Source organism: Gadus macrocephalus, chromosome 8 (assembly GCF_031168955.1).
Source record: "Gadus macrocephalus chromosome 8, ASM3116895v1".
Taxonomy (NCBI): domain Eukaryota; kingdom Metazoa; phylum Chordata; class Actinopteri; order Gadiformes; family Gadidae; genus Gadus; species Gadus macrocephalus.
In genome coordinates, this window is record NC_082389.1 from 1,178,139 (window position 1) to 1,247,724 (window position 69,586).

The following is a 69,586-nucleotide window of genomic DNA, read 5'->3' on the forward strand; positions in this document are numbered from 1 at the left end:
CTGCAGTCTGACTGAGTGACTGGGTCTCGTGTGGGATCAGATACCATTGTATTACCCCAAGGAACTCTTTTATTGTGCGTACGTGTGTGTGTGTGTGTGTGTGTGTGTGTGTGTGTGTGTGTGTGTGTGTGTGTGTGTGTGTGTGTGGAAGGGGAGGTGGCTGCAGAAGGGGAAGGGGGGAATCATCCTAGGAGAGACATTATATAGAGGCCATCCAAAACATTCCAAAATACACGTCATAAGCTCTGACAGACAGACGGACGGACAGACGGACAGACAGACAGACAGACAGACAGACGGACAGACGGCCTGATGTTAGCTTGCGTCTAACGAGGAAGTCTTTCAGAAGATCTAACATTTTAGGACCTTATAAATCTCGGCCCTGACAAATAGTTGATCTTACTAAAATTAAGACACATTAATAAAAGCTAAAGTAAAACTGAGCATTTTAAAAATAAAAAATAAACTAAAGAAGCCATCCCGCCAAATCTGAAGCTGAGAACACCTTAAGCCAATCAGAATGCTTCAAACTGTAACGTGTGCTGTCGGTAAGTAGAATTAACTGATCTCAATGTTGAAATCAGCAAAAACAAAAAAATAAGAAAAAATAGTTGATTGTCTTTCTGGTTACTGGGCCTCTTTCCATACGACAGACCCGGCCTGTTCTCTCAGCTCGAACCACAGAACACAACTTTTACTCTGGCTCAGTCATGACTCAGCAACTCTTGTACTTCTCTCTGGCTTTCAGTCTCAGGCCTGTTTAAAGGCCTATTTACATGGTAACAGCATCTGGAGGGATTGCTAATGACTGCCAGCTGCCATAACGTACTGTGGTTGTTGTTTGGGCCTCTTTCGGGACACTCAAGGTCACTAAAGTTCAGTGTACCAAACATTGGTTAAATTGATACATGAAGAATACTAAGGAGTGCATATTGGTGTGTGTGTGTGTGTGTGTGTGTGTGTGTGTGTGTGTGTGTGTGTGTGTGTGTGTGTGTGTAGGTGGTGCGCATGTATGTGTGTGTGTGTGTGTGTGTGTGTTGGAAGAGGGGGCGGGGGGGGGGGATTCCAGATAGGTTTTTTGAGGATTTTTCTCAGATTAACATCATTAGATGACGGACAGACGTTGACTCTGTACCATTTGTTGGTCAGATGGTCTGGCAGGTAGTGAATCATTGATGACACCAGTTACTCTGACACCACTTACAGAAAAAGATGGGGTAACCATTTTAACGAGGACATTACGGCGTCCTTGCAAGACCTTGCACAAACAAGAACAGTCTGCTCTTGGATCATGAGTCACTGAATCGTGTGTTTACAGGCTAATTCCGAGACACACAATTACAAAACCCATCTACTGAAATGCTAGGCTATCTTTAATCGCGGATCCAGAGGTCCAGAGGTTTCGACAAGGCTATAGCCAAACTACTTGGGGAGGCGTCCTCCCATAGACCAAGCCTTCCCCGCACGGCACAGGGAGGGAGTTAAGCAGGTTTTCCTGTTTTCTTACGGAGATATCAGGAGATATTAGGCCTATCGTGGAATGCCCTTCTGCTGCAGTTTGAATTTGTAAGGCTTGAATCTTCTGGTCCATATTTTGACAACTTGAATATGAGTAACACCTGCACCTTGAATTGTTGTGCCTGACTTAGTGAACATGGGCCTTATTTTATTTTAAATTGTCTTTGGTTCAACTAATTGAAATGTTATATTTGTGTTTACATTTCCTTGTACAAAATGCAATGGCTTTAAAAAGTCAAAACGTTATGGTTTTGACTGTTTGATGATCTGCTTCTGTAACAGACCACCATATCTTCAAGCCATGAAGGAAGAACCATCAACCTGGGCGTGATGCAACTGGTAAGAGATAACGATCTCAGACTAAAACCAAGTTCAGTGGCTGCTATGAAAAAATAGTGCATAAGTCATGTTTTCTGAATGCAACATTGCCTTTATGGCATTAGGGCAAGAAAAAGGCAATTTCTTGTTCTAAAAAAACCGAGGATCCATCTTGGAGTGGCAGCAATATACGGAGCCCCCCAAGGGACATGGAGGAAAAAAAAATAATTGGTTGAAAATAAATAAATAAATAATGGTTTGCGAGATTTCGCAAAGACTTTGCGAGATCTCGCAAAAGACTGCGCGATATCGCAAAACTCTTTGCGTGATATCGCAAACCAACTTCCGCAACCCTCATTCACCAACGGTCCATGCAACAGTCATATCTATTCATCTATGATAAACCGTACACCAGAAAATAATCATGGAGGAGGATTTAGAGCATTTCCTTCAGTCCAGAGGGGTCCCAAGAGAGGACATCATGCGAATGCAAAGAGACAAGGTGGGCAGGAATTTAATTGAACAGAAGTTGGACTAGGTTCCCTGCCCTGAGTTATGCTAGTCCAACGCTGTAGATGTTGTAAATTAGCTTCAGATATCTTTTAGTTTTCTTCATGAGGGGCTATGTGTGCTTTATTTCTGTCATGTTGCTTCAATAAATTGCATTCATTTTTGTAGTAGCCATGACATGTAATAAGCGGGATAATGTATAGCGAACGGGTCACTTGCTAGAAATAAAGACTGACAAGCTGAAGAGGGAGTTCAGCTTGAAGGTCTTTATTTCTAGCATTATCCCTTACCTTATTACCATTGTAAACACTACTGCTAGTAAATGGATCTTTATACAAAATCAATAACTAAGCAGTCAAGCTCAAGTTAACCTAGCTTTAGTGTGTGTACGTGTGTGTGTGTGTGTGTGTGTGTGTGTGTGTGTGTGTGTGTGTGTGTGTGTGTGTGTGTGTGTGTGTGTGTGTGTGTGTGTGTGTCAATGTGCCATATGAAGTTCGGCCCTTTAGAGAAGTAGTTTCGTCGTCTGAGACGTCTCGCTAGCCTTCTTGACACTCCTATTGGATCGAGCTCTTTTAACAACAACCGCACATCCTCTTTCCCCACACGCAGTCCATGCTCCCTGCATTTAGCGTACATCCATCGGTACCCGTGAAGCTGTCCGGAGTACTGAGGTTGGTGACTAATAAAATCAACCAGGACCGACAGGTCAGAGTACGCCTTGCGGCGAGAGTGTCCCCTATCTCGCATTATCCTCTTGAGATGTCTCTCACTTATCTGGAAAGCGTGCCTACTGGCAAGTATGGATTTGATGTCCGAATATTTGAGGCCAAGCTCAAAATAAACATAGATGAATCTCCCGAACTCCATCGTTGTGGTTGTTAGGTTTTCCTCTGACCCGGAAGTTAAATTCTGACCCGGAAGATGGTTTGCGATATCTCGCAAAGTCTTTTGCGAGATCTCGCAAACCAATTTTATTTTATTTTTTTATTATTTTATTATTATTCAAATAATTTTTTTTCCTCCATGTCCCTTGGGGGGCTCCGTAGCAATCCAGTTCAGGCCATGCTTAGAATGTTATGAAGAGATTTTTATCGTCAATTAAACTTACTTCTTCTGCTTGTTTTAACTACATTGGAAAATAATATTAATAATGATGAATAATTATAATTGTATCTTTTTTGCCGATATGAAATGTAGGTTTTGCTTGACCACTCTTAGCGAAAATGTATTCTGGTTGCTTTCCAAGTTTTTGCGTGGTACTAATTTGTTAATTTTCTTTGTTGAACGATCAAAGCCATGACAGCATAATCGATAAGCATACAACCTTTGTGTTTTAGTCCCTTCCTATCGGTGGTCAGCCATTTCACGTTTACTGTGGTTCAACTGCTCAGGTTGATTACAGTCGAGACAATCGCAATCCCTACAAAGCCCTACCCCAAGGAGCATGATTGGTTCGAAACAGATTGGAAGCAAAAGAAAGGGAAATGCCCCTTTTCACGCAGATTTGAGCTTTTCAAATCAGACTTTAGATGTTGATCTAAAGTCTGATTCGTGAGCCAGGTTTATTAAGCTTCTTTCCCACTAGACCAAAAAGACGTTCACACCCACGAACATCTGGCTTTTGTCTTAAGTGGAAAAGGTCACGATCGTTCCTGGGAAAAATAACTGCAGTAGTCGAGGGTATTCATCATATGATCAGACCTCTTTTCGGGTGCTTTGGAAGTTCTGGAAGTTGGTCAAACAGAAACAGAAAGCGTCTACTGGCGATCGAAAAGGAGTAAATCTACAATTTTTTGTCAGTTTTCCATCATTTAAAACACCTTCATGTCTACGCAAATTTGGGTGGAAACATTTAATTGTTGACCATGGAGGGAGAAGGGCCCAAATCTAAACCTGGAACTAAACCTGCCGGTTCCTGTACAAGCTGAAGAGAGACAGGGGCTGAGATCCAACCATAGTCGCCAGATGGATTCATCGACGCTGAACGTTTCTGTGAACCCAAGCCTGCACACCGTGCTGATCACGTGACCTCACATTCTGTCACGCTACAGCGCCTACCTCTACCTCTACCTCTAGACGCCCACATTGATTTCAGTGGGCGGGAGGACTTTCCTCGACAGACAAATTCCTTCAGCCAATCAGTGAAACAAAACATGTGGCGCCATCCCGGTGCTGTTCAGTGGATACATACGGGATCAAGAAGAACGGTGAAAAACTCAACTAGTGTAAGATCTTGTTCTTGATGAATAGTTGCTATTGAGTCTATTGCTGCTATTTCTGCTATTAACGTGTTCTTGTTTACCGCTCTTTGCTTTGGGAGACGCCATTGTTGTTTTGCCAGCGCCGGCCTGCTAACACCTTTGCGCCATCAACTATGACACAGTCCCTGATTGGCCAAGATTACATCTCGATATCAGGAAATCGATGGGGGCGGTTGGAGGTTCAGACCGATCCTTGTATGGAAACAGAATGTGAGGTTGTGTGATCAGGATGGTCTCCAGGCTCTGCGAGCCCTGGATTACGTTACATCGTACTAACATTACGTACTAACTTTACGTTATGTTTCAATGTAAGCCAGTTCCTCCTCCAGTAGCCATATTTGCCGCTGTGGAGGCTGCAGAAGAAAGCATAACGGACACAGGGACAATTGTAGGCCTGTAATGTTGGTTCAAATACAAAATCTCAATGTGGTCACAATAATAGATTTGAAGAGAATTAAGAAACGGTATCACTTTATTGTCACTGCATTGGATCAAGCCTTTTTCAGGGATATCTGAGTAGGAACTCAGACCGGGGCTGGACAGTTGAGGGGACCCAGGCTGTATAGGGTCCTCCAAACATTACTGGGGTCTGAATGGAGGGAGAGAGAGGGAGATCAGATTTGATTATATGAATGGTTCATTTGTGTCAAATTGAATTGCGAGGCTATAGAGAATCACACAGATGGTTTGCTTCTACACTATTTCCCTTTCAACAGCCTCCTCATTCTGCACCATTCATATCTTTATCCGTGAATTCTCTTAATTCCCCTGAGATCTAAGCAGATTCTGTCAACTTGTGTCTCACCTCTTAATGTTTATTTAACCTACCGCCCCTCCCCCCAACACTGCTGACAGGAGTTGCATTCCTTAGCCCTTATAAACCGGAGCAAAGCATGCAAGGCATACAACTCCTAAAGAATACCCAGACCCTAAAATGAAGCCACAAGATTAACACTATAACAACAACCCCATTCGGAGGGGGGTTTCAAAAACAACAGATGTTCACAAACATTTGTATTCATTAGTTCAAATTATCCAATGTTGATGTGTTTTGAACCCCTAATATAGAGGCAATACTTAAATTTTTACAATAACTGTGTGCCCCTCTTGCCTTGTTTTTGGGTCAAACAAAGATTTGATCTGTGAATGTTTCCTAGGTTTCACCGGGGGGATGAGCAACCACATCCTACTGCGTTGGGTTATTCATTCTGCTCCATGGTAAACAGACTGTGGGTAACTTTATATGGACAGCATGGATCAAAGCAACAACAGAGGTTTTGCCAGAAGTTTCCGGCATCCGCCATCCATGGCTGTTGTTTATACACGGATACCTTATGCATGTTGTATCTGGAATATGATTCGGAATATGAAGACACTGCAACAACTGTTGTAATTCAACCGCGCCGGAGTGCAACATTACTGGAATGTTGCACTCCGGAACATCTGAGAAGGTTCATATTGTAACTTGTTATCTTATTTGAAAACATGAAAAAAACGCTACAGGTTAGACTATCAAGGCAAGTGGTAAGAGTGTTTACATTTTTTTTAATTTGTAGACTTTGAATAAATTGTGGATACAAAGTCTAACTAATATACGCTGCAGAAGGTTTCAAGCTGAAGGTTTATTTGGGCATCGAGAGGATAATCTATCCACATGAATCTATCTACTGGGAATCTTATATTCTGATGAAGGAACAGCAAAATACATCTCGTAGTTTGACCTGGTGCCCTCTTGAGAATAACTTTGTCCCCGGGCAGCAGGGCTGTTATGACAGCTTAATGGGACTACAAATATGCTCCTCTTCCAACTCAAACATCAGACATCTGTTACAAAACTACAAAAACAACGTTCTGTAGAACTTTTCCCCCTGGGTTCAGTTTCAAACAGAACTGAGAAAATTCTGTCAGATTCATCGCTTACTTTTGATTTATACGTTTATCAGAGGCTGAGATTTAAACATTGCATGAAAGACATCTTTCATGTCTGCATTGCTAGTGTTGGACAGTGTTCTACTGAAGTGTTTCTAGACAGCACATGTTATGCCAGGGGTCTGTTTTCACATCCGGTTCATGCATGGGGATGGTGAATCAATTAGAACATTTTGGAAAAACAACAAAAATACAGTAGTTTGTAAATTGTCTTATTTATTATTTATTTAATATTAATTATTTTCTGAAGGGCATTGTAGTTGATGTCTTTAAGTGTGGAAAGCATCGTCTTTGTATTGGGGAAAATGATAACCTTTGAATTTATAGAAATCCATAATGCGACACAATTTTTTTTTTTTTTAAAGTGGCTGTTGCAGCAGCTGTTACGAAACAAAACAATAATGTTTTATTTGGCCGACAGCTTTTGTGGCCTGAAAGCAGTCGATGAATTCATTATTAACATATACTGTGGCAGTTAACCATGAGATGAATGACTGAAAGGCAGGATTACGGTGCACAAGCCAATGTGGTTTAATTTGATTGAGGGTTCTTGACACAGGAACTAACAGGGGGGAAGAACCACCTAGGGCCCGCACACACAGGCAAGGGAACGCGCCACAGTAGGGGATGGGAGGGGGCAATCCGTGCATCCTTCCACTGTTTCACTTTGTCGGTTTTGCAAATTTTTTCTCCAATCTCTACGTTTCTTCCCACACTAAAAGCGCACAGTTTGAGACCTCAGTTCGGTTGCTCTCTACCGGCCATGTGTTTCGTGAGGGGATATAAACCTCCAGGCGTAATGAACCAGATTGTCCCCAGTTGTGTTACATCCAGGTTTGCCGTAGTTGGGCTGGGATGAATCTGTCCTCGCACACGCTTCCTCTCTCAAGGTCTGGGGGCGTGTGGAATGTACGAATGTTGGTTACATCTGAATAAGTAACACAGCGTTCCAGCCGTGAAGTGGGAAAAATGCATAATACATGGTATTTTTGACGGTTGGCATACTCAATAAGCCCAATGGTAGTAGAGAAATATTTGCAATATTAAAAAACCCAGCTTTATAAAAATCCCCAAATTTCATATGAAAATCTGAAGGAGAATAACACAATTTGGTTAGATATATAAAGGCTTTAACAAACAAAGCACATCTGTTATAAACGCATGCATCCGAAATATACAACCGGTTGGTCAGTGCAATAAAAGACAGTTGTGCACCATAGCAGTGGTGCAAAACAGAGGTGTTGTGATGTGCAAATACTTTGGCCTGTCTGAGGCCAAAGCATATACTAAGGTCACTCCTCTGCTACTTTAGTTTTCTGTATACCACACCTTCTGTCATGCTGGACTAAGAACCACAACTCATTTCCAAAAGTAATGTTTATTTTCAAAAAGTTTACTTTACCAACACTGGTTTAATGGCATATATCACTATGTTTAAGTTTACCAAAGACAAACGTTTAATTACCACGTTTAGGTCAATCACAATCATTTCTCTTTATTTATACAGGCACGGCAGAAGGTTCCCACACTTCATAGAGGAGGCCAAACAAATGGCGGCTGGACTCCTTCCATCAGTCTTCAGACTGAAGCGAAAAAAGAGAAGTGAATCACGTTTCCAGTGACAGAAAACAAATAATATATTGTATAGGCTTAATATTGATTTGACTGTTTGATTCTTTTGACAGTGAGTTGGAGCTGATGGCAGTCAGCATGAAGAAGCTATATCCTTAAGATTCTGTAGATTATTTGTTAAATAAATTGTGAGGAAACTTTGGTGTGGTTATTCTTCAATGTATATTTATATCAAATTATGATGACTAAATTATGACTTAACAAAAAATTAAATTTGATTCTATTAGACATATTAAAACAATTACTTAATTCTAATTACTTAATGCTAATGATCAATTACTTAATGAGTAAAGTGTATAATACCCTCAATTCCATTAAATAATTGTCTGCACACTAAATTAGTTTATTTGTCTAAATAACGTTAAAAAAAATTAAGCTAATAAAAATGCTTACTGACATGTCATACTATTGTTTTATTATGTTAGTTTTTTGGTCTCAAGTTTAATAATGCAAAGAAAAAATCCTGAGGTATTTGTCTAAATAACGTTAAAAAAAACTTTTTTAAGCTATACAAATGGTTACTACGTGTCGAAATATTTTTTTTATTTCTTTATGTTAATTCAAGCGATAAATACGTTTATTTGTCTATAAAAATAATATAATAATAATAAATAATCGGAGGTAACTTCCGTCCTGCCGTGTTCTGTCACGCCAGGTGTTGTCCTCCTGGGCTGCAGCTGGATACTATTGGGAAAAGGGGAAAAGGGGCCTAAAAATAGAACACTACAGTAATTACGGTACTTCAAACCCGCGTTGCATTGTGGGTACGGCCGGCGTTTTGCTTACCAATTTGACATTGGGCTGTTGGAGGCTGAGCAGAACCATCGGTGCTGTTGCATACAGTAAACACTGCATGAGATAGGTGAGATGACAGAGTTTATTATTGGATTGCTTTGCATTGAGTCACTTCCCAATATTTGCGGGGAACAGCCCGCGAACTAGTTGTCTGTCGGCTTTGTTATGCATTGTCGTGATAATTTGGTATAGACTCCTTCCAAAGCTACTTATATTTTCTAAATTATAAAACCATGCATACGTCATAACTTCATATATGCACCAATTATTCTCAAATGTTTTGTATCTGGCTACAGAAGAGGATAGCCTTGCTAGCCACCACTAACGTTAGTGGTGTGTAGCTTTTAGTTGTGTAAGTGACTTCCACTCTTGACGGGATCTGAATGTCAATAGGGAATATACGTTTGATGTTCCTGCGTCATTTGTCCCCATTTATAAATCTTTGAGGATGCAAAGAGACCATGTGTTCTCATTATATCTGTCGACTTTCTCAGAATGCTAACTTTATCTTGGAATGCAGTCCAATGGGATGAATCAGTCCAACTCTTATTCAAACCCCTGACGTCTGACTGTCACTGTACCCTGGAGGGCCTAATATGTGCCAATAAAACATCTGAATAAATCGAGAGTGCCATGTTTTTTTTATGGCATGAGACTCGCATTCAGAGTATAAAGTTGACATACCTCATGGGGTCTTGCTACACAACAGTTGTTTCACATTTTTAACGTTTCTTTTAATTGAATAAGATGTCATGGCAGCTCCGTTCCCCACCGTGGCTGCGGAGGGACTCCTGGCCCCACCCCAAGGATGTCCTCACAAGAACCGGGAAGCCCCAACTATGAGTAAAGCTCTTCTCTTTGATTCATATTATTATAATTTCTTTGATTATTTTTGAGTGTTTGTACTGTCTGTATGTGTTCCTTTTTGATAAAACGTCTTTGAGCACCGCGAAAAGCGCTTTAAAAAACCGATTTATTATTATTACTATTATTGTTATGATTATTTTATTGTTTTGGCAATGTCTAATTAAAGTTCCTTAGACCTATGTTTTGTTCTAGGCCTTGTGGTGGTAAGTCTTGCCTCGGTGCGAACTGCTAGTCGCTGCGATAGTTGCTAGCTGACATGTCTCACCGGTCTCTGTTTGAACTGCCAGGTCCCCCTCCGTCGGAATGCCCCATGCACCAACCAACGGCATCAGAGGGCCCCATGCACCAACCAACGGCATCAGAGGGCCCCATGCACCAACCAACGGCATCAGAGGGCCCCATGCACCAACCAACGGTTGCGCCCCCCCCCAGTGTAAGTGCTATGAAGACTTTTCGATCACCAGTAACCTGCTTGATTATACATTATCTTTCTCTAACACTTCCTTGAAAGAGATCGGGGGGCCTATACAGGTCTTGTAATCCCATTGAAAGGTTCTTCTCTGGGATTCTTCTACTTCTCGGGGAAATAAAGATTTATTTGACTTTTACTAGACATATTACAAAACCTATTGTCGGTTGTATTTCTTGGTCAACCAAAAATAAACCATGTTAACGTTGACTCATTTTAGGACTGCAAAGGGTCACACCCAACGCGATCGTCGCTGCCAATTGACTGAGCACTGTGTCTTCGGTCTCACACGATGCTGGCGAATCGAACCCTTTGTAATTTCCCTCTAATTGGTTTCAGACCTCATCACTTCCTGCACACCAAGAGAGGGCCTATGAGTTCGTAGAATGTCCCATGAAGGCTGCAAACAGAGACAAGTTCCCTGCCCCTGACATCAACCCTGCCAACATGGTAACACACACACACACACACACACACACACACACACACACACACACACACACACACACACACACACACACACACACACACTTAGTTTGAGCAATGAAGCATATCTGTTTGCGATTTACAATGAAATCGATAAAACAATAGAAACCTCAAAGGGGATGATCTGTTTCTCCTGCTACCTCTTGTGATCGTCTGCTGTCAAAAGACAACAAGCACCCGGTTGAGTGACTCAGACATTACCCAGTGATGTTTGAGCTGATTCCTCAGTGTCCCGCCCCTTCAGATGCCACCGCCCAATCAGCAGCCGTCGGCCGGACAGCCCTTCTCCTTGTCTGTGAACAGAGAGGAGTCTGGGATACCGAGGGCGGGCTCCGACCAGAAGTGGGTGTACCCCTCTGAGCAGATGTTTTGGAACGCTATGCTGAGGAAAGGGTGCGTAGAGGACTCGACTGCATGCCAAACAACATGGTAGCCCCAAAATATACATCAACAAACAACATGGTAGCCCCAAAAGATACATCACCAAACAACATGGTAGCCCCAAAAGATACATCAACAAACAACATGGTAGCCCCAAAATATACATCACCAAACAACATGGTAGCCCCAAAATATACATCACCAAACAACATGGTAGGCTCCAAAATATACATCACCAAACAACATGGTAGCCCCAAAAGATACATCAACAAACAACATGGTAGCCCCAAAAGATACATCAACAAACAACATGGTAGCCCCAAAAGATACATCAACAAACAACATGGTAGCCCCAAAAGATACATCAACAAACAACATGGTAGGACCCAAAAGATACATCAACAAACAACATGGTAGGCTCCAAAATAAACATCACCAAACAACATGGTAGGCTCCAAAATATACATCACCAAACAACATGGTAGCCCCAAAATATACATCACCAAACAACATGATAGGCTCAATAATATAGATCACCAAACATTATGGTAGGCTCCAAAATATATATCACCAAATAAACAATCAGTTGGATTATTTAACCTGGGATCTGGAAATCAAATAGGTCCACCTACGAAGGTGATCTCTGCATTGGTGTATGATATGTTCTCTTACCTTATGTCATGAATAAGATAAGAGAACTCTTGATTGATCACCATCAACCATTGGGTAAATATCACGACGGGATGGGGTGAAAGCGTCTGATTCTATGATGTGTGTGACTGTCCGCTGGCTGCAGGTGGCGGTGGAAGGAGGAGGACATTAAGCAGAGGGACATGGACAACATCATCAAAATACACAACCACAACAATGAGGCGGCCTGGCACGAGATCCTGAGATGGGAAGCTCTCCACAAGAAGTGTGTTCACTCTGCGCCGCCCGACACACAACCAATATCATCACCGTCACGTAGGCCTCGTGTTCTGCTAGGAACAGAATGTCGTCTGGAATGTAAACCAAATTCTCGATGATTCACGTCAACCTGTGGTTAGAGTGTGGAAACCCAGTTTCCCGTTCCCGGGCATGACCACAAAGACCAGTAATTTGGAGTCAACGACTTCCACAGAATCTGATGTGTGTCCGTCTCTGCGTCACGGTGGACTCTGACCCCTTGTAACGTTTGCGTCTGCAGGGAGTGCCCGTGTGGGCCTTCTTTGGTGCGCTTTGGAGGGAAGGCCAAGGAGCTGACGCCCCGGGCCAGACTCAGGAACTGGATGGGGTGAGTGTGGGGGGCGGGCAGGAATACAAATATAAAATATATGATGTTGATTCATGTAAGAATGACATCATGAATCCCAGAGGGTCTTTACGAAAGGTTAGTTCAATATTCTAAAGGTCGAAAGTAAGCAATCAAATATCGGCCAAGTAATGAAGTAATTACTAAAAGCAATACAAAGATAAGTATTATCTGGTAGTTAATTAGCATGTACCCGCTGCTCAGTAAGTTATAAGAAATATCAGGATGACCGGCTGAATATTTAATGACATAAAACTACTAAACATAGTTTTATGTCTAAACGTGTGTGTGTGTGTGTGTGTGTGTGTGTCTGTGTGTGCGTGTCTGTCTCTGTGTGAGTCTGTGTCTCTGTGTGAGTCTGTGTCTCTGTGTGCGTGTCTGTGTCTTTATCCGTGTGTCCTATCCTGTCCCCTATCCTGTCCCCTATCCGGTCCCCTATCCTGTCCCCTATCCTGTCCCCTATCCGGTCCCCTATCCTGTCCCCTATCCTGTCCCCTATCCTGTCCCCCAGCTACGAGCTCCCCTTCGACAGACACGACTGGGTGGTTGACCGCTGCGGCAGCGAGGTGCGCTACGTCATCGACTACTATGACGCCAGCGCAGTGGCCCAGGGGAAACAGGGCGACACCATCCTGGACGTCAGGCCCGCCCTGGACTCACTGGGCGCCGTCTGGGACCGCATGAGGGTCACTTGGTGGCGCTGGACCCATTGAGCCGGCTCCGGTCCTTCCCGTCTCATCCGTCTCATTCGTTTTAACCCATTCATCGATCCATTACCACTTCACAAAATAAAGGTGTACTTGAATGTTGTATGTTCCTGGCTGCTGGTATAGTGCCAGATTGACCGATGTCTAATTACTGTAATTGATTCCTGGTGCAGCTATACATTATAATGACATCGCCTAACTCCCAGTTTGGTGATGCCAAACTGTAAAAAGTTAACAAAGGATTGTTTTATTATGTATGTATTTGTATTACTACTATCATGTTGTAATACAATGAGTGCAAATATTATAACAAGTTAGTTAGTTGACTGTTTGATGTTGGATTTGTTTGTCACAAGCACAGAAATCTGTCAGGCTTTATTTTCACTGTGTACTGTATATACTTCGATAGACAAGCGGAACCATTGTAAGTTCAAATGTATCTAGTCGGAATCGGATACGTGCGGCAATGTAACAGCAAAATAAAAGGCTTCTGGACGAAATAATATGTTTGAAGTTCGAACAAATATGAATGAATCTCATATTGATCCATGTCTGAATCTACTTTAGAGGAGGCCGCAGTCTTATCTGCAATTTACTGCGGAGATGGAGAGTATCAGTTAATTCAAGTGTCCGGTAGGAAGTTACAGCTGCTTGATAAAATATAATTATATTCAGTTGTGGACAGATAGAAATGAACGACATACACCGTTAAAATAATAGGTGTTATGGTCATCATCGCTAGAAAGATCGTTTCGTTTAAAATATTAAGCGTTTGTTAGTTGTTTGATTGTTTTTGGGTGTCGTATGACTCGTATCCCTCTAGTGGTGTTTAAGGAAGATTACAGCTCCCCTCATGTCCAACCATAAATGCATACAAGTAAAATTAACAAATTATAAAACAAGAAACACAATAAGCCTAATCAATGTTTCAATGTACTCTGCGCCCTCAAACAAGCAAAAACTATAATTTACTTATTTGTGTGTGTTTATTGTGAACATATCAAGTGATGTCATAATTTGTATCGTCCATATTAGATCTACACAATACAAATGTAATTCCCATATTATACCCTTCATGTTACACATTCACCTAAAGGTTTTTAACAGGGCACCACTCTTTCTTCTCTAGCGGATGGTGGAGTGGTGGTCGAAATCAAGACGTGTGTGGGGGATGTGAGACGGGTGGAGTTGAGTCTCTCGTTCAGTCTGCCCCCACAGTACCCGCTCTGTCCACCAGACATCTCCGTCACCTCCCCGGTCCTGTCCCGGGAACAGTGTCAGGACGTCCGGCGGAAGCTCCTGGAGCAAGCAGCAGCCCTGCCCGCGGAGCCAATGGTCCACCAGCTTGTATGCTGGCTGCAGGTAGGGCCTAAAAAAAAAAAAAAAGTTTGGTTCCTGACTGTTGGTTGTCAGTTGAGGTCATGGGTAGGACTGTGGACAGTCCTACCCATTGTTGTGTGCGTTTGTGTGCTCACGTGATGTATGTGTGTGTTTGTGCGTGGCTCCGCGTGTTTAGCAGTCAGGGGCGGTGACCTCGGAGGGGGGTGAAGAGGCGGCTCGGGTCGAGGACGCTGGAGGAGAGGAGTGGACGACCGTGCTGCTGTTGGACCACATGCGCTCCAGGGGGCGCTATGTCAAGATGCTGGAGCGCTGGACAGTGCAGCTGCACCTCACCACGAGGTTACTATCAGGCCGTTGGATTCTGGTCCTCCTACGGGGAGCCAGGACGGACATTAAGGTGCCCGACCAATCCGCGTTTAGTCTGGATGATAAACACACAAGTGAAATCAAAGGAGAATGTTTATTGACTAATATATATTTTTTTTTTTAGGAATTCTGCCATCTTTTGAAGACCGTGAAGGTGGACGTCGATTCATCGGGCAAGAAGTGCAAAGAGAGGATGATGAAGGTGCTCTGTGAACGACCCTTTACTTTCTCCTCTTCCTCAAAACATGGGCTTGCATCCCAGGGATCTGGTACAAAGTAAGTACAATAGAGGATGAGTCTTCAATGTAAATTAATGAATGGCTGCGTTTGTCTCCTTCGTATGTTAAAACATGTATGCATTGATAACTTGTGACGTTTGATAATAGACTGACAAAATAATGATGATAACATCACAGAGCATAGGGATAAGCTCATCATGATCAATTAAGGTACGGCCACACCAAACGCGTTACCTGCGTACCACGCGTATAAAATCGGCAATTTTTCCATAGGGAAGCATTGGTTTACGCGCGTATGAGGTGCGTACACGCGTATCATGCGTACCAAGCAACATTTTACTCGCTGTAGGGGCGTATGAGGCGCGTACATATACGCGCGTATATATACGCGCGTACATATACGCGCGTACATGTACGCGCGTACATGTACGCGAGGAGTTCAAAAAATTTAACTTTTTACGCTCATACGCGCCGCAATAGCCAATCAGCGTTGAGCTTGACCCGACGTCACTGGCAGAGAGTAGTGAGCTTGGACAGAAGCATACGGCCGACATCTTTCTTTATTCTGTGTGGAAATAGTAACATAGTTACGCCATTAAATGCTTTTATGGAAACATTTTTAGCGAGAAATGTGCATTTTACTTTCATAATGTTCGCTCGGTGAATGTGAAGGATGTTTGGTTTGATAGTTATGACGAAGAGGGAACGCTCCGTTCACTTGCATGGACAGAGTCTCTGGTTACTAAAGCAACCTCAACGTCTTGGCGGACTATTTCTCTGCTGATCAACACTACGAATGCTGGAAACACACCAGACACACCATGTGAAGTTATTTAACCCGATTATTGTTATTTATATCCGAGATTATTTAATCTAACCCGATCTAAACTCTATCACCCAAACACGGCGGCGTTTGGGTTTCCTACCTCGGACTCCAGAGCAGCCATGTCCATGGCAGCCACGGCCGGCAACTTTCTTTATTCTGAGTGGAAATAGTAACATAGTTACGCCATTAAATGCGTTTATGGAAACATTTCTAGCGAGAAATGTGCATTTTACTCTCATAATGTTCGCTCGGTGAATGTGAAGGATGTTTGGTTTGATAGTTATGACGAAGAGTGAACGCTCCGTTCACTTGCATGGACAGAGTCTCTGATTGCTAAGCAACCTCAACGTCTTGGCGGACTATTTCTCTGCTGATCAACACTACGAATGCTGGAAACACACCAGACACACCATGTGAAGTTATTTAACCCGATTATTGTTATTTATATCCGAGATTATTTAATCTAACCCGATCCAAGCTCTATCATCCACCCAAACACGGCGGCGTTTGGGTTTCCTTCCTCGGACTCCTAAATCCAGCGCAGCCACAGGCTGGGGGGGGGAAGTTTTGGGCGGTCTCATCTACGCGCGTTTGCGTACGCGCGTATCTGACAATTTTTTACACAAAATGGTCAAGCAACATTTTCGCTGCGTTAAGGTGCGAACACACCAAGCGCGTACCTCGCGTACCATGTACGTGCGTAACGCAGCGAAAATGTTGCTTGACCATTTTGTGTAAAAAATGGTCAGATACGCGCGTACGCATGCGCGCGTAGATGAGACCGTCCAAAACTCCCCCCCCCCCCAGCCTGTGGCTGCGCTGGATTTAGGAGTCCGAGGAAACCCAAACGCCGCCGTGTTTGGATGGATGATAGAGCTTGGATCGGGTTAGATTAAATAATCTCGGATATAAATAACAATAATCGGGTTAAATAACTTCACATGGTGTGTCTGGTGTATTTCCAGCATTCGTAGTGTTGATCAGCAGAGAAATAGTCCGCCAAGACGTTGAGGTTGCTTAGCAATCAGAGACTCTGTCCATGCAAGTGAACGGAGCGTTCACTCTTCGTCATAACTATCAAACCAAACATCCTTCACATTCACCGAGCGAACATTATGAGAGTAAAATGCACATTTCTCGCTAGAAATGTTTCCATAAACGCATTTAATGGCGTAACTATGTTACTATTTCCACTCAGAATAAAGAAAGTTGCCGGCCGTGGCTGCCATGGACATGGCTGCTCTGGAGTCCGAGGTAGGAAACCCAAACGCCGCCGTGTTTGGGTGATAGAGTTTAGATCGGGTTAGATTAAATAATCTCGGATATAAATAACAATAATCGGGTTAAATAACTTCACATGGTGTGTCTGGTGTGTTTCCAGCATTCGTAGTGTTGATCAGCAGATATATAGTCCGCCAAGACGTTGAGGTTGCTTAGTAACCAGAGACTCTGTCCATGCAAGTGAACGGAGCGTTCCCTCTTCGTCATAACTATCAAACCAAACATCCTTCACATTCACCGAGCGAACATTATGAAAGTAAAATGCACATTTCTCGCTAAAAATGTTTCCATAAAAGCATTTAATGGCGTAACTATGTTACTATTTCCACACAGAATAAAGAAAGATGTCGGCCGTATGCTTCTGTCCAAGCTCACTACTCTCTGCCAGTGACGTCGGGTCAAGCTCAACGCTGATTGGCTATTGCGGCGCGTATGAGCGTAAAAAGTTCAATTTTTTGAACTCCTCGCGTACATGTACGCGCGTACATGTACGCGCGTATATGTGTGTGCGTATATATACGCGCGTATATGTACGCGCCTCATACGCCCCTACAGCGAGTAAAATGTTGCTTGGTACGCATGATACGCGTGTACGCACCTCATACGCGCGTAAACCAATGCTTCCCTATGGAAAAATTGCCGATTTTATACGCGTGGTACGCAGGTAACGCGTTTGGTGTGGCCGTACCTTTACGCACGTACATGGTACGCGAGGTACGCGCTTGGTGTGTTCGCTAGTGTTTATGACCTATGGATTGTTTGATTGGTAAGAACAATCTATAGGTCACATGTGCTCTGCTAAAATAAATCAAGGAAGAAATATCTTTCAATCTCAACTGTCATATGATGTGTCATGAGCCACAGTCGAATACAGATATACTGGAGTGGGAAACAGTTTTCCCACTCTTCCTAAATGTCTCCCTCTTTCTCTCTGGATTTTCTCAGACGTTCCGGTGAATCATGTTTTCTGGAGAAGGAGTACCAGTCGACGTTGGAGCTGACGGAGGCCTTCCAGGAGGCCGGCATGGCGGAAATGTACCAGCAGATACTGCCGTTACCAACCCTCTGACCATGTAACGGACAAACTGACAAACTATAGACCAGGAGTCACATGTGGCGGTCTCGAGCTCACCGATTGGTCAAGAGACCAATCAATCAGATATGGAAGCGTGAGATGCTGTTGTTTCTATCAGTTCCCTCAGTTAACTTGAAATGTATTAATATGGATGATATTAAGTCATATAGCAATAATGTTGTTCTCAACTGTAGGGCAGATGCGTTGTCGACTGATGAATGGGAAAATAAAACTTGTCTATCAAGGGAATAATAACTAGATAATAATAACTTAATAATAATACTATGAGTGTTACTGTCGACCGGATGCAGACGAATGGGCTTGAACAAAGAAAGAGGAAACTGTTGAATATCTTTTATTGTAATTTAAGCATAACATATCTTCAACACAGGTAACACTTCGAACATTTGATGACATGTCTAAGGCAAAATGGTCCATGGGAGATTTCATCAGTTTACATCTGATCTCAGACCTGTTCTCAGGTATACAGAAGGGGCTTTTGTATCGTGGTTGGAGGCAAGAGCAGTTCTGTTTTCATTCATCAGTTATTCAATAATTCAATGGTTGTCTTCCCCTTTGGAAGCCTCGCCAAAGTCCTGTACAAGATCTGTAATAAGTGAAACAAGGAGATGGATGTTAAACATGACATTGCAAAGAATTTTTATTACAAAAATTCCTTTGAGCGTGATAATGTTAATTTTGTTAAAGTGATGCTTAGAATCTATATTATAGGTAATATTAAAGTACAGTTCGATGTGTTCAATTTCGAGGTCAAGTAATGTGTTGGCCTACCTGGAACATTTTCATATTCGTCATACACCTGCTGGCGTGCTTGTGTATCAAGTGCTGCTGTAAAAAAACAGAATTGACACAATCAGTGCAATAAAATTGGCAAAATCTAATTGACTTCAGCTTCTTTATCTAATCACAGTATTTTCTTGCTGATTGCTTATTAACTGCCTCACCGTATGCATGTTATTAAACAATTGCAATACCATGAATTGAGAAGAGAGGGGGGGGGGGGTTATCAATAGTTAAATAGTTAATGTAGTAGTAATGATATCGAATTTATTATTATTAATATAAGTAATAATACTCAAATAAGTGCTCTTGCCGATTGGCTCTTGCACTTAACCACCATACGTAACCACCATTAGGAAGGGCATTGGTCCGGTCCACCCGGTACGCTGTGAGACCTACGGCTCAGCGTGGTGAGCTGCGGCCGCCCCCCCCCCCCCCCCCGGCCCCCGCTGTACGTACCTGGCCGGGGGCCGGGGAAGCGCTGCGCTAGCTGGCGCAGGTTGCTGAGGCTGTCGGAGCCCAGCTGCGTCAGGATGCCGGGCAGCAGCTCCGTCAGCGGCACGGTCTCGGCGTGGCCCGTCACGGCGAAGGTGTTGGCCGCCAGCGAGGCCTGCACCCTGGGGTTGTTGAAGTGGATCACCATGCCGTCGTCCTTGATCATGTTCACCTGGGAGGGGAGTGGGAAGGACATGGATCATCTGGACGGCTGGGGGCCCTCTCAGCAGGCTACGATACCGCCTGTTGACAGAGGCGGCATCCTATTGGCACACCGAGGGGACTCTTATCATGGGTCTTTAGTAAACTAAGCTAGTGGAGACAAGACACCTGTGGGAAAATGGCCATTTCATTCAAATTAGGGGGAATTCTTTGATGAATAACATGGAGGACGATCAATGAGGTTACGGTCAACCGCATCCTGTGTGCAAAATCAAAGGGGCTCTTTTGGCTACAACATAGATTTCGATTTATATGAACCATAATGCCAATGCAACAGGAAACGCACAATTTGAGGCTACCCATGTTGCCTACAGATATAGCCTACAGTTGATATGCTGTTCAATTGACTGAATATATTGTTCACACATGAACATTTACATGACCCACGCCTATCTTGAAGTAGTAAAAGCTGACTTTATGAATAGAATAGGACACTAGAAAGCCACACCTCTTCTATCCCTGCAATGTTGTTCACCACCAACTTCTTCAGAGAACTCTGGAGCTTCTTGTCTTCCGCTGTGGCGGTTCTGTGGACAATCTTCTTCTTCCTGCGAGGGGTTCCCTGATGACAGACGATGTTAGCCATGATTAGGGAAGGTGTAAAAGAAAAGGAAGCTTCCTACGACATTTTATACAAATGTTAAATATTTTAATCATGGCTTCATCACTACCGTGGAAGCTAAAGAGCTTGATCAAGTTCATATTAACTTAACACATCATCTAAAAAAAACATGCTAAACTCTCCTACCCAATAAGCCCAGCCCTGTTCCTGAACAATTAGGTTCCCCGTAAAAGGGGGAATCTAGTGCGCAGCCGCAGATAGAGGAAAGGCCTGACGGCAGAACTATGAAAACATGTCACTGGAGCCAGATCAGTGCTGCTGCTCCCATCCCATCACATAAAGGGAATGCTGAGGTCAGGAAAAACCAACTGGAAAGTCTTTTGTGACATTAGCCGCTTTTGACAAAAGCAAAGCAAATCAGGAAGCGACTGAAACAGAAAAATAAATCCCACATATTTTGGTGAAATTAAAATGCATTATGTGTACATTACCTTCCCTCCTATCCGGACTTGTGATTGAAGTTTGGCAAGCTTTTCTTGATTCATGACAACTGTTAAAAAAAAGAACATGCAAAAAAAACGTAAGAACAAAAGCAAAATCTAGGGCTGATAGACTCGAATAACCTTCTGGGGAAAAACACAATTAAAATGTTTATTTGACCTTACAATGTATAACAATTAATTTAAGTTTCAACCCAAATACTCAATACATTTTCTTTCAAACATTTCACATCACACACTACTGGAATTTTTTAGTTGCCTCACAAATACACACCAGTAACGACGTTCAGACTAAGTTACACCAGTTATGTGTTCATAAATCAACCACCAAGCTAATCTACAACATCACAATAAATAAGAAAATGGCATCTTAAGTTGACTTGTGACATTTAAGATTGCTTAAATAAAAAAAAAACATATTTATACCTCAGGATGTTTCAGCAGTCCAATAAATGCTGGTCGTCGGTGGACTCACTGCCGGGCAGAAGCTGTTGGGAAGTGATAATAACACGCGGTTGTATGAATTCCCAGGCTCCATGTCATGTGTGTTACAGCAGGATTGTATCCTCATAATTGGTCACCAGGTGGCGCTCGCGTTCACATTGGCGCATACAAAAACAGAAACGCAAAACGGGAGAAACCGCATCTCTTTTCAAAGTAAAAGTCTACAGTCTCGCATAAACCATCAGAGATCACTCAAGTGAGAAGTACCGACTTTTACTTTGAAACTATTTGTGTCGTCCCTCCTAGCTCCCTACAGTCCTCTAGTTGTCCAATAACTTCCAGTTCATTCATTGGTTGCGGCACTAACCCTTCGTCGGATATCAAGTAGCCATAGTTGCAAGAAAGACCAGTCAAATATGCAGCCTTCTGTCATGAATGTTGTGTTATGGTCCTCCTTTCAGGTTTTATTTTCTTTGACCTATTTTAACGAGGTCGATGCTTCAGCTTCGAGCCGAGGTAAGTCTTTTTTTTACTGTGTGCCTTGTAGCCAAATTTCAGCTGTCGGTAGCCCGCTGCAAAGCTACACCGCTGCTACACCGACTTTGCAATGCAAGTTTACCTAATGTTAAGATCCTGGATCACGTATCCTGGAGAGTTGACCCAGATGACGTGTGTAGTCCGCCTTAAACCACATCTTTTTTTGTTATCAGAGCGATATAACGGCGACCACTGGTTAAGTACCCAATATGTATTGCAAATTCACATTCAAAAGTCATTCAAACCCGTCCTGCAAGTTAACAAGTTGCAGCATTGAGAACTTCTTCCATGAAGTTGATATTCATAACGCTAGACAAACCCATTGTTCACAGAATAAAGACACACCCTTACTCCGAAAGGTAAAACCAACAACTGTTGTTAAACAAGTGTACTTCCCCACAGGTTTTGGAGATAACATCAGCTGGAGAACCCTTGACGATGGGAAGAAGGAGGCCGAGGCCAGGTGAATTGGAGAGCAGAATAATAGCGGAGCTCTTGGTGTCCCCTCTCCTATGTCCGCTCGAGGAGCAATCCATTGTTTGCAACAAGTGTCATAGTCTTTTCTTTCTCTTCTTCTCTTAATTAATAACCGTTTAACAAATGGCCATCTCATGTAAGTTTTTTTTTTTTAAAGTTTGGGGCCCCTTATTACACATGTCCGTATTCATTGATGTTATGCCCTTCATTTAAGCACACAGGATTTCTGTACTTCCTTCAAATGCCGGCTATCACATTACATATAATGTATTGTTAAAGTTTGGGGCCTCTTACACATATATCCATAATCTTTTATGTTATGCCCTTTATTTTAGCAGACTTTTTAGCAGTTATTTCTGCACTTCCTTCAAATGTCTTTATTGTGGTCTACATTGCACATTCTCTGCAATGAGTGGCAAACTGGTTTCCGTCTTTGCTTTAACAGTGGTCTTCCAATGATGGTCATCGTTCACAAGACTTGGTGCGGAGCCTGCAAAGGTAATAGCTAGTTTGTTTTATTAATGTTTTTAGATGTCTCGTTGGGATCCTTGTATTGGATTCTTATGTTTTTATACGCCCTGTTATCGGAAATGATGTTTTTGGATACTGTGTTAATATTAATATGGGACATGGTTGCTAGAGTAGATGCATCAAATTGTTACACATGCTGTTGAATTGTACATGAGAGATACAACCGCCTAACTCCAAACCAATACTCACTATATGTTGTTGTTGGGCCTTCTTGCCAGCCCTGAAACCTAAATTTTCAGAATCCAAGGAGATCTCTGAGCTCGCTCACAACTTTATCATGGTCAACCTGGAGGTAAGGCAGCACCTTTTATCATTCACAAAACAAGGGCTCCTTTCTTAAAGTGATGGACAACACGGTCTAAAAAAGAAAAATGGTCGCTACTAGCAGAACCTTTTCCACTACACCCCAACCTAATTTATTTTCAGGGAAATGTCAAAGTATATGTATATGCATGTCAAAGTCAGCTATTGAACTCATGATTTGAAGGGTTGTGATCTGAACGTTCTGTGTAGTTTGCTCTTCCTCAAAGCCTGAAACGCTGTAGCTTCTTACAACTGCGCCCTCACGGTATTGTGAGTCGATGGTTAATGTTCACCTGCCCGACTACGTGGCCAGGATGAAAACTGGACTGCACCCGTTAAATCAACATGGAGGTATTCCGTAGACCGACTCAAGTTGAGTCAGCAGTGGAGTTGACGGAAAATAATTGTATGATGTGAAATGCACACATTAATAACATACTAAGAGGTAAATGTCAGATTTATATGGTCCATCACTATCAATTAGCTTCCATGTTTATTTTTATTTTGACCATTGCATTTGTGATCCTGTTCATTATGCCCTTTTAGTATTTTACTGCTAAACCAAGTATTGCGTCATTAGCATTAAAGTCGCTATAGGTATGTTTTGAGGGTTGAAAAGAGAAGTCGAGGACTACACTAACAACATGGTCCCTCAACATGATGCAGGCAGAATGGGTTCCCAAAACCAACCTGGGAACTAAATCACCGTCTAAGACTTAAGGGGCAGGCGCAGTCAACCAGAAAAGATTTCCTCCGAGAATTTCATTCTCTCACAGATGGCTAAGGCATTTCTAACAAATTAATCTCAAAATATATCTTAAATCTTACCTATAATGATTTGGAAGATCCATTTGTGTTAAACAAATGTTTAGAAGACAATATAGTGGTCCTAACAAATGAATGGAATGTAATACTGCATAATAATATACAAAAAATTATTCCTCACAAATTTCTCAGACAATGTGCCTCTATATAAAAGAAAAATGATGTGACAAATGTGAAATCAATGCATCTGTAATTGGTCGTAACTTGTTTAAATCCTCTGGCATGGCTTGAAAAGTTGGATATATATATATATATATATATTTTTTTTTGTTAAAACAATTAAAAACCAATTTTATCTCATCTCACCAGGATGAGGAGGAGCCGAAAGACGAGGCGTTCAGCCCAGATGGGGGGTACATTCCTCGCATTCTTTTCCTGGGTAAGTGGCCTTGTTCTTTTCATTCTCAGGAAGACTGTTTTGTTCACTGAGGTCCTTGGAACCACCAGCCCAGTGGCCCTGGCCAGTGAGTCCCCAGTGGCCCTGGCCAGTGAGTCCCCAGTGGCCCTGGCCAGTGAGTCCCCGGTGGCCCTGGCCAGTGAGTCCCCGGTGGCCCTGGCCAGTGAGTCCTCGGTGGCCCTGGCCAGTGAGTCCCCGGTGGCCCTGGCCAGTGAGTCCTCGGTGGCCCTGGCCAGTGAGTCCTCGGTGGCCCTGGCCAGTGAGTCCTCGGTGGCCCTGGCCAGTGAGTCCTCGGTGGCCCTGGCCAGTGAGTCCTCGGTGGCCCTGGCCAGTGAGTCCTCGGTGGCCCTGGCCAGTGAGTCCTCGGTGGCCCTGGCCAGTGAGTCCTCGGTGGCCCTGGCCAGTGAGTCCTCGGTGGCCCTGGCCAGTGAGTCCTCGGTGGCCCTGGCCAGTGAGTCCTCGGTGGCCCTGGCCAGTGAGTCCCCGGTGGCCCTGGCCAGTGAGTCCCCGGTGGCCCTGGCCAGTGAGTCCCCGGTGGCCCTGGCCAGTGAGTCCTCGGTGGCCCTGGCCCCGTTATGTTTACCTCGGATTAAGTCACTCTAATGGTATTGTAGACATTTTTATGTAGAATGTGTTTAATATTTTCAGTGCTATCATGATCTACTGCAGAATAGGCTTGTATGGTTCGTATTATTGTGTATGAAAATGGAATCGAACATTAATATCATCATATTTGTTTCAGATCCCACTGGTGCAGTTCACCCGGAAATCACCAACAAAAATGGAAACCCCAGCTATAAGTATTTCTACAGCAATGCGGATCACGGTGAGACGTTTGTCTCTTTGAATACTCCTGACTTCTGTAACGGGGATTAAACAGGCGTGTTTTTTTTTTTTTTTTTAACGGTTTCTCTTTCCTTTCGTTTGTGACAGTCGCTGCCGGTATGAAGGAGGCTCAGGAGAAGCTCACGGGAGACGCCTACAGGCAGATCCACGTCGGGGACGAACTCTGAGGGGCGCGAGACGGGCAGACGGCGTCAAGGGCTACCCTTCCATAGGCCCGAGCCCAATCCTGCCCCAGGAATACACCTCCCAACCTATAGCACCATGCCATTCATCACAAGTTCACTTTGGTTTCAGAATAACGGTTTGGTTTTCAAGTAGGTGGAACTTAATAATATACTTTAATCTAACTTTGGCCGACGGCCCAAAGCTTCAACCGTTTCACGGTTAAGGTGCTCGAGTCGGGTGATTCCGTCCCTCGTCCAAGACTTCATCATCATCTCCCTCTCTAGTTTCTCTTTCGTTATTCTGTCCCGTTTGTTTCTTTGATATGTTCGGTGTTGGCGAAATGCACTGTTTTTGAATAAAGTGCCATGCGTCTTTCCTCTGTAAGAGGTTGAAAGCCAAGTCGACTAGCTAGCCGAGGGACACCGCAGTATTGGACAATACATCCATGCCTTCACACGGGACTTCATAGTTAGTAGAGAAATGATCTACATGCTAACTTTATTGTGCTTCCAAATCTTCTACAGGACTGAATGATGCGATGTGTCCCGTCTAAAGGGGCCTTTGCTTTTTAGGTCTTAGTTTCATAATGACGGTTAGTATGTATTATGAGTCCAAGTATGTTCAATATTTGGTTAAACTATACTTGTTTTACCTAAAGTCAAAGTTTGTCAGTTGTCTGTGCTTCTGTTGAGGTTACATTGGCCTTGTTTTACCTTCTTTCAATGGATGAAAATGTGCTATTGGTGTATTTTATACTCCTGTGCAAATAAAGTGTTGCATTTATTTGATTAAAACCAAATAAGAGCACACACGTAAGTGGACTTCATTTATTCTCTACACAATAGGGGTGCCATATGGGTATGTGAGAAGGCATTTCTGAAAATAAACTATCAAATCACTAGTTGAATTTAGTTTGCCAGTGAATCCACGATAATGGATCAGACCTTTATAACAGCTTAATCAGAAGACGCAGGCTTTATGATGAGCCCTCGGGACTACAATATTTTCCAGCATTTAATTGCCACAGTTAAAATTTTAAATTACAGAAACATTACATCTAGTATACCATGAAACAAGATGCTAACTGTACACAAAGGGAGAAATGGACGGCTAGGTTTCAGAAAGATTGTCACTGAAGAAACAATATAAAGGTCAAGACTAATGACATGATCACAACGCTGGCTTAAACAAATAAGGGTGGCAACTGTCTGTATCGCCAGGAGAGGGGGAAGTACATGGACGATTTTGTACACAAATATTAAAACCAAAGTTATCTTTTAAAAGCTTAGCAGCATTTCAAGAGATACAAAACTTTTTTATAAAAAGCTGAATTTTCTTTCATTCATATAGTGATATAGGCTGCATCTATAATATGAAATCAGGTCATGGACGATATACATCTGCAGTGTGTATACTATGTACCATTCGTAACAAGTGCACGAAGAAGACGTTGACTAGGTCAGTTCATAACGGGTAGGTGTGCTCTGAAAAGCACGAACGGAGCAGCCCTTTTCTCTACACTTGGGGAGGAAGTGAGGGCTTTACAAACAAAAACATGGACATTTACCACAAATTTCGTCCGTGCCCTGAGTTGCTGCACTCCAGCGTACATTTAGTGAATATCTTATTTTGTTAAGATAACTCGGGCACAACCGATGCCTGGTGGCTCAGACCCTATCCCGGTCATTCCTTGGAAGAGGGTCCAAATAGTGAGTTCGCCCACCCTGCCTTTCTCGCGCTTTGCGGTGAGGTTTGTCCCGTGTGCTTGCAGGTGTGGGTGGCGGGGGGGATGGAGGGGGGGGCAGGGTGGTCTTGAAGGAGGAGCTGCTACGGGCCTCAGAACCGTCCCTGCCTGGCGTCCCCGATGGCGCCCCAGACGTCGAACACAAATTCGTCGGGGAAGGCGAAGTCCCCGAGCGCCTCGTCCAGCGCCATGGCGAACTCGTCGGGGTTCTTCTTGTCGCGACCGACCTCCACCATGGTGGCCGCTGGGGGGGGGGGGGGGGGGGGCGGGGGGGGGGGGGGGGGCGGTACATCGGTACATCGGTTAATCACAAGAGTCACACAGTTATAGCATAATAAAGAAACGGGAGCATGGTGCTTCAATAAGCGGAGACCTCAGGACTTGTGTTTGTTCTTTCATGGTATTGACTAACAAACAGGTAAGGGTCATCCGGATATACCTCCATCCCCGTCTTTTATGTAGAGATCATTTGCATAATAAAGGCCATTAGCTTCCTTATTATAATGAGTTTGATGATACAAATAAGTATCTTCCCAAAATACACAAACCCATACTAAGGTCTATACCGTACTTCCATAACAATGACGCCTTCATAAAAACAATGTGCGATATTCCCCCCCACCCCCCCCTAAGGAAACAGCTCTCTTAGTTCCAAAAACAACAGGTTGCCTTGAATAATATCTTGAACATCAGCAATGTCCCGACAAAGCAGTGGAGCCAAAGTGTGGGAAGGAAGTTACAATAACAATCAATCAGCACGCCCGCTGAACGCAGTCGGCCCGCTGAACGCAGTCTACCCACCGAGCTCCGTGTCCCTGATGCCCATGTAGCTCTCCAGGAGGTCGTCCACTTTCCTCACGGCCTTCTCCTCGAATTCTGTGGGCTGCAAAATATACAACAGGAAGAACGTCAACGATGCAACGATGTCACTCCAACGGCAAGCTCAGCTTGAAGCAATTACTAGCATAACCAACGAGTGAGCGAGCGGCGCACACTTCACGAGTGTGTAGGACTTCCGTTACTGACGTGACGTCATGGCAATAGTACTATTGCCAATCTCGACAAACAAGCCAGCGTTACTGTAACGCAGCTGGCGGTAGCACAGCTCTGTTTTTGTGTGTTTTCGTGAAAGGCACGCATACAATTTTAACGGGGCCTTCACAACGTCCCCTTTTGAGGGCCTACACGTAGAAGCCAGAGATGAGAGCAGGACGTCGGCGAGAGCCATACCAGGTCCTCGACTGTGGCCGGGCCCTTGGCGCGCAGCCGCAGCGTCCCTCTGCCCGTGCCCATCTTGTTCTCACTGGCTGGTTTGGCGCCCTTTGACCTTGGCTCCAGCATCTCTGTGAAGCAGGAGACAGAAATGTTAAACGCGCGTTTAAAAAAGCCCCCTTGCCATCATCCACCCACAGCCTTATGTCTTTGCACCATTTATACTTTCAACATATGATGCCAACCTCGGTTCCCTCCTGGCAGAGAGATGGGGGGGGGGGGGGGGAGTGGGTGAGAAAAAAGACGAGAGTGCAAGACTGCATGCCATGGATGGCTCCTTCGCACCGTGCAAGTCGTTCGCCATTCATCCTAAAGTGTCGCGTGGCGCAGGTGAACCGTGCGGACGTGAACGGCCTTCACGCGGGTCACAGCGCCCCCCTGTGGTGGAGTGGACCAGGCTCCCCGGGGACTCACCGAAGGCCTTCTTGGGCTCCACCAGCTTGAGGGTGAAGGTCTGGTCGCGGGGCAGCTCCTTCAGCATGCGGGCCACCTCGTAGTGCCGAGTGCCCACGATGTTGTGGCCGTTGATGCACTCGATGTGGTCGCCCACGCAGATCACCTTCACGTTGTCCACCAGGCTGTTGTCCTTGATGCGCTGCCGGGACGACACGGGAGGAGGACGAGGGCAAATTGAAGGCAGAGATATTGGGTGGTTGATTGAAATGGGTGGAGTAGGAGGTAGTAGGTGGAGGAGGAAGGGCGAGGCGGGAGGCTGACTTGTGCGTCTTTGATTGCTTGCTTGCAATGATTTATTGAAAATAGGAAATGAGGCCTAACCGCTTAATCATAATTGGATACTTAATGCTTTTATAGTGACCAACTGTCCCTGCAATGATGCAGTTCTTCTGCACCGTCACTGGGAGGCGCATGTGAGCAACAGGGTCCACTTAGCTGATGAATAAGCTCCTTAGACCAGCCTCATTTGTGCGGGGTATAAACACACTCTAATAATTATAATAATCTTAATTATAACCACAGCACGTATTGTGATAGTTGAGTTATTTAAATAGCCCCTACTATGATACCATGTAATCAGGGTTTAGCATTGAATCATTGTACTTGCATCTGCTACATTCAACGCTAAGGCTTTAGCTGTTAACATTTGTTTTCTGACCTTAAAGCTCTTTAACAGAGGAGGACAATGTAATTGTCGACAGTAAACATACAACTGAGATCCAAAATAACAGAAAGGCCATTGTTAATAAAGCCAGAGTTCACAGAATAACGATATGAAGGACATTTCTTCTCTAATTACATCCAGGGCTATTTTTACATTTAGTTGCATGTCTCATAGGACGATTATAATAAGCAATTCTATCTCAGATGTCTTTTTAAGAAGCCAATATTAAACCCACCCAATAGGGTTGCAGGCAGCACAAACAATAAGCTAGTGCACGTTTATCCCACCCAGACAGCTTTACTGGCCGACATTCTGACAACCTTTCGCGATTAGCAAAGCCCTCCTTATAAACCAAACGGCAAGCAAAGAACGAGAAAGGCCTGTTCCAGATGGGCCTACGATAACAGCGGCTCCACGAGGATACTAAAATGCTTTTGATACTCTTCACCAAGTCTGGCACAAAATTCAAAAGACCTCATTTCCATTTAGGGAACCGCACTTAGCATGGAAATGGAGCCTCATTGGCCCACCAAACCCACGGTCCACCTGCCAGCTGCCCACCTTGATGAAGGCGAACCCAGCCCCGTTGTCGGTGATGGTGAGACCCAGTGCGTCCTCAGACTTGAACACTTCCACCTCCTTCTTGATGCCCCTGACGTGGGCAAAGATGAAGTCCTCCAGACCGATCTGCCCTCCCAGCAGCTTCTCCATGTCGATCTTGTGGGTGTTCAGGGTGCAGAAGAGGATCTGCACGCACACACGGAAACCACACGACACTTTCCATGAACAGGATATACAATAGAAACACTGATGTCTGTTTTGAATACCACAACAATAAATGGAAGAGCCTGATTGTATAAAATTGTGCAACCGCCACGGGCCATTAATCTATGCCTGCCAACTTTCACTAGTATCTGGTGACAGAATGATTTGACTGCCAGGCGAGAACTGGTTCAGAAAGCACAGGAAATAAGGCCCAACCATAGAAACCCAATTGGTCACACGTAAATATGAACACATCAATGAAAACCTAGTGTTGTATCTGGGCCCAGCCGAACAGACAGACAGTAGTCTTGTCAGCAGACGGTCATCTGAGACAGCTGTGTTCATCCTGTGACGGGAGTCCCCAGGCAGGACCAAGTTAAGATTAAACGCATTCCAAGGGAACGCGGCCAGAGATGTGGAAATCTGGCTTCACACCTTAAAGCTGAAATACCACGTCAGAACAGGAGGCAACGTGCTGTGTGCGTGTTAGTTAGAAAGTAGCTGCGCGAGTCCAAGTTAGAAAGTGTGTGCGTGTTAGTTTGAAAGTGTGTGTGCGTGCGTGCGTGCGTATCGTCAAGAATAGAACATCCCCCCCCTAATCATTTTTAATGATGAACCATTTATTCCACAATGCATCACCAGCCTATTAATAAACCTCCCTTTTAATTGCAACGCTTATGCAATCATGGACCCCACCAACCCATACCTCCAGAGACACCTTTCTACTTCTGAGTGAAGCTGAACTTGTGGTTACAACTCCCTGTGAGAACTAAACTAACATGCTTAATCTACACCTAAACGCCCACAGTGCCCTACACGTTCTCTGGCAGCAGCAAGGCAACCCGGCCAGCCACTGAAGGACCAGCACTGAGACACACACACACACACACACACACACACACAGTCACGTTGCTGTGGGTTACCAGAGTATAAAAGAAAGGATTAGGAAAGAAACAGAGAGGGGGGTTGGTGTTGGGGGGGGGGGGGTGGCTGAAGTGGCAAGCAGAGCAGAGCAGCTGAAGTTCACTCTCCCTCCCTCCCTCCCTCCCTCCCTCCCTCCCTCCCTCCCTCTCTCACCCTCCCTCATCGGTCTGAGTGTTTGGGATTACCACCGATGGGCAACGCACACGCGGCGTTGCCAAGGCTACTGCTAGAGCCACGCCCCTTCACCCGTCCCAAGAAGGACGCCACACACACACACACACACACACACACACACACACACACACACACACACACACACACACACACACACACACACACACACACACACACACACACACACACACACACACACACACACACACACACACACACACACACACACACACACACACACACACACACCTATGAAGCCTGTCTGGTCCATTCATGAATCGCGAGGGCAATAAGCACCAGATGGATGGACAGCTTACCATTCACCTGAAAGGAGGCGCTGAACAAAGGACCATGTGTCTATCTGCTACTCATTTCCATCATATTTCTTTCAAAATGGGATTTTTTTAGCCGGTTTCTAGTAACACAGAACAAATTGATTTACAGAGAAAACACTTGAGCGTTTTAGGCATCCATGATGGGATAGGTTTGTATTTAAAAATAATTGCAACGTTGTAAAATAAACACCATTCAAAAGAGGCAGCGTCAGTCAAATTGATTCTAGGTAATAGAACGAAAGTATTTCTCATCCTGGTAATTAAAGGGTCGGTCTGCATTATTGGATTAGGCATTACAAGAAACCCCTTTACTAACTTTTTGAATGACTGTCAAACCATAATAGACATGACATAGGAAACAACACGATCAGCATTTAGGCCACAAATCATTCACCTTAATGCGGATGTAGGCTTTTATTTCCCTGAAGTACATAACAGAAAAATAACAGCAATAGGGAACTGAATAAGCAGAGGGTCAAAACGTTTATAGCCGTGCTTCAACACGCAGTTATGGTAAAGCATTGGGTTAACAAAGGACAAATTATGAAAGCTAAACAAGTAAACCCCAGGCACTCCCATCCTATAGAGTCAGTAGATTAGTCAAATAGTATCCAAGGTTGGCAGACAACCCCCAAGTCAAATTCTCCTCCTCCTCCACCCACCCCACCCACCCCACCCCACCCCACGACAGGAAGGTGCAGACAGACGAAAATAAGGAACACCCGCTCGCTCTCGTTTCTCGTATTGTCTTGCCGTCCGTGTCATCACCAGTGGTGCAACCGTCCTCCGATAGACCGACGGTGAGCTCCTTCTTACCACACGTTGGCCTAGTGATGAGCGTAGCTCCTATGGCGCCGTGTGTCGGGTAAACAACCACTTAGAAGCCCCATGTATCTCCTCGAGGCTGAGCCGGCAGCTGGGGTCAGGCCTTCAGCACACATCACCATCCCCTCCTGGCTGAGAGCGTGTGGATATAGGGCCGTACACGCGGACACACCGGGAACACCCGCGGGCCTTTTGTCAAAGAGTGTTATTACATCGATGCTAAAAAAGATTTAGCCTCTGTGGCCCCAAAATAGATTTTTATTTTGAATAGCAGTGTTTCCTTGTACTAAGCATGAAACCAAATGGAGGATGATTGGTAGACGGTTAGTTAATGGGCCTAGTATTGGTATAAAAGGTACCCAAACCATTTCACAATGATGTTTGTACATTTATAAAAAAGGACATGTATGTTAGTGTGAAATTAACATTTTGACTTCCAGCATTGTGCAAAAGGATGGCTCTACCAACAGCGACAAACAACGAGTCCTTCAAGTATAAAATACCTCAAGACACCCCTTGTCACTCACTCCTACACTCCTGTCCATCAAATATCAGTAGGAAAGTACAGCTAGGATTAGTTTGTGCCCAAGGCGATTCAGGTCAACTCAAAACTCTAGTCTGCAGGTTTTTGAAAAGGGTCAAATAGTTCAGTAGCCTGTTTTGAAACGGGTTTGGGAGGATAGTATCTTGTATGTTGTCTTGACTTTACACACATCCTAGAAGAGGAATCTACAGGTTGTGTGTCACACACACACACACACACACACACACACACACACACACACACACACACACACACACACACACACACACACACACACACACACACACACACACACACACACACACACACACACACACACACACACACACACACACACTCAGTGCCAGCAACTGCCTCAATCTGATTTGGCTCCACCAATTCAGATTGTTACCTCTAATCTCCCTGATTAATTAAGAATTGTTCCGCTTGAAAGCTCGAGAACAAGTCACACGAACTGCCCGTGGAGGCTTGACCTGGGAACTGGGCTCCATAATGTGTGGGGTCACGACGGAACGTCAGACGGGCTGAAACACTGAGCGTCTGCCCGATACAAAGTGAGAATAGATCATATTCAAAGTCCTAGGCAAATGGGAGGCTTTGCCAAGAGGCCAGGAAGCATGGCGTGTACAATGGTGGACAGGTTTGCAAAGTTGACCGGCCACACCTAAAACCCTACACCTGAGAGCACAAAGAGAAGACTTTGACCTGCTGTTCCCAAACACATTAAAGAGATCTCTTTCCATGGACGATGATTGCAGTCATCATGACGTAAGCCATGCAGTCTGTGTGTCCATACTGGTCATGTTTTATGCGATACAGAAACTACTTTGACAGCCTTGCCATATATCATTCTATATCATTATGTCCGGCTTAGTCTTGACAATGCATCGGTGATGTCATAGGCGGTTTTCTTATGGTATTAGTGACTGCTATGTGGAAATGCCACCAGCCTAATCCCTGAGCACTTACCAGAAACAACAACTCATGATGGTGGTCTTTAGTATGAGATGCAGGACCAGTCTCTCTGGACCAGCTCTATTGCGTTCTTCTAACCTCGATTATACTAATGGACTTTCTAAGTAAAATGTGCTTGAGGCAAACTCGACAGAAATCAGAATGCAGGCTAGAGCCGACTGATCCCATAGTGTACTGTAAAAAATAGATAAAAAAACATCTCACATTGGATAACAAGAACTGAGTCAGCTTGCAGATGCACAAGAGTTCAAAGTACTACGGTGTTCCTCTTTGAGAGAGTGCTCCACTCATCAAATCATCCTCAATCAGTAGCCATTACGGGCGAGATGAGCTCCAGTCAGTCAACCACACATTAGCATCCGCCCCCCCCCCCCCCCCCCCAAAGGGTAGTTGTTGGGAGGCACAGTACAGAATGATTCTAAACTTCATCCCTATATTACCGTTTGAACGTTCCCTCATGCATTGCCCTGGCTCTTTTTGGTAAGAATTCTATGGCTGACACAGTATGCACTTTAACTCCACAACAGCCTGAGGCCTATCCCCGCCCTCACGCCGCCAGGTCTCGGTCATTAGCTCTGACCTGCAGCCATTTGGTTCTAAACCATGATAGTTTGAACCATTTCTCAACAATGTAGAAATAACTAGAATGCTTAAAGGGCTTCAATAAACACCGGTGAACAGCACAGGTCAAACGGTCCTTTCAGGGGGCGGGTGGATCCGTTTGTGTTAATGTGGAGGTGGATGCTTCCATGGGCTGTGTTGGACTGGGGCCAGGCTGTGGTGGGAGAGTTATCTCCCAGTTCTGCAGGCTGTGCCCACTAAGCCGGACGCGGGGGGACTTCCTCTGGGAGAAGCCGGTGAATTTGGTAAAAGTTCCGACATCACATCGCTAGCACTGCAATGCTTCAGTCTCAACCTCTGTGCCACACGCCCCTCACTTGCTTTCATTATTGCCTTGCCGTGCAAGTTGACATGATAACACACGCACAGACACATCTTCAGGACACAACAACGTAGTGATAAAGATGGGTGGGGATTATTGAGAGAAATTGCGATAATGATACGAGGACAGGATTGAAGTCCACTTCCAATTATTGTAGAATGTTAAGTGCCTGGACAGAAACTCATTGTCATTTACGGTCCTTATCCAGTGTTTGTTCTTATATCAAATATTGGCCAATTAGGGAGTGAGGAGCCAGAGCCTAGCCCACTTCAGAATGAGCCCAAGGCTGAGTCACAAACTCACTAGAAGTAACATGTAATTTGCAGGGTCACACACACAGAAAGGAAAACAATCCCAGCAGTAAGATTGCAGCACATTCCGTGTTGGTCTCTCACTGAACTGTGGTTAACCTATGCTTTGGGTTAGGAGTGATATACATAATGGTAAAACTCTTCTACAAGTGACAATCTTATGGAATAAATATTTGCTTAAAAAAAATTATAGTAACTTGTTGCATTGTTTTACGATAAACGTACATTTAGCAGAAAGTGCTTGTGCTTCCCAACTCCAAAGTGAAGCGAAGACTGCATGTTCAGACAAGGGCAACATTGAAAGACTTGAACGAACAAATCCCAGCAGTAAGAAAAAGAACAACAATACAATCATCATACAATTTGTCTTTTGCAATCTGCCCTTTCAACCAGAAGGACTAGATTCATTAGTGTCAGACAACCATTCTTGTTTTTCCAGTGTACACGTTTTGTTGGAAATCCGCATGTGTAGCCTACAGCGCCGTGGCAGCTTTGAATGCCATTGGTGACAATGTGTGGGACATGAAAAATAGAAAAGCATCCTATGATCAGCGAAGCGGAGCGTGGTGGGGGAAGGGCTGGGATTCCTATCTCTTGTAGGCACTTGAGGCCGCCTGGCCAACACATTATCTTGTAGTTTTCAGGGCAACAAAAGACAAAACATGCTAGTAATACGATTCCTTTTAAAGGAAATTGCGTATCTTAGGTCCTTAATTCATTGACGTAGGAAAGAGATTAAACTTGCAGTGGATATGAGTTTCTATGTGCCCTGAATATAAAAGTATCTGTGTATAACATTTGACTTGCGCCTATTAAAATGATTCAGTGAGAGAACCACCTTTTTCTTTCTGGAAATATTCAATGGGATTAATACATATTGAATTCATGATCTCGAAAGCAGCAGAATAGATCTGTCGATATGTGTTGTGGAAATACTGGGCCCTTTCTGCCAAAATATGAAGTTGTACAAAAGGCTTAAATATCATCGGATTCTGTCAAAAACAACCACCCGTCCCCCAAACATGTAGTTCACCGTAACTTCGTCCGACAGCATGTGTATCACCACCATCCATGTACTCACCTCTGGCGGTGCCATGTTAAAGGCATCTGCTATCTTCCCGTACAGTTCCTTGACATTGCTAAATCCTTCAATCCGGCCGGTCGGGCTCCCGTGCGCCAGCTGAGTGTGGAACACGAGCTTCGGCCGCAGGTTGGCAGGTGGAGGCGGGAGTCCCGCGCCGTTGACGGTGGATTTAGCAGGGTTACTTCCACCTGCGTGTCCGCCGACCTCCTCGTTCTCGACTAATTGTTCTTTCGTATGCTTGTTTTTCTTCCTCCATGGTCCTAAAGGCATTTTGACCGAATCCGTGAGAGGCACACAAGTGTTATTCCCGACGTCGTCCCGCTAAAGCATCGGAGTGGCTACCTGTTGGGACGCTTCCTTCCGCCTCGTACGCTCCTTCTCGCTCACGATTTGACTTTGTTCTCCACAGTGACTCAGCCCTTGTTAGCGAATGAAAGTTGAAATATTCAACAGGTAGGTGGCGAGGGCTGCAAGTCTTCTTCGCCACCTTAACTACAGTAAACTCTTGATACTGCCTGCTGGCCGCCGGGAAACAATAGCGACACTGTTCCAACCTATAAACAAGAATGGAACGCAGGCGCAGTCAGAGGGAACCCGGCCGAGCCCAGCCCGGACGATTCACCTGCTGTTTGTGGAAATATTCACAAGTAAGATGATAGCCTACTACTGAACGGCCTTTACCATACTAACATGCGTTTAACTGATACTAGTTAAACACGATTTAGACAATCTGATCGCATTTCAAATTATGTTGTCAATCATTTGTACAATATAACCTATTTTAGTACGTATTCAATATATGTATTCAATCTATATATTCACAATTGCATATCAAAACCATTTCTCAACATTAACACATTGACTAGCTCATTGATGTCATTAGACTAATGCATAAAATAATGTTTGAATGGATAAGGTAAATGAAGAAAAAAGCTTAAGTTATTTTTATATATACAGTATATATAGATATCTTTATCTATATGCAGTACATATAGATAGATATATCACGTTTCCTAACAAAACTGAACATTAAAAAGAAAAAGGCATCGGATATTCGCCCAAGTAAACTTGCCTAATCATAAATAAAAAAAAAAGCACACGCTGGACCATTGATCCGAGATGAGTGATATGGCGCTCCCTTGTGGGAAAATGCAAAGGCCTCGATGTTGGCAGCTAATTGCTAACAGCTGAGTCCAAAGAGCCAGCCTATATTTACAGTCCCACTACACACTAGTAAGGTAGAAAACATAGAAAAACATGTATCAATAGATTTTATTATCAAGTTTGATAAATCAGATCTTTAGGTAGTCGACAGTCACAACAAACTATAGCAATTTGTTAAAATAAAAGTCACTTTTATTCTTCTTCAAAGTAGGCTGAAGTTTGCATCGTTATTTAAAAGTTACAGTTCCGTAGGCCTTACCTAAAATGTGCAATAGCCAAATGTTTGAGTGTAGTCGGCCCTTGCACCCTTTGTCCCTAGGGTACACTTGCGTTTCTTTAGTTGAGCCTTTTTTAGCATATCTATAAAAGCATCTATCTTTTATTACACGGTCTGCCTCAAAATACACACTTGAATCTGTACATAAGAACGTGGCTTGATTATACATTTGTGAAAACTGGCCAAAGGAATACAAAAAACGAATAGAACATGTCCTTTACCACAGGGCAGGTTTCTAAAATAACTAGGACTTTGGCAATTGTTTACATCTGCATCTTCATCATCAAAGGAAACCTAACAAAAATAGTGGGAGGAGAAGTAAGGAGTTACCATGTACACAATGTTAACTTTCAGATATAAACACTTCATCTACTTGGCAACATGCATGGCGTTAATAAAAACACCACATATATGAAAAATAGAAATTGCACATTCATTGAAAGGGGTTAGGGGGAGGGGGGCACCGGTCAAGAGCCAACAGATGTCCTTATTGTGTTTATCTGTGTTTATATCTGTGTATACGTGCGTGTGTGCGTGTGTTTGTCTGTGTGATCTTGTCAGGTGCTAAGACATCACCCCTTGTTCCGTCCATGTCCTTCTTCTTTCATTTCCTTCCCCTCTTCCTCTCAGGCAGGTAAGTGGCGTTTCAGAACGTCCTTGGCGTTGCTAGGTAGAGTCTCTGGGAAGTTCACGTCAAACTCCACCACCAGGTCTCCCCTCTGCTCTGGGGTCTTGGGCAGAGGGAGGCCCTGGCCGGCCACGATCTGCCTCATGCCCGGCTTGATGACGTCCGTGATCTTCATGTTGCACGTGTTCCCGTCGATGGTGGACACGGTCACCGAGCAGCCGCACAGCGACTGTAAGGACACAGGGTTAGGGTTAGGGGTTCAGTAGAATAGGGTCTCCGCTGTGAAGAGAAGAAAGTCCCCGTGCACAGCCTTTTGATCCTCAGGCGCTGGTGATGTGCAGCCAACAATAGTATGAAGACTAAAAAAGTGTAAAATCACTGCACACTCGTAAGCTGATTTATTTAAACGAGGCGTTTCGCTGTTGATTTGTCAGGTTCACTCTGTGTTATTATAATTTATACAACGGGTGGCTTAAATCCAGCGATCTGATTGGTTCCTAACTGTTGTATAATGAGCGTATACATAACTGCTATGACGCCCAATCATTTTGTGAAAGTTTGCATATCACTCCGCGCCTGGAAGTAGAAACGGTTACAAAGTAGCAGTTGGTAGTAGCCTAAAAATACTGTATGTTGAATGATGGAGAGGGTGTAAATGTTGTTACTCCGGGAGTGAGCAAGGCGATGGAGAGACTAACGAAAGCTTAGGCACACGGCGAGTGAACTGCTCCATGGGATAAATTGCCGGCGAACCGCTCTAGCCGAGCCTTCTCTCGGAGGGACGCTAAAGTGTGTTGCATAGCGACCATCGTGCATTTTGAAGGCAGCCAGGAGGGACTACTTTTTTGTATTCTTTAAAAAAAACAGCTATTTTGACTTTCTTGTTTTTTTTTTTAAGGGTGTCGCCGGCCCTCCGCTGCGTGTCGGGCTGAACAACGCCCCTTAACAGTGGTATAATGAGCACATACCACAGCCTGTCGTGAGCTATTGCTTAAGTAATGGACTGTGTTTCTACACATATTCCATAGCCACTGACCCACCGGTAGGGTAAATGCACTGCATTTGTATAGCGCTTTTACCCAATGCGCTTTACAATATTGCTCAACATTCACACACCGACGGCGGTGTCAGCCATGCAAGGCGACAGCCAGCTCGTCTGGAGCAGTCAGGGTGAGGCGTCTCGCTCAGGGACACCTCGACACCCAGCGAGGAGGAGCCGGGCATCGAACTAGCGGCCTTGAGGTTACCAGCCTCCTGAAATTGTATTGAACTCAAACTCATTATATATTTTGGATGATATTATGGATGTAAGTACAATAATATGTGTAAGTATCAGGTTTTATAAGGTTGAAAACCAATGGATGGAACATTCAGGGAATAAAAGATGTTGTAGTCAGATACGATTCACGGAGAAATCGGCCCCCGGGAACACAATGCTGGAACACGGCTGGAAACACAGCATGCAGCAGAAGGAAGTAGTAGTTTAGTGGTCGCGTGAGAGCGTAGCAGCAGCAGCTAGTCAATGGCTCACTGCTGTTCCCATTGGGGACACTGTGTCCTGTTAAACACTTTAGAGAAAGTAATGAGTCATTTACATTTCCTCCCGTACAGTGCGGTCGTACGACATGATTAACGGGCTGAATAACACCTCTGTTGTTGTTCATGCGTTTCAAGACCATCTCATCACTCAGGGCCGGCCCCAGGTCTGTTTTTGAACAGTAGATATTATTATATTCTCAAAAGAGGTGTTGAGAACTAAAGGCCTACACGTTTTCCCGTGGGCCAGAGGCCATATTAGTACATCTTTGCACCAACTGTGTGTGGGCGAGCCTCTACCATTCTGTCTCACAGTGTTGCCGATCTTATTTCTCACCCCTCCATGATTCAGATGACATAACAAGCTCCTGAAGGGTGTGGGTATTTATACTCATTGGAAACCAATTTGAGAAAGAAATGTCTCACTCAAATGTCCGCCGACCTGTGACCGGTCTAGAACTTGAAATGTATTAGTAAGTATGATACAAACTCTAATCCATAGTGCGGAAAACATCGGCCAATGGGTGATGATGGATCCCTTGGGTGCATCGAATAACCCCGAAACACGATGAACGTGCAAATCGGCTAAATGTTTGGAAGCGCATCACGTGGTGTAACTGCTGCGTCCGCCTTCCCCAACGCCTTACCTGTCTCAAGCTGACGCGCACCGCGTACACGATGTCAGAGCCCTCCCGTCTGAAGTGGGGGTGGGCCTTGTCCTTGATGACGAACACGATGTCGGCGGGTATGGTGCTGGCCGACTCGTCTCCCTCGCGGGGGAACGTGATCTTGGTGCCCTCCTTCCAGCCCCGCTTGATCTCGATGGCGAGGATCTTGTCCTCGTGGCGCAGCGTGCGCCCGTCGGCGTTCAGCCTCTTGCGGGAGATCTTCATGCGCTTGGTGCAGCCGTGGTACACCTCCTCCAGGGAGACCCGCAGCTCGTGGTGGATGGCCGGGTCCTGCTTACGCCGCTGCCCCCCCCCTCCACCCCCCCCCTGCTGCTGCTGCTGCTGCTGGCCCCCCACGCCCACGTGGCGCTCGCGCGGGAAGCCGTTGATGTTGAAGCTGGTGAAGGAGCCGAAGGGGTCGCCGCCGTCCACCTCCATGTCGTCGTCGTCGCCGCCGAGGCCGCCGCCGCCGCGCCCGTTGGCCTTGCGCCCGAAGAACATCTCGAAGGGGCTGGCGCCGCCGAAGAAGGTGTTGAAGGTGGCGTGCGGGTCCCCGTGGAAGGTGTAGGTGAAGTTGCTGCCCTGGCCGTCGGGGGCGGGGCCGTTGCCTCCCTTGAGACCTGACGTCAGGGGGGAGAGAGACACAAGGTCTGCCGGTCAGGGGCGTGGCCAGGACTAGCGTGGTTGGACTCGGTCTGCTTTGAGAGTTTGCAGAATGATAAAGAGTTTACTGCTTTCTTTTTGGGGTTTGTTTAGATGTTTTCATTATGTTTTTGCGTATTTTGGGTTATCATTTGGTTAATCATACTTGTTAACCATACATTCTAATGTGTATTTGACAAGCAAGTGTTACCTATCAAATACACATTAGAATGTATGTTTAACAAGTAACACTTGTCAAACAACTCTGTCACCCATTTATGAAGCTTATGATTTACGGTGGTGAGTTTACCTCAGGGCTCCGGGCTGAGGTACGATTTCGATGCTCTTGAGTAATTCTATGTAGGATGAGTATTCATACTTGAACTCTGTTTTTCAACGCAACTATCCTACTTTTACATGTGTCACAGTCCACCGGAAGCTCTAAACCTGGTTATGTCATATTCATAAATGTGAGGCACTAAGTTTATAAAAAGACATAACCTTAAACCTGAGCCTACTAAGAGGCAGAATAACGGGTGGAACAAGCCAGTGCATTAAACCTCCACTGTGTGGGACTTCACTAGAGCCATTAGTTCATGGGTCATGGTGGAGGTGTTTTTAATGACACATATATAATAATTTATTTCATGAACCACTAGTTTATGCATAAAACAACAGATTGCAAATCTTTTTTAATTTTGAGAAAGCTCATCCTTTGACTGGATTTTTCCTTCATTTAGAATCTGTTATCTTCTTTTTTCATTGTACGGAAGCATGCCCTTTTATTCACTTGCATTTTCAAAGGGAGATATTGAACAATCAAATAGCTGTAGTTAAAAGATGCTTGAGAATTTGCAAATACTGTGTAGCTTTAAGAGATTAATGCATTACGAATGAAACGCCTTTTATTTTATTGTTATTATTACTAACAGTAGGGCTAAAGATGGTTATGGATGGCATAGAAGCCCTCCTTCATAAAACATTATTCTATCCTTTTAGTTTTTTTTTTTTTTTAATTATTATTATTCTACATAGTTCTACATAATGGAATGTAAGAACTTCTTCCAGTAGCCTTTTTAGGGAGCATTCCCAATCCAGAACCTAGCCTGGTTGTAGATGGGTGGGAACCATCAGGCTACTGGGAGAAGTCATGCCAGGAAACCACAAAAAGTGATGTATGGCTGCAAAACGACATTCAAAACATGAATAAAATGTAAAGTAACTAGAAGGTACAAGAACAGTGGCAGCTACTTCATTATCAAGCTCCACATCGGTTGAATGTAGAGGTTTCCTCTAAAAGGAATAACGGAGATGAGCATCATGAACATGATCTAGGTCGGTCTTCCATGTAGGTAGACTTTTAGACTTCGATTAGCGATAATTCGCGAAGGATGATTTATAGGCCAGAGACAGTTCCATTACGAGTTTGGTAGCCATGTCTCATTTTTAGTAGGCTGTCACAAATAGCATTCCATGCCCTCAGCAACGACGTGGATGTGTTTATAGCAACGTTACCTTCCTCTCCGTACTGGTCATAAATCTCCCTCTTCTTGGGATCACTGAGGACTTCATACGCCTCGGCGATCTCCTTGAATTTCTCCTCGGCATTGGCTGCCTTGTTTTTGTCGGGGTGCCATTTCAAGGCCTGCTTTCTGTATGCTTTTTTGATGTCCTCATCCGCGGCTCCTTTAGAAATACCTAGTATTTTATAGTAATCTTTCCCCATTTTCCCCCAAAAACGTCCCCGCCTTGAAAAACTGCTGCTCGACGCGGTCGGCGGGTGCTGTCAGTCCCAAAAGAAAATGAATCCAGAAAACCGTGTGATATGGCGGCAGTAGATGTACCGCTATGCCTTTGGTAGGCCTACTACTCGCTATTAAAACCACGAGAGGAAGAGGGTGACTTGGGACTGTTATCGTCCGGAGGCTGTTCATAAACGCCGTGTACCCTGTGTTATTTATCCGTGACGTGGTACCCTCTCTAAATAGCCATTACGCACTCCCCTGCGTCGGGGGTGAACATTGGAATTCAGCAGCTCTTTCTAGAAAGCGAGTGCTGAGGCACGTCATTTGCACATTTATCCTTTGGAAAGCCCCCCCAGGTGCGACAACGAGTTATTGTAGTTCAATAAAAAAAAACTGGACGCGACATGACAGACATTGGGAACAGCTGTAGTGCGTGTGTGTGTGTGCTTGAGCGGACGCCAAATTTGTGACGAGACACGTCCGGACGTTTTATACCCCATGCCTTTCTCCTCGAGGCAATTGGTCAACAGAATGGTTTCATTAGAACCACATTGTGTTGTTTACTAATGGATTTCTCTGTGAGGAGAAGCTGCACAATTGTCTTTTGTTGATAAAGATTTTGTTATTACTTATTAATAATACTTATTATTCCGAGACGGGAAAGTACTGCGCAATTATATGAATTGTCAATAAGATATGCAATATTACAATTTAAAGAAAATCTCAAAACAAACAAAATGAACTGAATAAATTATGATTATCCTCATTACATAATTATCATAGCCTACAAAGGGGTTTCTCTTCGGGCATGGGCATTTTACTACTGTGAAACAACAGGGACACCTGGTGGAGACTACGCGCTATGGCTGGTTACAATAAGGGGTCTACTGTCCTTCAGGGATGGAGAGCAACAGAACGGATAGGCCTTTACCGCATTGCCATTGACTAAAGCCATGACTCAGCGTCTGTATACGGAGGTCAATCAACAGCGACCGTTTCGTATTAATTTTCTGAATGTTCTTATTTTGAAAAAAATCTAATGCTACCTGAGACCATTTCAAATTAATCATGGATAACTTTCGTGGTTTATTTGTTAAACTGGATAAGGATAATAATGGCTTCATATCAGTGGATGAGCTTCACAATGAGATGAGAAAATCGGGAATCCTACCCACTGAAAAGAAGGTTAAGGTAGGCTAAGGATCACCTTGATAATACAAGCTTGTGCTGTTAAACTATGCTCATGCAGTGCTTACTGATGGATTAGCCTTAACACAGACTACTTCAACAGAACATCCTTGAAGGCTACGACCAAGACAAGGATGGCAGATTGGATTACAATGAATTCCTCCATTACATGACGGACAGGGAGAAAAAATGGAAAATTCACTTCCATGAGCTTGACAAGAACAAGTGTGGTAAGTAAGTAGCCACGGAATAAACAGGGTGAACAGTTGGAGTGTAGTAGGCCTACAGACCGATTGTTAGACTTCTATAGCCTACCACAGAACTCTGTAGCAGAAATACATTTGTGGGCGCTCTACAGGATGAAAACATGAACAAAGGAACATTATACATAAAGAAAATAACTTCTAATATAAGTAGAAAAGAAAATATACATATATTGGACTTGTGTACTCATATCATCTCTTCTCTGATCAGGGTTGATTGACCAGGACGATATCGTTTGTTTGTTTAAGGAGTTAGGAGTGAGCATTTCACAGCCGAATGCAAAAAGAATAATACAAATGTAAGACTTTTTTTCCCCTCAAATAATTATTGGAATAAAAAGTGAATTACATGAATGTAGCATTGTTTGAAACGGTTTCAAAATAGCAAGCTCTCTTGCTATGTCCTATTTCCATCAGCATTCATTGGGAATAGGGAGAAATGGCTCACAAACGACACAGTAGAGTAATAATAGTCTGTGAGCAGCTGGTGAATTTGTAAATTAACCAATGAGGACGGTACTTTCTTTTTAGGATGGACAAGGACAACTCTATGACAGTGGACTGGGGGGAATTCCTACACCATATCATTCTCAACCCTGCCGATAACATTGGTGAACTGGTGTCGTCTTGGAAACACAGTTTGGTAAGACTGTGATATTCGGCTAATGTTTATAACATGATTAGCACCAGAACCACCACCGAGTGAGCAACATGGCTTGGAAAAAGGTCTACCATGCAAATATAAGTATTGTTCTGCGTATTTGTGAAGGCTAACACGAGTAGCTATAAGGAACTCACAAACTGTAACAGTTGACCCACAATAGGGGAAATACCCCCAAAAATGTAAATATATCATCATTGCAGGTTTTTGACGTGGGCGAGAGTCGTCCCCTCTCCTTGGAGTTCCCAGAGGGAATGTCGGGCTCCGGCGTGTGGAGGAGGTTTGTCCTTGCGGCGGGACTGGCGGACGCCATCTCTCGAACGGTCACGGCCCCCATCGACCGACTGAAGACCCAGCTGCAGGTGCCTGATCCGCACCAGCATGAAAACCCTTAGATGGCAGCATTAGGTTGGCCCTGATCCGGGAAGGATCTGTATCGTCGAGTGCGAGATCGAAAGCTGATCGTAAACACCCAGAAGTTGTGCCATCCTTATAACTATGAACACAATTTCTGTCTTTTCACTGCATGTGCTGTTCTCTGAGCTACTTACCATCTATTTTTGTGTACTTGTGGACATACTTTTGCATGTCTCCGTCTGTCACTGAGAAATGTTTCAGTACAGGAATATTTGCCTGTACACCAGTTGTTTTCAAACTTTCCATGCATCTACTCTCTGTTTTCATGCAGGTCCATGGATCCAAGACGTTTGCACAGGCGTTGGCGAAGCAGAGGGCGGGCGGGCTACGCTCCATGTGGCAAGGAAACGTTGTCAACGTGCTGAAGGGAACCCCACAGTCCACTCTGCAGTGCATGATATACACTCAGGTGTGTGAGTACCTATGGATGTGTAGCTGGCTCACGAGTACACGATGCGCACGCACACATCCAGAGATACAAGCACATACACGCACACACACATGGACACGGACAAACACGAACACAGAAAACTAAATGCATTTCCTCCTTCGGAAACGGCATAATCAACTGTACATCTCGACGCGCCCTTTGTCCTCTTGGTCTATTAAAACGCTCACCCCATAAATGAATCGTGATCACAGTCTGGCACTTTATCTCCTCCACTGCATTCCCTAGATGAAGATGTACACCCAGGATCGGACCAAGGAAGGCCTGTCGGTACAGCAGCGGTTTGGCCTGGGGTGCGGCTCTGGTGCTTTTGCCCACGCTGTCTTCTACCCTTTAGAGGTATCCAGTTCCCCTATGCACCGCAGGGGTCACCAACCTTTTTTAACCTGAGAGCTCCTTCATGGGTACTGAGTCATACGAACGGCACCCAGTTTGATACACTCTTCTGAAATAATCAATTTGTTCAGTTTGCCTTTAGTTATATATTATTAATATTGATTAATGATACTCATCTATGTGAAGAAACTGATCACGTTAATGATTTCTCACAATAATTATCAACAATGACTTAAAAAAGGTGGGAAAGAGTTGTTCAAGAACGAGTAGCGTTATTTTCAGAACAGGCCTGCGGACGCCTCATGTGGTCCTTGCGGGCGCCCTGGTGCCCGCGGGCACGGTGTTGGTGACCCCTGACCTAAACAATGCACCAGCATGTACTTACTATGTGATAACAATGTTATGGAACAACCTGTGTACCTACACAGTGTTGTTACCTACAAGTAGATGATGTTACAGGTTGCTTAGTTAGTAGTAACACCGTAATTTGGTATTACTTTATTTTTGTACATGTCACATAGGTATATGAAATTATACAAAATAAAGAAGTATATTCATAAATAGGAAATAGGAGGTATCCGATAGTTCCGATATTGGTTTTATGGAGTTAATAGCTGCTGCCGGTAAGGGCCATCGTGCAGGTTTACGCTTTGGGATGTGGTGGGTTTTGTAACAGCTGATGCCTCCACTGTACAGGTCTTGAAGGTGAGGCTGAACCTGCAGCACAGCGGCACCTACCTCGGCATGGTGCAGTGCGCGCGCTCCGTCTACCGTAACGAGTCGCTGGCCTCCTTCTACCGGGGCGTCGGGCCCAGCCTGCTCTGCATGATCCCGTACGCGGGCGTGGAGTGCGCCGTGCATCAGGTGAGCCCATAACGGGAGCACTGTGCACCGGCCAGGGACCAAGCTAGCTCTTCAGAAGAACACGGTTTAAGATTCGAGATATGACCGGTTAAAAAGCCGGTCAAAGTGTTTGATTATCGAATGACAGCCATTATGAACGTCTGCACACGATGACATTATTCTAAAGAGAAAAAAATTCACACACATTACAAAAGCCGTTTTCACACGTGTCCTCCGCATTTTCGCCACATTTGTATATTAGGAAATTCGACCCTGAGGGTGATCCACAGTTGATGCTTCATATGCGGACATCGATGTCGTTCAGACATCAGTAGAATCGACGGGGGGTTTAGGGGGGTTGGCTTGCAAGGGGCGGGATATGTGACGGAGGGTCTAAGTTCGAACAAAAGGCAACTGGTTGATTATAATTTAGGTTGCCACTCAATGAAATGCAAATGAATACCGAAGAGTCATCAAACTGGCCACTCAAGTGGTGTGAGAAATACAGACTTTCTAATTTACATTTCCTACGGATAAAATACTACCTCAGGGTTAGTTTTTCAGGAGATTCCCAGGGTACAAATGTCAGGATATGTTGTTCACAAATACGCCCATCAGGAGAATAGCAGGACTTTCATGTATGTGTGAAAGCAGAAGAAAATGCCTAGGTGAATAAGGTGGGCCTGGTTGTTCCAGACCCACAACAGATAACTGTATTTGCTTTCTTTATTATAGACCATTGTGAACTGGGCCAGAAATGATCCGTCCTACAACAGCGACTCCCAGCTGTTTTTCTTCAGCTTCGTGGCCTTTGCCTCTGGACAAGTGACCAGCTACCCACTGGCGTTGATACGAACACAGCAACAGGCCCAGGGTACATGTCACATTTCGATTTGGACCAATATACAGACCCAGATGTGAATGCCTGTTACATTGGCAGCATGTACAGCTCTGCGCTGTGGATTTGTTCTTGCATTATTTAATGCAAGAACTAAAGGAATACGTTTCTAAAGGAATAAGTCAAGCCATGCTGCATATTTTTGTTTAAACATAAGCCATAATGTTTCATATTTAGTGTGTCTGTCTCTTCCAGCTTTCTGCGCGGTTTCACACCCCGGCTCAAGTGTATTACAAGGATTTACTGGAATCTACGCAAGGCACGGACTGAGAGGGTATTACAACGGCCTGGGAGCCAGCTTCATCAGGGCAGTTCCATGTGCTCTGCTGAACTACACGTTAACCAGGAAATTAGAAGTTCTGTTTGACTCCACATGGTCCTGAGTCATACTTTTATTATATTCATGGTGATCAGGGAATATGTGTTTTTGTCAAAGACCAGCAGGATGTGCTCGTGTGAAATCCACATTTAGGATCATAAAGGATATAGGCTGGTGTCATTCCATTACTAATACAAGCTATACTCTTTTGAAGCCCTGTGACTAATTTGGAGTTGAACGAACAGTGCTGTAACCAGAAGCCTGGATGTAATATTTAAACTGTGTGATAATGAGTGTAATCCAACATAAGTGTGAACATCTCCAACTTTTGGGACAGACATTTCAACAAGGCATAAAGTAATGTTGAACGTTACAGTTATTTCTTAATTCCTTTATTTTAACAAGACATGTCTGTTTTCCTCGTTTCTTTTCTAACTCAGTTTGGATGCACGGATATACGACACTCAAAAAGCACAGAGTACTTTGATAGAGGGCTATCTATATCCTATTGTTATGTTTAATGTCGTTGGTATCGATCTTGATGAACAAAGAGGTATCGACTGGTCACGATCAGCCACGGGGGTATTGGCGAACGGCATCTCTGTGCAACCCGGTATCACGCGATTGCGTGCTCCTGCGCACGAACGTTAATCTATTGAAGCGTGTTCCAGAGCACGATAGTCCGACTTTTTGCGTGTTACACAGAACGAAATGTAAACCAATGCATTCTGAATGGGAGTGTTCTAAGACAATTAACTAAACGGTACGAGAGAGAGAGAAAGAGAGAGAGGGAGGGACAGAGAGAGAGAGAGAGAGCGAGAGAGGCTTCAGAAAGGGTGTGCGCAGATAGTACAGTGCACCCTAGTTATGTTTATGCCAAAACCACAAATGATATATATATTGCCTAATTATATATATTGCCTAATTATATGTATAGGCTATATATAATTAGGCTATAATTATATTATTTAGCGTGTAATGAGACAATCTATAGCCAAATTGTCGAAGATGCCCGAGAATCTCGGGCATCTTCGACCCGGGGATATCAGCATGGGAAATCGGCGAATCAGACCCATGAACCTATAAAGAAAGAAGTCATCTCAAACGGGAGAGAACGTTTGCGGTGCTGGTTTGTGTCACGTAAGTACAGGGCTCTCATTTCTCATGCATTCGGCGTGAGACACACGCAATTCAAGCCATGCACACGCTCGAACCTGTGCCGTGTTTCAATAACCGTACTGTCCGTACTTACTAGCCAAAATTTGAGTACGCAGTACGTTCCAATTCAGATCCGGCGAAAAGAAGTATACTTCAAGGACCCGGATGCCGTACTCAAAACGGGCTAATCCTGAAGTGTGGATCGAAGGGACTCTCTAAGGCCCCGTTCACACGAAGCCGAAACGGGCGAAACCGTTACGGTTTCGATCTATCCGGTTTCGAAGTATCTCCGTAAAGACGAAGCCAAGCGAAACCGGGTAGATCTGTAGAAACGCTGTAGTACACATTCCAGGCCCATAAGGGGCGCTGCTTCTGGTACAGAAATCCAGAAGAAATGAAATAAGAAGAAGAGGCGAGCATGCGCATAAAGAGGCTGCCCTTATGCGCATGCTCGCATGTGATTTCTGAGACTCCGCGGGCTTAAGAGCCATTGGCTAGGAGGTCGAGGGGTGGGGCGATGACGTCATGGTTTGCGGTTTCAGTCGGATTCAGGCGTACACACGAATCCAAAACGAAACCGGGTAGATTTGAAACCACCTCCGAGGGTGGTTTCAGAAGTTTGCGGTTTCGGTCAGTGGATTCGCCGGCTTCGTGTGTACGGAAGGCCGAACCGTACAAGACCTTGGCGGTTTCGCCATGAAATCGGCTTCGTGTGAACCATGGACATAATAAAGGATGGACCACGGACTGGAAAATGGCCGCCCATTCATTCCTATACAAACTGCTCAGTGGCGCGGGGTAACATACAGGAGCGATTGGCTTCCGCGTTATGCGGCCAAGACACGTGGGCTAGTCCGTGACGTACCGGATGCAGAAATATAGAACTGATACCGTATACCACCGCTTCTTGGTCTTTGGATCTTTTGAATAAATGGATCAATACATGATGAATCACAATGATCGCAAGCAGAGGACCGTGAGAGTTATTGAGCAGCAGATGAACCGGTCCAAAAATCGGACACGTTAACGGAGCACTGAAATAGGCCCTCTCGGATGCCATTTGTTTCACTAGGACTCCTTTCAGCAGCACACCAGCGAGATAACGGCTAATAAAACGCTTGAGGTGGCGTTTTGAAATGAAAAAACTTACATTTTTTTAGGACATGGCATGAAGGTAATTATGAGCCTTTGGTTGATATCCAGACATTTTTTGCGGAGACACAATCCTCTTCCCCACTTGTATTGGAGTGGACGGCGATATCTACTTCTGGGCCGCATGAAACGACGGACCCCCGTCCACAGCCAGCTTAAACAGCTGCAATACCAGGCTTGGCCTCTGAGCACGGGTGGATTGCGGAAGTATATGCCTATCCTGGGGGCCTGGTGTGAACGGGGCCTAAATCGACGCCACTTCGACCTGGCCGGGACTTTACGTCCTACGTCACTCGCTATGGGTGTGCAGCCTCGTCTTAATGCAGCCAAGGAGATGGAAGAGCGTTATGAATAATTATTAGATGATTGTGTTGTACAATGAAAGACAGTAAAGATTCAATATGAATGGCAAAATAAGAATGGGATTTTATTTGAACAATAAAAGATGTGTTGGGCAAATTATAGAGAGGCTGAGATTATAGATTTCATATTCAAAAGGCGAAGGGGTGAAAAAATGTAAGAAATATATTTAAGAAATATAGGCCTACTCAAAGCCCAAATCATTGATATCATACCCTATCCAATAATAAAGAAATTTGAATTTGAATGGTAACAATTCCGTTAAATCCTCGTCCTCGTTTTGAACGTCTCACTCATGGCCGATCAGTGTGTGTTCTTTCTGATTAGCTCTTAATTGAGATCACCTGTCACGCACCCCTATATTAGAGGTGAACACATTGGGTTTGGTTTACTTTGCATCGGCCTGTGTCAATCGAGGTTGAGTTTAGGGAGTGTTGAAAGTTTTAGATCTAGATTGCAGATCACTATTGTCACTTTATACAAACTGGAAGCATGCGTTGTTGAGTGTTTGTTTTTGTGGGCATTTGACTGAACAGCCCAGACCAATATTGCTACCAGCATGGCACTTCGAAACGGACCACCGCTGTGAGTAAAAGTAATTTTCCTTTATTAAATGTTGAAGTTTTTGGGCTGTCTCCTCGGACACAAGCCATCAGTAACCCTGCTCTTTGCACCTTGACATGCATGTTGCTGCTGTTTGTTAACCTAGCTTTGCTGATTTGTATCTTGTGATGTGTGTGTGTTTTTCTTAACAGGTGTTAAATGACTGACTGACAAGATCTATGGGGGGGCCCCCTTTGGGCCCCCCCATACCAACTTAGTCTTCAAAGTAATCTAGTGCCATGGGACTCCAGTGTCTTCAAAACATCCTCGGAATACATGTGTATGAATGGTCCACCGAAGGGTTGATCTGGAAGCCACCACGGTCCACGCAGTAATCTGCTGCGTGGGCCGTAGTGGCTTCCAGAGCCATCTCTCGGTCTTGGTCAGGATTTGTTAGTTGCCCTTCAATGTAGCACGCTACGGATTTCTGAAGAAGCCTGCTTTACGTAGCATTGGAGTACAAATATTGTGCAAAATGCTCATGTAATTGCACTAGCACTAGTAACCTGTAGATTAGCTTAGTTTAACGTCATTCCGTGTTGTCTCTGTCAAATGTGTGGCTTACTTTAAGTCCACAAGGCCCTCTGGTAAACCACGTTGGAACACCCCTGGACAAGGTGATTAGTCACTGGGGGTGTGCTAAATTTTTGTTCCATTTTTCACTAGTTGGTTAAGGTTTGGTAGAATTGTTTGGATGCTAGCGACATGATGGCGTATGTACAAGAGCCTACCGTGGCCAGGCCACAGTTGCGACGGCCACGCCCAGATGGCCTAGTGTGAGTGCAACCTTGATTGCATTTGTATACTGTTTACCATTGGATGTTTATGCAGTTTGGCTTAATTCATCCGCAGTAAAGCTGCATTTTACTATTCCAGGGTCGTTTTGTACAGGCTGTCAATTGACCATGTTGACTAGTTTGTGGGAATTTTTTTTTTTTTTATTATTATTTTTTTTAACCTTTGCTTACAATCCAACGGTTGTAACCACTTATGCAACTGGGCTGTGAACCTTGCAATTCCAGTTGCATATTTGTACACGCAAGCATGTCAATTTCTATCGCCATCACTAACACTAGCTTCAGCATTTCCTTGTAGGCCGTTAGCCTACAAGGATGCTTGAAAACCTAAAATAAAGCAAAATGCGTGTCTGGTGTGCAAGAGCCAATTTGTTGTCTTGCAGTAGTCGAGGAGTTGCCGTAGGTCGTAAGCCATCTGGAGGTTGTGGCAATGGAGGCTTGTGGTAGATCTGCCATCCAAGAAAGGTTAATTCTTCTGAAGCATGATTAATAGTTTAGTAAATTGAATCTATTCATATAGAACTATAAAATCCAAGACTGCAGCCAGTAACTTGGATTGTAATATGTGGAAAGTTATTAGTCTTCATTTGTAACAACAGAATAATTAACATGACTAACTGGGTTCTTCCATTTTCTAACTAGGGGGACTTGACTGGTGAGTCTACTGGATTAATCAGTAGGGGTACTTTGCCCAACAGATTTGATGGCATGACTACAGGGTGACAAAGACAATTATTCCCTGCCTATCAAAAGAGACTTCTAAAACATATCTGCTGGAACAGTTCCTACTTTTTGTATAATTTGGTCATGCTGCAAATTTACTTTTTGTAGTTGCTCCATATTTAGTTCTTTGACAGCCTCACCTGCTAGAAAAGTCTATTCAAATCGGCTAAATATAATGAACTAAATTAATAGCCATGAAATGTTGTCACTCATACTAATGGCAAATACCCTCTTTCAGTTGGTGGTTCAACACTGATGTCTCTCTAGGCTTGAGGGAGAGCTCACAAGTAAATTACACGAATGTCCTGGAGCAATTGGGAATACACTTTTATTTAGTCTACCTGACGGGGACATCTTTGAACTATAGGTCACCCAACCCAAACTTTTCACTCTTGTTGGATTGTCCTTTTCTCTTGATTTAACCCGAAAGGGCTGTAATATCAACATTTCAGGTATTCTGTTTGGATAATGTGCAAAACTTGTGGCTTCACTAATAAAAAAAATTAACAAATGTATTTTTCTTAATGTGGTTAAACTATTTAAAGATTTGTATGCAAAATATTTCTGCTCAATTTGTGGTCAATGAAACTCTGACATTTTTTAATTTGATAAAACACAACAATGGGTTAAAGGTATTTGCTTTGGGCATCTTTTGATATTTTCAGCATCTAGCTCCATTGCCGTTAGAAATGGTGTCTCCCAGTACTGCAAAGTGCTTCCACAAGTTTAAAAAAGAATGGGCAGAAAAGGAACTGCCAACTAAATCTATTTAACATGGGTAGAAAGTTTCCATGGAAGCTCTTGGCTGCTGGTTCCCAACACAGCTCCACTGTTAGCCTGTGACCTTGCGTTTAACTTTTTTCGACTTTTGGTGACTTTCACGAAAGAGAAATGAACTGGTTAATACAATAAACAAGACATTTCATGGTACCATTTTGAACCGTTTGTGGATATTGCATTAAATCCATATGCTTGAAACTTTTCAATAATGCATATCAACAAAACAATGGAATGAAATAAATAGTTCATGCAATTTGTGGGACTTGGCTGCTTTTACATTATTACTCATTTTGGGAGTTATTTCAGTCTCTCCAATCTGCAGGTCGTGCGAAGAATCATGTGAAGGGGAATATTCTATAAATGTCTTGATATCATCTTTCGTCTCAACACTTCTGCTGCAGCCGCTGTTGAAGCGTACTAGTCCTTTGAGACTCCCTTTGATAAAGGGGGTTCTCAAATGTTGACCCTCAGTCACCTATTGCATCACTTCCTTTAGGGCTTCGGCCTCCTAATTGATCATTATAGTATAATTGAATGCCCTCTTTCATATATATGATACCTCCACCACTGGGACGTGGCAAAAATTCTCCAAATCCATATGGGGGTGATGCTTGTGGACAGTAGGGGTGTATCCTCGACATAAATAGGAAGCAAACTCATCTCACAAATGAGTAATGACATCTCACAAATATTTAGTTAAATTGTTTCAATTTATAATAATCCAAAATCCAATGGCAAAACCCGTTGGCTTTTTGTCGAGGGATTCCAGGGCGGCGCTCACTTCCGGGTTGGCCAACATACGTCATCCCTGCACCACTCTACTGTAAAAACACATGTTCAAGTTGAATGATAAAAATAATTCTGCCATAGTATTTATTTAAGGGGGGGGGATACAAGTCTTTTGGCCATTTGTAGTGTTAATCAGCAGAGAATTAATTTGTCCGCAAAGACGGTGACGTCGCTTAGCAACGGTAGACGCTGGGGTAGACAAGTCACCGGACTACTTATGTCCATGACTACTACCCATGCAAGTGAACGCATTTCGACATATTCTCTGCTGGCAGTCTGGGGTGGCTGTGCAGAGCGCTAAACACTCGGGACAACGTTTGCGATTCACATTTCCAGGAAATCATCTACGCAGAGGCACTCCTGCCACGCCCCCATATGCCTGGTCACATCTGCCCGCGCGAGTGCGTGCTTCAAGGAAGGTAACCAATCACAAAGGAGTTGGGTTAGCACGAGGGGGGCGGAGAAGGACGAAACCGAGCGTTGACAGAGAATGCTGAAAGCACCCAGATGAGAGCAAGAGTTTCCCGAAAATCTACATTGTTTTTTGTGATGGGATTCGTGTCAGGTTGCGCTATAAGAGTCATTAATAAGAAATTAAGACCAGAAAAGTAGTATAATAGGTCCTCTTTAAATACCGGGATTGTCCTTTAAACATGCGCCGATCACGTGAACGCTCAACATTTTTGCTTATGCATAGTCAGCCGATCCACGGATCACTTGCGTCCCATCTGGGTAATTCATGATCTGTTGCACCACTGTAAACGAATGAATGTAAGCTTTGCGTTGGATATACAAATGAATGCATTGTTGACGGCGTGAAATATGCACCATGTTGAGCAAATAAATGTAGTGGATTAAACTGACGTGTGTGGCGGTTGTTTGTATTGTGGCGCTATGTGTGTATGCAAACCGTAAACGGGGCTACACTGTAGGCTCTGTGGAAATGCGGCCCTCGCTCTTCACAGTGTATTTCAGGATAAGGATGACCAAGATAACACTTTGGAAACCTTGTTAATGTAACGTTAGCATGACCTGAAACTCACTCAAAGTAAAACGCAGTGACGTCATGACGTTGCTCACGCCGGCTCCATGGCTGGCTCTGGCCGGTGTGAAACCAACTGGTTCTTAAGTGGGATAAGGCTGGAACCTGTTTGGAACTGGCCCTAGCACCAGCCCGGAACTGGCTCTTGGTTCTTTTTGGTGTGATCACTCACTCAGAGCGAGCGACAGTTGGATCAGAGGAACGTTCAGGGGAAGTAGCCGGTAAGTGACTATTTTGAAGAACAGTGGAAACAAACACAGTTTCTCCACAGTAATCAGAAGGTTGGGTTTTACAGAGCGGGAGTTTCTGTCCTCTCTTAATGCCAGGGGTGGGGAACGTCCGGCCTCCGGGCCGCGAGACCATTTCAGCCGGCCCACAACACATTAACATTTTTATATTTTATATATGCACTTATAGTATGAATTAATAAAAATTCATTGAAATGATCTGTATCAACCATCATTAAAATATGATATAGCTAAATATATCATATTTTATATGAATATTTACGTTTCAAAATATATCTGAAGAGTGGAAATAGATTTGTACAAATATTTTAACTATTTCTTTGTAAAAAATAAATAACACATTTTGAAATTGCTTCAGCCCCTAATTTCAAGAATTCGTCATCCATGTCTGTGTTTGTGCGTGTGTTTGTGTGTGTGTGAGTGTGTGTGCTTGTGTGTCTGTGTATCTGTGCATGTGTGTGTTTACTTTGCCTGCGTGTGTATGTTAAAAAAACATGTTGACAAGGTAGGCAGGAAAGGCGCAGTTGAAAGAAACATTTAAAACATGTATTTTTTATTCCATAAAGCATAAAGTTACCAGGATCTTTCCCAATGACACCTTAACAATAGTAACCAGGGATTGAACCAGCAGCTGTCATTGATAAAGACAACACTTTAACAGAAATAATAGAGGTTGAGAAAGCCGAAGTCTGAATGATAAAGACACAAGCTACCTATAATCACAGGAATCAATCCCCTATACCACATATACGGGTTAACATGAAGATGTGACATGCACGAGAACAATGAAAATCCCTTCTACTAAGACAATAAGCATGCATTCAAATGACAAAGAAGCAACATAAGTGATTTTGGAATACATTCATAACACAGGCGATCTTTGATAGTAACATTAACTAGTTAACATTAACATACAAGTCATTCTAAGTAAAGTGAGAGGAAGAATGAAGGGGGCTCCTTTGTTCATTGTGGCTGTCATAAAGCCCTTCCCTTCTCTTCCTGTCAGGATGAGGTGAGCCAGGAATAGAGGGGTTCACAGGTTTAAGGGGTCCACTTGGAGTCAGCTCAGTAACCGGGGTTCATCTCAGGGGCAGCAGAAGCTGTGGATGAGGGACATGTCGGTAACCCTCGGGATGTAGGCCTTCGTTGACTCTGCTTTTCCACACTTATTTCATTCATGTCGGCAAGATAACGCTGATACTTACTTTAAACCTCCAGCCAACGTCTCCCATAGAGCCTCCTAGGTGCTTATGGGGTTGAGTTCTATGTCAGTGGGCTCCAAAGGGAGAGGAGGGGGTCCTAACAGACTCTCATTCATATAGATGGCGGCAGCTTGGTCACAGTTTGGACTCTGGGAAGAGAATTTCAAATATAGTTCATGTTTGTAGTTTAGTTATATTAAAAACAATATTTTATATTATGTTATAGGTTAAATAAAAAAAATTGTTAAGTATAAAAAGAATAGTTAACAAAGTGGTTAACGAAATGTGAGATGTGAACCAATTTGGAGAGTTTGAAATGGGCTTACCTGATCAGAATGGCCTTTGAGGTGATTGTCTACAGACAAAAGAACCACACACAAATATTATAGAACGATACACAAATAATAATACAATATAACATTTTATTTGTTTCATTAGGTAAAAGTGGAGACTAATGTGACTTACTCTTTTTTCTACAGCAATAAAAAATGACCAAAATGATGATAGGAATGACCAGGACCGACCAACAGAGGATAATTAATTTCTCATAGTTTGAGTTGTTATCAAGAAAAACTGTCAAGAAATAAATACAGAGAAAGGAATCAAACAGTGGAAGAACTTTATCATCAACATGCAGAAAACATAAACTCCTAAAGTAGAAACATCACTGACAGAGCTGCAGATAACTAGAGAGACAGAAGTGCAGGAACATTGTTCAATGCACTGTCCGATACACTGGCCGACTTAACGGGGAGGAGGGATTTATCAACATCATCGAACAGTGCCACTCTAACTTCAATAACTGTGACCTGTCTGTTCTGGAATAGTTAACGCGACTATGCATGGATGTCAGTAATGCACTGAGCCAAATTAATAAATGTCATTATTGATGAATGGTGTTCTGTATGAAGGGTGTTATAGACGGCACTGTATTCATCGGTTATGTGAGGAAAAGCTTTAGGACGGAATTAAAAACAGTGGAATATATAACAGGAACATTCGCATTCTGCCCTCCACTAATAAATATATGCTGTGATCTTACCAGCATCTTTAAAACACAGAGGTTTAATCTCCATCGTGGCGTTTGACCAGCTCACTTTGTTGCTATGGTTACAGATGGCGATCAATCCATTTGACAGGTAGAGGTTGAGCGAGACATCAGAGGTCACGACCTCTGCTGGGTCTCCTCCATCCTCAGAGCAGGTCTGAGGGGTGCAGGTGAAGGTGGAGTTTAAGGAGGAGCTCTGAGTGCTACAGGTCACGGTCACATTACAGGATTCAGGACTGGGAGACCCAGGCGACACATTCAGGACCACTGGTGATACCCGCTCTGGAACAAGGAGATTTAGACATCATTAAAATACAATCAAAGAAACAGCTTGTATCAAATGTCTGTACTCTGTTTCAGTTAACATACCTTGAACTGTGACGTGGTAGTCGGCGATAATTACTACGTCCTTAGAAGTATCCAATGCTTGGTAAAGTCCACTTTCATTCAATGCTAGGTTTTTTATTCGCAAAGAATAATTTGCCGTTGAAAACTCTGCCCTTTCTCCAAATAGATTTTGTTGAAATTCATCAGGATAATATGTTATTATGAAGAATTCTTTTGATCTTATTTTGCTTTTCCATTGGAAGAGTTTAACATTGGGTTTCGGTGTTTCAATTTCCAATATTAAATCATTTCCCTTCAGCAAAAATAAGGAATTATTTGTGTACCCTGAAAAAAAAAAAAAATTACACAAAGTAATTTTATAACATGCATACATAATTCTCCAGCTATCTAGACTGATAAATAAACACAGTGTCGTTGAATATTGAAAACTACAAATCATAATTTTGCACATCAAGAAACAAAAACGAATCCACTACAAACAAGGTTTAAAAATGGACCTACCACATACAAACAGATACATACAACAGAAAATACTACAGCTTATTATTATTATTATTATTATTATTATAAATGTAGCTTTAGATAACAGCCTGCGTACCCTGCACTTACCATGTAACTTAATGTAACAAAGGGAAAACTACCACTGCATAAGTATATAACTCACTCGAAAAATATGAGAAGGGTTTGTTTCTATTTACTTGCCTCACAACATGGAAGAACAAACAACTTCAAAGTTTGCCGTCAGAAGAGTGTATTAACTATGTATATGCGTTTTGATTAACGAATTATTTCTCTACTCTACTCTAGCATTTTTTACTACTAATATTGTAATACCATTACATTGTTAAACAGTTATGTTCTAACAATGAAATCAATAGGCGACACATATCAGAGACAAATGGTAGAAAAAGAGTTTTGGGATTTACCTTGTAGGCCTGTGAACCAAAAGCTAAATACATAAAGAGCCGAGAGAAATACAGCGCAGGGAGTCATGCTGCATCCGAATACCTAGTACATACTGTAGCGACCCAGCAGGACTATGGGGGGGATTGATGGGGAGTTTGTGGGGGGAAGGAGTTGCCCTAGTTCAGCCTGATAGGCCAGTTGGGATAGGGGGCGGGAACAGCCAGGTTTCGTTTTCGCTATGTTGTTTTTGGGCACTCCTCCAACCCCGTTAGTTAGTTGTACGGGAAGGTCAATAAAGCCTGGTTCTCCGGTTAAACACCAGCCACTCTGTGTCCTCCTCATTCCGCTAGTTAGCCCCGCAGTGTCGGACCGCAAACGCTACACTGGTGTCAGAAGTGGGATAGCCAAGCCTCCATTTCCCTCACACGCGCGGGCTACCACTGCTAGCTGCTACCACCGCTAGCTACTACCACCGCTAGCTGCTACCGTTGGACCGAGATGGCTGAAGGAGGAATCGGAAGGTCCGACCTCTTTAACCTATACACTCCGCCGGACACACCAATGATAAAACCAATTAATGCAAGCCAAGCTCAAGCTGTAAGGAGAAGGGAAGAAAGGTCTAGGGTTGCCAACTTTCAGAAATTAAAATAAGGGACGCCCACCACGGGCCCGACTCCTGTGGGGCGGGGCGCCCGCAGCAGTGGTATGTTTTATTTTGTGCTGGTGTTTTTAGTAAAGGGTTGATCAAGAAAGGAATTAGTCATACTTAAATCTTGAAATGCTTTATTACCACATAACATTCTCTTATAAAGTGCAGTCAATTAAATCTTGAATGAAATCTCTGTGTGGCGTGTGCAACCATGAACTTTTAAAATATAAACTAAATAAACGGAGAACTTCATGTTACTTTTTAAGTGCATAACTATAGGGACTCTCTTTGAAAAATTTTACAAAAAAAACCAGTACAAATAAACAACAAAAACACTTATAAACTTATGTAAAAAAAGAAAGTGCAAAACATTACTCCTTCCCTCAACATTACTCCTCCCCTCAAAACTGTTACTTCTTTTGCAGGTGTACTTCTTGTTACTCCTTGCAGCACTGAGTAACTATTTGTCTTTCAAAGCGCTGTTGTAAAACTCTGAACAGGACTGCTCAAAGTTGAGAGTGATCAGGAGCTCACTTCTCATGAGCTCTGTGGAGCACCTGTTCCTGCAGTCACTCCATTTGTTGGCCATTCTGGAGAAGATCCTTTCCACACATCCAGTGGATGCTGGGATGCTCAGGATGTGTCTGGTGATAGACAGCATGTTTGGCAGGTCAGCTACTCGAAAGAGAGCCACCCACCTGGCAGCCACACCTTTGGACTTCCATTCATCTTCAGCATCTTCTTTGAGCCTCTTCAGAATGGGTTTTGCTGTGGAGCATTCATCATAAAGTTCATCCATGTTGACTTTATGGATGAGGTTGAGCTTGGTGGTCACCCTCTCAATGTCAGTAAAGGTCATGGTGCCATGGTGCAGAGAGAGAGGTTGCAGTGAGAACAACCAGTAGTCTTCAGAAAAGTTGAACCATTTCTCAACATATGAGAGTGCTGTGTTGAGGAATGCAGTAAAATCTGCCCTTGCCATGTCAGCATCAAGTGGATGGAGACCCTGCAGCTTCAATTTAGTTAAGTAGCCATAGAACTGTTAATCTCGTCTCTGTGTGAGCTTTTGCTTGAAGTTTTCCATGATGGAATATAACTCAACACAGGTGGTTTCATCACTCTCCAGCTTCTTTACAACTTCCTCAAAGAGAGAGAGGATATTATTGCAGAGAAGAAGGTTGCATGCTGTCCTGTTGCATGCTGTCTGATGTCAGACAGCCCACCGTGCGCCACTGAAAACACTCGCCGACATATTTTACAACTTGCCTTGTAAACATCTCCACTGACGCTGTCCAGCCAAGGATGTGCGTCTTCCCACTCACGTCCGTACTTCTGCAAGCGTTTACGCTTTTGAGGACGTGGTGGAGTATCGGGTGTAGCGGACATTTTTAAAAGGCGCAGGTTTTGTGAGCAGCGCCGGTGTGTGGTGTCTGTCGCTAGGCAACCGTGACCACCACACGCATGCGCAGACACACAGATGACCGGAGCGGGTCTTGCGTAGATCCCGCCGCGACAATTTTGCTGACCGTAGTATTCCCTGTGTTTTGTTTTGATCATTATTGTTAGATTTAGTATTTGTGTGTGTGACAGACATGTGTATTGGACATTTATGGAAATACGGAACAAATTGCGTCCCGTATTGGTTCAATACGGGACGCAACATTTAATTGCCAAATAAGGGACGATTCCGTATTTTACGGGACGGTTGGCAACCCTAGGTCTAACTCACCACTCGCCACTTTGCTGACTGAAGTCCCCGATTTTGTGAAGAAAAGCCCATTCCATGTTACCGCGACGGCCGGGCCACGCGCCGTTGAGAGAGAGGTAAATAAACATGCGTGCAGACCGGACTTCAACCAAACAGACGACGATGACGTCCCCACCCCGAAAGATCGTCAAGGTAAAGTGGGTGGCCAACCAAGGTCTATCCCAGAGTTACATAAAGACAGTACAGCTCAAATAGAAGATGACTTCATGCAAAGAATGAGCATGGCAATGGAGCGTGCTTTTGGACATTTTCTTAATAGCTCTAGAGGCAGCATAATGTCCATGATGGGGGAACCACAAGGCGGTGTTATTAACCCACATGAAGCAGGGAACCATGCTGATGCTAATAAAGCTAACAATGCTTATGCAACAGTTGCTCTTGACAGAAATGCTAAGGTTCCCCTCGACAAACCATATTCCAAGTCTAACCCCCAGTCCGGCGAAGGTACGGAGGCAGCTACTAGGGGGAGGCTTGACGGGTGTAGCCCCCCCATCGTAGCCCCTGTTAGTTCCATGGCTGTTGCTAACCAACTAGCTGACCTGGTTCCGGCTCTGACTACTGCACTTACTGCTGCCTTGGGTACTCTCCAAAAACCAGGCCCAAACCCCGTCCCCATGGGCAGCCGCATAAAATTGGGACGTTATGACGGCCTCACATCTTGGGAAACATACTGCGCCCAGTTTGAGCTGCTAGCGACAGCCAATGAATGGTCCCCGGCTGAAAAGGCTGTTCAATTAGTCTCAGCATTGGAAGGGGAGGCAAGAAGAGTACTGTTGGATGTGACCACAGCCGACCTAGGAAATCCACAAGCTATATTTAGGGCCTTAAAGAGCCGTTTTGGGAACACCACTCCTGCAGTTGTGATGAGGCAGAGGTTCAACGAACGAGTGCGGGAATCCGGAGAAAAATTAGGAGTGTTTGCGGCTGAGCTGAGTTACCTCGCACAAAGGGGATTTCCTGAGTTTGATGACGCAACGTGCTTGGTGTTAACTAAAGAAGCCTTCATTCGCGGCCTCTTACCCCTCCCATTGCGCCAGCAAGTCCGACTCGCTGACCCACAGACCTTGGAGGCAGCACTAGAGAAAGCATTGGCAGTGGAAGACATACTCACAGAAGGCTTGGACTACCAACACAGACAGGTCTCTGTACGGCCTAAGACCCAAGCCATTCAGCCTCCTGGACCTACCTCGTACCCAACGGGCTACGAACGCAAAGCGATGTCGCCGGACGAACGACAGAACCAAGTCTGCTGGAAATGCCACCAAAGAGGTCACCCATGGCGCCTTTGTACAGTGCCTGATTCTGCCCTACAGGAGCCGGGAAACGCTCAGGGCTCGGTGTAAAGGGGAGCGACCCGAGCCATCCTTCGCTCCCCAAAGACAATGACACACGACCTGTTGCAAAAGTGCCTCACCACCCTGTCAACCATGCTCTTCTTCCCCATAACGCACTCACCGCCAACTGCTGTAGAGTGCCTGTGTTGGTTAATGGCCAATGGACCAAAGCCCTCCTGGATACAGGATCAACTGCGTCGCTCCTACACCCAGACCTCGTGCCTGCCGGAACCCAAACGCAAGCAACCGATGTTCAACTCACCACAGTTACCGGGGGAAAGGCTCCCATGCTGGGGAGGTGGGAGGCACTGATCGAAATAGAGACCTACTCTGCCTGCCAACCAGTCTGGGTCGCTGAAATAAAAGAGGACTGTTTGCTGGGAATGGACTTTCTGTGTGCGGCAGGGATTTCACTAGACTTCGGAGCACGTACCGTCACGTTCAAAGACGGGACGTCCATTCCCTTCCTGAATGATCTCCACACTCCCGAAATGGCCAACAAGGTTGGTGAGAACGGGGATGCAGAGGGGGACCCACCATGTCCTCCACAATGGGAGGCCCCTTTTGCAGAAAGCCCTCTTCCACTGTCTGACAACCTCATACCCCCAGAACCAGATGCATGTGCCCAGTCACAGCCCCATGCTGTCATACGGATTGCAAGTGTGGTCCCCATCTCTGGGGAAGAGTCATCAGCCGGTAAAACTGTCAGAGGCATCTGGGAGAACAGTCGGGAAGGCCTAAACTCTGAGCAACAGGATAGGTTATGGAATCTCCTGTATGAGTATCGACACAGTTTTGCCACTGGCCCCAACGACGTTGGCCAAACACATTTGGTCCAACACTTTATTAAAACAGGGGATGCCCAGCCAATCCGCCAGCGGCCCAGACGATTGCCCAAAGCCCGCCAAGGTGCTGCTGAGCAGATGATACAAGAGATGAGGGACGCTGGCATTATTGAGCCATCAGAGAGTCCGTGGGTGTCACCAGTCGTAATGGTTCCTAAGAAGGACGGAGGCTCAAGGTTTTGCGTCGACTACCGACCACTGAATGACAGAACTGTGAAGGACTCCTACCCACTGCCGCGGATAGACGAGTCCCTCGATCACGTGGCTGGTTCAGCATGGTTCTCCTCATTGGACCTCCAGAGTGGGTATTGGCAGGTGGCCATGGCCCCAGAGGACAAAGCCAAGACCGCCTTCACCACGGGACGTGGCTTGTGGCAGTTCACCACCATGCCATTTGGGCTATGCAACGCCCCAGCCACATTTGAAAGGCTGATGGAAAAGGTCCTGGTGGATATGCCCCCTGAACGCTGCCTTGTCTACCTGGATGATGTCCTTGTCCATGGACCATGTTTTGACTCGGCATTGGGGAGCCTGATGGAGGCACTGGAGCGGATTAAGCGTGCAGGACTGAAGCTTCATCCGGGGAAGTGCAGATTCCTACGGCAAGAGGTCTCCTTCTTGGGCCACAGGATCAGTGGGGCTGGCATCATGACGGAGCCTGATAAGGTAGCAGCCGTCAGGGATTGGCCTACCCCTACTGACATCCACCAGCTGAGATCGTTCTTAGGACTCGCATCCTATTACAGGCGCTTTGTGGCTGGGTTCTCTACTGTAGCTGCCCCCATGTTCGTCTTAATGCGCAAAGACACACCGTACGAATGGGGGCCACAACAGAATGCAGCCTTTCACGAGCTGAAGCAGGCCTTATGTAAGGATCCAGTGCTGGTTGCACCAAACACAGAGTTGCCATTTATCCTTGATACAGACGCTAGTAACACCGGCCTTGGCGCTGTACTCTCGCAGCTGACCCCTGACGGAGAGCGGGTTGTTGCTTACCACAGTCGTACCTTGGATAAGTCGGAGAGGAACTATTGTGTCACGCGCAAGGAACTGTTGGCAGTGATTGATGCAGTGAACCATTTCAAGCACATCCTCTGCGGTCTTCCATTCACCATTCGCACTGATCATGCTGCTTTGAAGTGGCTCATGTCCTTTAAAGAACCTGAAGGACAAGTCGCCAGATGGATCGAACAACTCCAGGCCTTTCAGTTCACCATACAACACAGAGCCGGTGAGAGTCACACAAATGCAGACAGCCTCTCACGCCGACCGTGTGCCCCAGACTGTCACCACTGTGACCGGGAAGAAGAACGGGAGGCAGCTAACCTGCAGACGGGGGAGGTGATCTGTCGAGCCCTATTACCCGAGGATGTTAGGGGTTGGGCTGGACTGCAAACCGTGGATCCTGACCTTAAAACAGTCATGGGGTGGCTGGAAACAGACAACCGGCCGCCCTGGGAAGATGTCGTGGCCCAGTCGGCCACAGTCAGAGGCCTGTGGTCCCAATGGCCTGGGGTAGAGCTGCAGGAAGGAGTTCTGAAGAGGTGCTGGCGTGAGCCAGCCACTGGGGAGCCACGCTGGCAGGTGGTCGTGCCAAAGGACCTCCGGGACAAAGTGCTGGAGGCACACCACGGATCCCCCGGAGTAGGTCACTTTGGGGTGACAAAGACATTGAGACGGCTACGGCAGGCATTCTATTGGGGCCAGAGCAGGAGAGATGTTGAGGACTACTGTCGCCGCTGCGACTCCTGTACCGCCCGTAAAGGCCCCCAAGGTCAGTCCCGTGCACCTCTACAGCAGCACCGTGTCGGGGCACCGATGGACAGGGTGGCAGTCGATGTGTTGGGCCCACTTCCCCGTACCAGCAGAGGGAACCGGTATGTGCTGGTCGCCATCGACTACTTCACAAAGTGGATGGAAGCATACCCCCTACCTGACCAAGAAGCCACAACCGTGGCCGAAGCCTTGGTGCAAGGAATGTTCAGCCGCTTTGGAACACCCTCGGAGCTCCACTCTGATCAAGGGCGGAATTTTGAATCACATGTATTCACCGCCATGTGTAGCCAACTTGGCATCCGGAAGACCAGAACCACCCCACTTCACCCTCAAAGTGACGGGTTGGTGGAGCGCTTCATGCGGACCTTAGGCGCCCAATTAGCCCTCACCACCGCTCCGGATCAGAGTGATTGGGACCTGCAACTACCCCTCATCCTCATGGCGTGCCGCAGTGCAGTCCAAGAGTCCACTGGCTGTACTCCTGCATTGTTGATGTTGGGCAGGGAGCTCAGAACGCCGCCAGAGCTGGCCTACGGACGACCGCCCGATGCACCGGATGCCATGGCTGGCCCGGAGTATGCCAGGCAGTTACAGGACCGCCTGGAAACGGCCCACGGATTCGCCAGACACCAGGCTCAGCAGGCAGGGGTTCGTCAGAAGCGATGCTATGACATGCACGGTAAGGGGCAGGACTTCCAGGCTGGGGACCTCGCCTGGGTGTATGGACCTAAGAGGGTAAGAGGCCGTTGCCCCAAGCTGGACAGCAAATGGGTTGGGCCCTGCTATGTGGCTGAGAGAGTTGGCGAGGTTGTGTATAGAGTCAGACTGGCTCCCAGAGGCCGCACAGTCGTGCTGCACAGGGATAGGATGGCACCATACCGGGGGACTCAGCAGCCCGCCTTCCCTGTGACGACTCCCAGGGCGCGGGTCAGGTCACCTCGCCACAGGGGGACACCACCGAGGCGGCAACAGAATATGTCTCAAGGGGAGGAAGTGACGCCGCTTGGAGCTGTGGTGCCGAGGAACACGGCTGCAGCGACGGGAACTCCTCTGTTGGATGGTGGAGTGAGGAGGTCGCAGAGGGAACGGCGACTTCCGGGTCGCTTTCAAGACTATAATCTTCCTCAGGGACGAGGAATTAGAGGGGGGGGGCCGTGTAGCGACCCAGCAGGACTATGGGGGGGATTGATGGGGAGTTTGTGGGGGGAAGGAGTTGCCCTAGTTCAGCCTGATAGGCCAGTTGGGATAGGGGGCGGGAACAGCCAGGTTTCGTTTTCGCTATGTTGTTTTTGGGCACTCCTCCAACCCCGTTAGTTAGTTGTACGGGAAGGTCAATAAAGCCTGGTTCTCCGGTTAAACACCAGCCACTCTGTGTCCTCCTCATTCCGCTAGTTAGCCCCGCAGTGTCGGACCGCAAACGCTACAATACTATTTCTGTCTAGTGTCTACTACTTGACCATACTACACTTGACTGTGTAGTACGGTCTACAGACATGCGTAGAACGCCTCCGAACGCCGCCGAAACTCCACCGGATGTTTGGAGATGACGTATCTCCCCCCAGATGGCGGCAAAATGTACCTGTTTTCCGTCTTGTTATCGTTGCTATTAAATAAAAAAATGTCTCTTTCTACGCGAATGGCTCTTGAAATGGATATCTCTGCTAGAAGGCGTCGTCGTCGGTCATCTCGTAGAGCGACTTACCGGCAGGTTATGTTGTATATATGTGGACATTTGGTAAGTCATTTTTTTGGAATAATAATACATTTACAGTTATTTGTTACTCCGTGAAAAAGACGATTGAAGTTAATTTTTCCTTTTTTATTGAACACACACACACACACACACACACACACACACACACACACACACACACAAATAAAAAGCCGCTGTTGGTGGTGTCGGGTCAGCCATCTCTTCTTCGTTTGTTACCAGACTCCGGTTGCATTGTGGGATAGCGTAGTGTGGTCCGTGGTTCACTTTGGTGGTAGTATGCATTCGGAAACGACTTCCGTACTACAGAATGCATACTAGAGTATTCGGACGCGCTAGATTTTTCGCATACTACAAAATGCATACTATATAGTATGCAAGTACGAGTATTCGGATGCAGCCATGGTTGATACAGTGGCACTGCCTCGAGACAGGAAACGCGGAGCGCGTCTCTCTCTCTCTCTCTCTCTCTCTCGCTCTCTCTCTCTCTCATATATGGTGTTTTACACAAATGTGTCGTCTGTCTGCTTGTCTGTCTGTCTGTCTGTCTGTCTGTCTAGAGATAGGCAGGCTCTGTCTCCCTGCCCCCTTACTCATAGCTTAAACACCTTCCCCTCTGCGGTTCGAAGCCTCCACTTTGGTTTCTCCCCCCCCCAGAGAGTGGCTTTGTCTTTCATGCTCCGCTCTTGACGTTGTTTTGAGTGCTCATCGTTAACGATTGTACTTGGTACCGAGTGCGAGGTTAGTCCCCCACTATAGGTCTCTGTGTAGATCGGGCCACAATAGAATAATCTATCTTTCACTTCCCCCATTATTCTGTCCTTTCCTGAGGCTGGTACGGTCTGTGTTCCTAAGCAGTCGCCGACGTTCACAGTGGATACTATCTTATCTGCCGATCCGCTGATACCACACTGGACTGTATGCTTACATTTTACATTCAAATCTATTGGGATTTTGTTATTAAAAACGATGGATTACTAAAGAGTACGAGTCTCCCCCTCCTGACCCCATACACTCGTAAAGTCCCCACCTCCCCCCTCCAAGCCCCTTACACCCGAGAACCCCCCCCCCCACCCCACCCCACCTCTCCCCCCTCCCTCGCTCGCTCTCTCTCTCTCTCTCTCTCTCTCTCTCTCTCTCTCTCTCTCTGGCTGGTTTTATTAACAATAAATTGTAGTACCCCCTTTACCCCTTTTTCGAGGATCTCATAGGGCTATTTGTGTATATGTATATAAGCACAGCGCAGAGAGCGGATAGTGTGTTGAGAGTGTGTATTGCGATTAAGTGGTGGCCTTAGGCCATAAAGTACCACATATTTCAGCCAGACAGATAGAACTCAGAGGAGTTTCTTTTATCGATTGATACGTTTGTAGTTTCCCCCACCGCCATATTTGGAGTTCCTCATAGTCTCTGTAGCCCCCCATCTCAACATCTCCCACCACTGGATGCGAAGAGACCTATTCCCAGCTCTATCTCAACGCCTCCCCCCGCTCACTGAGAGAAAAATATTCCCAGTTCTATCTCAACATCTCCCTCTGTGCCACAAGAAGAGGACTATTATAAGTCCCAACTAGGTGACCCCCTGCTTTCGAAGAAGCTAACTACTAGTGTTTTCTCCGCACCCAGCCCCAGAATCCCCTTAAGTGTCTGCCCCCACCAGGCGAGCCAGAGTTCGCCTTACAACAATAGGGTAACCCATTGGACAGCCGTTCACAACCCCCCTTGACATTCATATAGATGTGAGAAGGAGGCCATACCCCCTTTCTAATGTTAGTTAAATTGAAGGCTTCTTCTTATTGTTCTCTCTTCCCCTCACTCCCTTTCTCCCTAAACACCTAGCTATGTGTTAGGACCAGATGGTAAATTGTTGAACTTGTTTGTGTATCTGAGTGTCTGTG

General features: G+C 44.9%; 7 protein-coding genes across 9 annotated transcripts; 4 read left to right on the forward strand and 3 right to left on the reverse strand.

Moving 5' to 3' along the window:
• Positions 1 to 8,881: 8,881 nt before the first annotated feature.
• On the forward strand, positions 8,882 to 13,269 carry LOC132462419 (holocytochrome c-type synthase-like). The gene is made up of 8 exons (XM_060057951.1): positions 8,882 to 9,030; positions 9,711 to 9,806; positions 10,118 to 10,263; positions 10,639 to 10,749; positions 11,030 to 11,178; positions 11,963 to 12,082; positions 12,356 to 12,442; positions 12,972 to 13,269. The coding sequence occupies exons 2-8, from the start codon at positions 9,716 to 9,718 to the stop codon at positions 13,171 to 13,173; spliced, it is 906 nt and encodes a 301-aa protein (XP_059913934.1). The 5' UTR covers positions 8,882 to 9,030; positions 9,711 to 9,715; the 3' UTR covers positions 13,174 to 13,269.
• Positions 13,270 to 13,369: 100 nt separating this feature from the next.
• rwdd3 (RWD domain containing 3) lies at positions 13,370 to 19,197 on the forward strand. 2 transcript variants are annotated; one of them, XM_060057954.1, is made up of 5 exons: positions 13,370 to 13,800; positions 14,297 to 14,529; positions 14,684 to 14,905; positions 14,999 to 15,150; positions 18,166 to 19,197. In XM_060057954.1, the coding sequence occupies exons 1-5, from the start codon at positions 13,716 to 13,718 to the stop codon at positions 18,287 to 18,289; spliced, it is 816 nt and encodes a 271-aa protein (XP_059913937.1). In that variant the 5' UTR covers positions 13,370 to 13,715; the 3' UTR covers positions 18,290 to 19,197. The 2 variants fall into 2 exon arrangements, with proteins under 2 accessions (XP_059913937.1, XP_059913939.1); XM_060057956.1 differs by having other exon boundaries at positions 14,687 to 14,905.
• On the reverse strand, positions 18,635 to 21,460 carry LOC132462423 (transcription factor BTF3 homolog 4-like). Of its 2 annotated transcripts, XM_060057959.1 has the most exons (6): positions 21,302 to 21,459; positions 20,867 to 20,925; positions 20,262 to 20,375; positions 19,556 to 19,763; positions 19,088 to 19,144; positions 18,635 to 18,902 (listed from the first exon to the last, which is right to left on the reverse strand). In XM_060057959.1, exons 2-6 carry the CDS (start codon positions 20,918 to 20,920, stop codon positions 18,853 to 18,855), a joined length of 483 nt encoding a protein of 160 aa, XP_059913942.1. In that variant the 5' UTR covers positions 20,921 to 20,925; positions 21,302 to 21,459; the 3' UTR covers positions 18,635 to 18,852. The 2 variants fall into 2 exon arrangements, with proteins under 2 accessions (XP_059913942.1, XP_059913941.1); XM_060057958.1 differs by having other exon boundaries at positions 18,635 to 19,144; positions 21,302 to 21,460.
• Positions 21,461 to 21,646: 186 nt separating this feature from the next.
• On the forward strand, positions 21,647 to 26,216 carry txndc12 (thioredoxin domain containing 12 (endoplasmic reticulum)). The gene is made up of 7 exons (XM_060057957.1): positions 21,647 to 21,835; positions 22,259 to 22,319; positions 22,779 to 22,831; positions 23,083 to 23,156; positions 24,302 to 24,371; positions 25,132 to 25,215; positions 25,323 to 26,216. The coding sequence occupies exons 1-7, from the start codon at positions 21,736 to 21,738 to the stop codon at positions 25,400 to 25,402; spliced, it is 522 nt and encodes a 173-aa protein (XP_059913940.1). The 5' UTR covers positions 21,647 to 21,735; the 3' UTR covers positions 25,403 to 26,216.
• A 185-nt stretch (positions 26,217 to 26,401) lies between these two features.
• Positions 26,402 to 37,016, reverse strand: gipc2 (GIPC PDZ domain containing family, member 2). The gene is made up of 6 exons (XM_060057949.1): positions 36,414 to 37,016; positions 30,098 to 30,283; positions 28,831 to 29,011; positions 28,375 to 28,487; positions 27,946 to 28,027; positions 26,402 to 27,388 (listed from the first exon to the last, which is right to left on the reverse strand). The coding sequence occupies exons 1-6, from the start codon at positions 36,684 to 36,686 to the stop codon at positions 27,237 to 27,239; spliced, it is 987 nt and encodes a 328-aa protein (XP_059913932.1). The 5' UTR covers positions 36,687 to 37,016; the 3' UTR covers positions 26,402 to 27,236.
• Positions 37,017 to 37,670: 654 nt separating this feature from the next.
• dnajb4 (DnaJ heat shock protein family (Hsp40) member B4) lies at positions 37,671 to 43,516 on the reverse strand. Its single transcript, XM_060057948.1, has 3 exons — positions 42,847 to 43,516; positions 40,669 to 41,309; positions 37,671 to 38,714 (listed from the first exon to the last, which is right to left on the reverse strand). The coding sequence occupies exons 1-3, from the start codon at positions 43,055 to 43,057 to the stop codon at positions 38,484 to 38,486; spliced, it is 1,083 nt and encodes a 360-aa protein (XP_059913931.1). The 5' UTR covers positions 43,058 to 43,516; the 3' UTR covers positions 37,671 to 38,483.
• A 428-nt stretch (positions 43,517 to 43,944) lies between these two features.
• Positions 43,945 to 48,902, forward strand: slc25a24l (solute carrier family 25 member 24, like). The gene is made up of 10 exons (XM_060057947.1): positions 43,945 to 44,267; positions 44,368 to 44,494; positions 44,739 to 44,826; positions 45,059 to 45,170; positions 45,392 to 45,550; positions 45,877 to 46,014; positions 46,282 to 46,392; positions 47,086 to 47,253; positions 47,968 to 48,106; positions 48,326 to 48,902. Exons 1-10 carry the CDS (start codon positions 44,145 to 44,147, stop codon positions 48,511 to 48,513), a joined length of 1,353 nt encoding a protein of 450 aa, XP_059913930.1. The 5' UTR covers positions 43,945 to 44,144; the 3' UTR covers positions 48,514 to 48,902.
• Positions 48,903 to 69,586: the final 20,684 nt, after the last annotated feature.

Coding starts and splice junctions, on each gene's coding strand:
- LOC132462419 (XM_060057951.1), top strand. CDS start 9,716: ATGGCAGCTCCGTTCCCCACCGTGGCTGCGGAGGGACTCCTGGCCCCA. Junction 10,750..11,029: donor ACATCAACCCTGCCAACATG/GTAACACACACA, acceptor CCGCCCCTTCAG/ATGCCACCGCCCAATCAGCA. Junction 11,179..11,962: donor AACGCTATGCTGAGGAAAGG/GTGCGTAGAGGA, acceptor CGCTGGCTGCAG/GTGGCGGTGGAAGGAGGAGG.
- rwdd3 (XM_060057954.1), top strand. CDS start 13,716: ATGTCTGAATCTACTTTAGAGGAGGCCGCAGTCTTATCTGCAATTTAC. Junction 13,801..14,296: donor TCAGTTAATTCAAGTGTCCG/GTAGGAAGTTAC, acceptor TTTCTTCTCTAG/CGGATGGTGGAGTGGTGGTC. Junction 15,151..18,165: donor TCCCAGGGATCTGGTACAAA/GTAAGTACAATA, acceptor GGATTTTCTCAG/ACGTTCCGGTGAATCATGTT.
- LOC132462423 (XM_060057958.1), bottom strand. CDS start 20,920: ATGAATCAAGAAAAGCTTGCCAAACTTCAATCACAAGTCCGGATAGGA. Junction 19,764..20,261: donor ACATTGCAGGGATAGAAGAG/GTGTGGCTTTCT, acceptor CTCCCCTCCCAG/GTGAACATGATCAAGGACGA. Junction 19,145..19,555: donor CTTCCCCGGCCCCCGGCCAG/GTACGTACAGCG, acceptor GTTTTTTTACAG/CAGCACTTGATACACAAGCA.
- txndc12 (XM_060057957.1), top strand. CDS start 21,736: ATGCAGCCTTCTGTCATGAATGTTGTGTTATGGTCCTCCTTTCAGGTT. Junction 24,372..25,131: donor TCCTCGCATTCTTTTCCTGG/GTAAGTGGCCTT, acceptor TATTTGTTTCAG/ATCCCACTGGTGCAGTTCAC. Junction 25,216..25,322: donor CTACAGCAATGCGGATCACG/GTGAGACGTTTG, acceptor CGTTTGTGACAG/TCGCTGCCGGTATGAAGGAG.
- gipc2 (XM_060057949.1), bottom strand. CDS start 36,686: ATGCCTTTAGGACCATGGAGGAAGAAAAACAAGCATACGAAAGAACAA. Junction 29,012..30,097: donor CTGGGTTCGCCTTCATCAAG/GTGGGCAGCTGG, acceptor TCGTCCCGGCAG/CGCATCAAGGACAACAGCCT. Junction 28,028..28,374: donor CGGCCACAGTCGAGGACCTG/GTATGGCTCTCG, acceptor TATATTTTGCAG/CCCACAGAATTCGAGGAGAA.
- dnajb4 (XM_060057948.1), bottom strand. CDS start 43,057: ATGGGGAAAGATTACTATAAAATACTAGGTATTTCTAAAGGAGCCGCG. Junction 41,310..42,846: donor TGACCAGTACGGAGAGGAAG/GTAACGTTGCTA, acceptor CCCTGACGTCAG/GTCTCAAGGGAGGCAACGGC. Junction 38,715..40,668: donor TGCGCGTCAGCTTGAGACAG/GTAAGGCGTTGG, acceptor GTGTCCTTACAG/TCGCTGTGCGGCTGCTCGGT.
- slc25a24l (XM_060057947.1), top strand. CDS start 44,145: ATGGATAACTTTCGTGGTTTATTTGTTAAACTGGATAAGGATAATAAT. Junction 46,393..47,085: donor CTGTCTTCTACCCTTTAGAG/GTATCCAGTTCC, acceptor TCCACTGTACAG/GTCTTGAAGGTGAGGCTGAA. Junction 48,107..48,325: donor AACACAGCAACAGGCCCAGG/GTACATGTCACA, acceptor TGTCTCTTCCAG/CTTTCTGCGCGGTTTCACAC.